The sequence below is a fragment of the Diadema antillarum genome, unplaced genomic scaffold (genome assembly GCF_040938485.1).
Source record: "Diadema antillarum isolate AM-2024a unplaced genomic scaffold, OU_Dant_1.0 seq00001299_RagTag, whole genome shotgun sequence".
Classification (NCBI taxonomy): Eukaryota; Metazoa; Echinodermata; class Echinoidea; order Diadematoida; family Diadematidae; genus Diadema; species Diadema antillarum.
The window spans coordinates 592,464-664,552 of record NW_027272077.1 but is presented as its reverse complement, the minus strand read 5'-3'; the positions used below and the strand labels follow the sequence as shown (position 1 = coordinate 664,552).

The following is a 72,089-nucleotide window of genomic DNA, read 5'->3' as shown; positions in this document are numbered from 1 at the left end:
TGTGGAAATGTAGATTCTTACTAACGGCTAACGTTAATGTTTGTCCACCACTTAAAATCCATATTCTAAATCAAAAACATCGTGTTGCAAAGGGTTTTGTCAACTGTTGGTAAAATACATTTGGATTACAGTTAGGGCCTATTTGTGTTTTTATGGAGGAAAAAAGTGACTATTAGGAATGTATTTTGAGAGCGATGAAAATCCGCCGCCCCATTGCTCTCCGATCGCGGCGCGCGTTACGTGCGATGTGAGTGTGTACTCTACACCATAGTCTGGCAACTTTATAGGTAGGCCCTGGCCCAGTCGCTGTAAAATCGCATAGCGTAAACAGCGTCTGGTCGGGCTACAATAGGTAGGCCCTAGGCCTAACAATTTTAGTGGTGACTTAATGGTAATTGACGTAGACTAAGAATAGAGTTATCCACAATAGTACGATACATTAGACCCACCTCTGTACCTGCAGTCCTGCATGCACCAGACGACTGGCATACTACAGTATCAGTAAACTTACTAACAAGTAATATTGTTAGGCCTACTCAATGTTAGAATCTAGACTAGATTAGGCCTAGATAGGCTTTAGAGTGATACTGGTAGGGCCTATGTTTGTAAGTATGGAATGCATCAGTGCAAATGTGAGTAATAAGGATGCAAGTGTAATCATTATCTGTACTTCTGTTGTTTCATTATTGTCATTAAATGTCAATGATAACACTAACAGGGTATCTTGCCTCTTCAGGTACGCTGAAATACGGTGATGGCTCTGCTTTGTTTATGCCGTCAGGGCGCCGCCCCGTTAGCTTGTCATGCAAGGTGCTTTGAGGCCTGCCTTTGCGAGAGCTTCCCTATCCTGATTCTACCTGATTCTTTCTGCAGGGATTCAGCGCTGTACTTCAACATGTCTGAGAAAAGAGTACACTTTTAACCGATTCAGGTAATTTATCATATTTAAGCAATCTGTTTATAGACTACGCTTTTGTATTCCTACATCAACAAAGTATGCTGCAATTCAATTCAAATATTGTGCAAACCAGACTAAATTCTAACTGATCATACAAGAGCGTTTAGTTTCACAAAGTGAATGGCTTTCTTTTGAATAGTTAAATTTCATGATCTCTTTTCTAAAGATATTCGAATAACATGTTTTTCAATAAAATTAGATTACAGTATACCGGTACTGCGGTAGATTCATTTTAATTTTCTATAGAACATCGACCAGCTCTCATTTTTTTTTAACTTATACACAGGTATAAACATCAAATCAAAGAGTATATTGAAATCTAAAAAAAAAAAACAGTTTATTAATGATCAATGTAAACAGCTTTATTATTGAATGAAAGGGAGATATCATTCAGATCAGAGGAGCAAGGTTTAGAAGTCTGTTTTCTTGTTTGTCTCCCTCTTACCTCTGCAAATTAAATTTGTTTAACATTGCAACTGCTGATCTGTTAGTCCACCTTGGACTACCTTAAAACATAACAGTGTCGGAATTTCGGAGCTTGAGTATTTGTTCCGTGTTCATCGTGTCACTGCCGGCAACCAGGGACAGACAGCCTAGTGGTAGTGTCGCTGCCCGGAAAACAGTAGATGAGAGGTTCGATCCCACGCACTGCTTCCCCTTTTCCGACATGTTTGCTGAATAGATCAGCAGTTGCGATCTTAACAAATTTCATTTGCAGAGGGATACAAATTGAAGAAACTCACACCTAGCTATACTTAAATCTTGATCTGTTAATTTGTTTGTGCAGACGAATGCATACATGGCTGCCAATATTGGTTACGCATGTAGTCCGCGATCTTGTCTCATTTCTGTACACTATTTTCGTTATCGTTACTGAGTATACCCCCGGCCGCAAAATGGGAGCAGCGCCCTCTATCAAAGTCCGAATCAATCGCAGCCTCCCCAGCTCAAAAGCGCTCGCAAATTGTCTATCAGCCTTACGAAACAGGCGTTTATTATTAAGCTTCCTCTCCAATTGATATTTCAACAAGAATACGACAGTATAATTATAAGGATACAAATTTAATGGTCTTAATTGGTATCTATCTGTTAACAATTCCTTGAAATGAAGATCTGGGAGTGAGGACCTTGTTTTTGGAAGGTTCCTTGAAAGGCTTTACCTCGCACTGCTGCCAGTCCCAGTTATCTTGATATCGTATTTTAACATGTCAACGGGCTACCACCTGATTGGTCAGGTTTTATCAGTGGGAGACCTCTGGCCCTGCCGCAAACAGGCGCCTCGCCGGGAACTTCGACATTTATTCTCGCTCCTTTTTAAGTTTTATACCGACATGTTTGGGGCGCTGCGCTCCCCCCCCCCCCCAAAAAAAAGGCACCGTTAGTGTTTGGGTTAAGTCTCGATTTGTAGTCGAGCATTGAACTGACAGGACACCGAGGAACTTCATACACAATGTATGCGGAATAGCCACACCTGGTGTTTGTTCATCAACAATGTCAAGATCAAGAAGATCCGTCCACTCTGGCTAGACGTGGCTGACATTGTCGTCATCACGATGGTAAGTTGTACTTTGGCTTTTCATGCGAATGTACCGACATCCGTCATTACGTAGTATCATCTAGGCCCTAGTCTAGTAAAGCACAATATCATTCGGCGTCATTTAGCGAAGGTTTTCCAGCTCCCTGTGTGAGCGAAGTATACAACTAGGAACTTTATTCTTTTTTTTTTCAAGTCAAATCTCAATCTAACCATTTTTCTTTGTATGATTAATTTCATATCTGAATAACTAGTGGTAGTACAAGGCTGTGATGCTTCACGTTAGCTTTTCCTCTAGACTTCAGTTTTTGTAATAGCTGACTTGAAAGCCTTTTCTAATTTAACCTTTATGAATTCCTTGTCTTTTACGATGTCAATCCTGTCACACTGAAATGGAAAATGCCCATTGTCCGGAGTCCGTAACGAAGAGCTTGCAAGGACATTAATTTTTTTGCTTGAAGGATAATTGTTCATTTTTGTGCCGCGGTCCAGCCAAAAACTTTGATAGAACGCTGTCAAAATCCTTATAGCCCAATCATCCAAATGTGCCCCTGATTTTGTTTCCGTCCAAAAAAAATCGGGGAAACGTTCAGGCAAATAGTTGATTTAGAACTAGACCGCTTAGTCTTTATCATAACATTATCATGATTACCTAGGGCTACTCTAGTCTGATAAGTCTCCTCATGTGTCATATACGGTTGGTAATAATGCCAAAATGGGGCTGAGCGTAGTGATCGACTGTACTGTAACTCCCAAACAAGAGACCACCGAACAATTTAAGAGGAAGATTTATCAGTCTGTCTAGATCTAGGTCTAGATTGTTCTATAGGGCATGAAAGGGAGGAAGAGATTTTTGTCGAATTTGGTAAATGACAAGTAGTAACCGCACCGAAGTAATAAACACTCATGTTGTGCAACATGAAAGCATTAGACCTAAGCTATACATTAAGTACGACACTGATACTGATAGTGATATACCACGGTAAGAGATGTAATACCATGACAACATGTATAGATGCAACAACCTTCCGCGGAGGGAGTTTTCGGCCTCTGTATTTAATAGTGAGTGATGAATTGCCTTATAAATGTCATGACCGCAGTATGACCGTTTTTCTCTCTCAATTTGTTATATTGTCATATTAGTAAGCAAAGTTCCTTTTTCCCCTATTCATCAAAGCAGTTCATATTTTTATTATCAAAATCTTACATTGAATGTTGTCTTTTATTGACCTTCGTGCACTTCTTTCTCTCTAATGATTTGTAATTGGAGTCCATTATTCTTTCTGATATTAATCATGAGGGGAAATTCATGTTCTTTCTCATGCTTAACTATGTTTTAATTGTTGAACAGTTCTAGATTTATATCAATCTATTCTTAATAACCATGATCACTGTTTGTTTTTATTAGAGTTCTTCATATACACTGTATATAGGTAAGCTATAATAAAATAATGGTAATCATTATTGAGAATGATAGAAACATTTTCCATTGATGTGGTTGACATGAAATTCTGTTCAGATTTTTCCCGTAATCATTAGTCCTATCATGCCGTGTCATATACTGGTAGTCGTTTTTTTGTTTTGTGTTTTTGTCTCTTTCATCATGTTCATGATCGTGTGAGTATGTTCCTGTGTGTGTGCATGTTTATGTGCGTATATGTGTGCGCGTGTGTGAGCTTATAAAGTTTTATTTTTGACCATACCCTATCCAATCGCGACGCTTCAATGCAGCTCAAATTCATATCAGCGAAGACATTTGTTTTGTGCACAGTCAGTCATATAAGGGTTCCAACAACAGTAAAGGATGGGCAATTGCATGGAGAAATCTGTTTCACATCTGTTATAATTCTTTCTCTCTTCCTCATCTTTTGTTTTTAATCTCTGAGATGATGCAGTTACCGTTGAGTATCTAGAACTACACATACGCAAATATGCGTTTACATGTAACACAATTTTATCTATACAATTGTATCAGAATAGAAATTGTATAATACCGTAAGTTTCGAAAATGTAGTGACATATTGAAAACAAACAAACAAACAAACCAAAAACCAAAAACCAAAAACCAAAACAAAACGAAGAAAGAAGCAAGCTGTGGATAATCCACGCCGGAATAAAAGGAATACATTGTCTATATTGTCTGTAAACAAAAAATCTGCACTCTTTGCAGCCGGGTATGCCTTAAAATACCGCAGCCTTTTGATTACAATATAATTACAATAAAATTACCCACAAAAAATTTGACTTTGAGTGCAGTGTGGAAAAGGTGGGGTTTCCTAGCATGCATACAGTAATACATAAAAACTTCCTAATCAAATGCATCATTTGTCTTCCCTACCCACCACCCTGCAAACTCCTATACATATAACTATAAAAATAAATTTACCAACACATTAGACAGTACTGAGAAAAAAAAAAACTCTACTAAGAGTCACTGCAATAATAATCATTCAGTAAATCAATAAAATACGGTATTGCACTTTTCTTAAACCGATCAGTTTTACGATACAGTTGAGAATATTTTGTAACATTTCTTAAATTGATTTTAACATCTCTTTGATCCGGTAACCACAATGAATGATCGGGGTGCTTTTCTGACTGCAGAGCAAAATCTAACTACAATTTCCTTCTCCTTTCTTTTAAAGATAATAAATTGCACACTTGTAAGGCCATATCATATGTAACATAATTACAACCTAATATGATTTTCAATACACGTTTTTGAATCTTTTCTATTACCTCTATGTGGTTTTTTTGTAAGACTCGAATGAAAAAGTGGGGCACAATATTCTAAAATTGGTCTGATATGTCCTGTATACACTGCAATAAGATCAACTATTGATAAATTAAAATGTTTCAATTTGCGTAACATAAACAATCTCCTATTGCATCTTTTCACCATTTCAGAAACATGTGCATCCCATTTGAGATTCTGCTGAAAATACACCCCTAAAATCTTAACAGTGCTTGTTTCTTTCAAAAGAATTTCGTTGATACACAAACTTTGCTGAATTGATTGCTTCATGAAAGAAATTGTCATAAACACACATTTGTGAGGATTAAGTTTCATGTTATTCAACAATGACCAACTTAATTGCCGGAGGGTTCATTAATTTCTCTTTGTATCTGAGCTGGCTGATTTCTTTTCCTAGCCTCTACAATAGTCAAATCATCAACAAAATAAAATGAAAAATGGCAATCTTTACAAGCATCATTTCTCATAATCAAAAACAAAACCGGTCCAAGTTTTGTTCCCTGCGGAACCCCTGCATTGCATTCTCTGATATCAGAGATACTGCCATTGTATTTAACCTGTTGTCTGCAATATAAAAAAAATCCACAACTAATGAAAAACAAAATGGGCGCACATTCATAAATACCAATTTAGAATATTGCATGGTAATCATGTGTCACATCATCAGAGAGGAACACCAGCGCTTCACGAAGGAGGTAGTTATTCTGCTTGTAGTAACACACAGTGGGGTGCATAGTGACTTGTTTCTGTCCAAAGTAAGCTGCTTTTATCTCATCTTGGTAGTAGATGTGTCTGTTGCGGGCAAAATCCATCACCATGAGCACTGTATTTTCGGGTAGTTTCTGTTTGATGTGCTGATACTGCCGCTGTTGCCACCTTGCGATGAACAAGTGTTTCACAAATGTCACTCCTTGTGTTGGATTCTTGACATCCTCTTTAAATTCCTTGAGGACTGAATTCAGCAGCACAACCTTTCTTCACTTTAAGGATCCTTTTCCCTGTCCCGTCTTCTTTGGCTTCCCGTTCCCAGTGACTCCATGTGAACACCTTGACATGATCCGTGACTGACATCTCGCTGAAAACCTCATCCACCCTCTTTGATAGGTCACCATAGCAGTGTTTGCAGGTCCTATGTACACAGGCTGGATCTTGAAATCGTTGGTTCTCGCCCATAGGACACAACAAAGCATCAACAAGTTGGTATTCATCTGGGATGGCAGAGCCGCTCCATTTTTGCCCCGCCCCCTTCCGGATGCCCATCTTTGATTGGCTTCCCAGAATTTTTCACAAGGATTTGGGTTGGAACTAATTGAGAGGTGTTAGAAGACACCTTTATCAATACACTGGTGAAGAAAGCTATTGGTAGGCAATTCTTTCACAGATGGTCCAGAGATTTTCTAAAATGCCCTAACTATTGGATAAGTACCGTTCTAAAAGTGTGCCTGGTAGTCACTGCAGGGCTGCCAACTCTCACTCATTGAGAGTGAGACTCACTCATTTTGGTCCTTTCTCACTCTAAAACTTTATTTCGTTTGCATGCATTTCTATTGATCTCACTCATTTTGCCTCCTAAATTATAGCATTGGCCTATGGGAGTCTCACTCTCAACTAGTTTCAAATGTTGGCAGCCCTGTCACTATCTATAAATAAAGTGTTAAATTCATTATCAGTATTGAGAGAATATAATTACACCCATACAAACACAAACATACACAAACACACACTATACACGCGCATACCAGTAAACACACTCGAACCCACACACACAACCTACTTTCTTTACACATTAATTGTTGATGACAGTAATGTTATCAAACTGTGCAATGGGTTTCTATTGATTACTGGATGAGTACTAAAAGTGTGCCTGGTAGTCACTGTCTATAAAAAAGTGTTAAAATCATTATCAGTATTGAGAGAATATAATTACACCCATGCAAACCACATATACAAACACACACTATACACGCACATACCAGTACACACACTCGAACACACACACATACCCTCTTACAAAGCAGCCATAATCACCTCGTTTTCCCAATTCTAGGTATCTGTGTCTCCCTCACTCCTCTTTTTTCTATTCTCTTGTTCTTTTTTGTTTGTTTTCTATTCACCAGTACCCAAGTTTGTGAAAAATTTTGCATTTTATTAATTCAAAATCCACCATTCAACATGTGTGTTCATAATTACATACAGTAACTACAAAAAAAAAAGCATTCTCAAATTTCCAGAGGCAATATGACCTGTAGATTAGTGATTTTTTTTGTTGCATTTTCGACAGCTCACAATAATTACATTGTACACTATTATTACAATACATTATATTACAATTAGTACAAAATAAATGTGACATTCTCCATGATACTTCACAATGTAATCTCACTTGGAAATCGATGAGAAGTTAGGCATTTGTTGCATTTCAGAATTGTGTTCTGACCACTATAAAAGTGGTGCAATAACATGTGGCCTTTTTTACGATCAGTGGTGTAACTTTTGTACTCAGAGGGTCAAAATTTCAAACAAAATATTTTTTCATTATTCTGTTTGATACTTGTTTGAAAGTATTCAAATTTTTGAAAAAAAATAACATTTCAGACCTTAAAGCTGAAGGGTTATTGGTGTAATTTGAGGAAAACCCTGGCACCTGAAGTAAATTTAAGCAAAATTTTGCTTTCATGAATTGCACCATATTGACAAAACTCTGTATTGAAACTTCACCATGCAAAGTTTATATGGTTAACAACAATATATAGTTTGTGAATCAAAACTATTTGGGGGTTGAATATAAAGTGAATTTTTAAAAAATACATGAGATTTATAAATTTTTGCTAAAAATACCAATTGACATGTAATTTTTAAGGTTTTAACTATTTATTGGAGGGCAGGCCAGGTCAAACTCTTACTATAACAAGTCTTCAAGAAGGGCTACCTTCCTATGTAGGTTAAATGAAATTCCAATCATTTCTTTAAAACTTGGATTTTTCACACATGGATGTTTCGGAGGTGACAGTTAACATATTAGAATGTTTCGGAGGTGACATTAATGTTAACACTCACTTTTTTTGAGAATAAGTGACAATAACACAAAAACTTCTTCTTTTTATCAATGTTTTTAATAATTATAACTCGAGAACAAGAAATTAACTCCTGTTTCAAGCAGATAAACCACACAGAACAAGTGTTTTTTTTTACACGTCATTAATTAGCATGGGTACCGGTAGTTTGCCTTCCATTTGGACGAAGGATGTAAGCTAAATATTGTAATCTGAAGAAACATGGCACTCCATTTTCTACCTTAACTTGAGATGAAGGTGTGAGATCATTTTAGTAATGTTTCTTTGCTCTCAGAACATTTTATTCCACAACACCAGGGAAGAATCACTTCGTTTCGGAGGTGACATTCAATGTTAACATTGTGTTAAAATATTCATTTACAGTAAGAATATGACGCACATAAGCTAGATATTGTAACCTGAAGAAACATGGCATTCCATTTTCTACCTTAAATTGAAATGAGGGTGTGAGATCATTTTAGTAATGTTTCTTTGCTCTCACAACATTTTATTCCACAACACCAGGGAAGAATAACTTTGTTTCGGAGGTGACATTCAATGTTAACATTGTGTTCAAGTATTCATATAGTACAGCTGTATGTCCCCCCAAAAATTTACAATTAGACTTTTGCACTGATAGCACCCAATATGATTAAATCAGCTAAATTCTACTTTGGGGTCTTAAATGATAACACCTTAGCTCTATTTTGCAGAAAGCCCCAGTCAAATTGGTTAAGTGATCTCAAAGAAATGTGGATTGTTATAAAGGATGTCAGGAGTCTGATTTTTCCAAGTTCAGCACTTGGATGCTCTTGGAACTGCATATTAATGTGTAAACACATGCAGAACTTGGAGGGAAGGGATTCCTCAAATGCTCTACAAAAATCCTCAATTCTCTTTGACCTCTGAAGCAAATTGAATGGGGTTTTCTGTAAGGTGTGGGCAATGAGTTATAGTTTCAATCCCTCAAATTGTATTTTAGATTGATTCATTATCTTTAAAGTTATCGTTGCGGAGGGTACCACCGTAATTTTTTGGCGGGGACATACGGTATGAATACCAAAAGCAAAAATTCTTATTTGACTTGTGTACGTTTTTGTTTGCAGATAGTTTTATAAATAGATTAATTCAAGGATGTTCATGAATTCTTCATCATCCTTGATAGCCACCATGCAAATGTTATAATACTGGTGAAAGGTGTTTGGTTCATCTGGGATAAATTTTCTATACACCAGATTCATTTAAACTGTTGACATTACTAAAATATATTTTACGTATCATTCTGAATTGATTGAAAATTACCTGCAAATCATGTATATTTAACAGTCACTTTTGAGAGTAAAAAGTATGATAAGAAAAAACATTTTATTGTTTTTGAGGTGACACAACACAGAGACAACCCAACTTCTCAGGTGTTAACTATTTAGTGAACATTCATGTCTTTCCTCATGGCTTTAATTTTCAAATATAAGCTCTTTCTTTCAGTTCTTACTTGTTATTTTGTTTGGTTATTCTCTTTCATGATAATGGATACCAGCTCATATTTTGTTTGAAATTGTAATTCATATACTAATCTTTAACAGGTTTTTACAGTTGGGTTAAGAGAACAGTCTGTGTTTCCCAGCTGAAGAGAGCAGCATAATGCTTTTCTGTGAACTTGAGGGGAAAATTTGTTCTGTTACAGTAATTTTCCCCATCAACTTCACAAAAGGTCCCGGACACAAACTGGTCTCAAATAAACCTATAAGGGACCGAAACTGGAAAAGGACAAGTTCACCTCAATAGACATGAGGGTTGAGTAGATACAGCAATATTAATAAAACACATCAGTGAGAGTTTGAGGAAAGTAAAGGCAATCCGTTCCAGAGTTATGGATTTTTTAAGTTTCTGCTCAGTCAAAGCTAAATGAGAAGACTTCTATAGCTTGTGATGTCACATGTGTACAAGGATATAGAGAAAGTACATGTATCAAGAAAATTCAACATACCGGTACTGTATTTTCACTTTTCTTGCAAAACAAAAGAACACATGACTTCTCTCTTTTGGAAGGCAGAGTGAATAATATTGCCCTAAAATACATCAGTAGCAAGTTAAAGAAATGTGCACTTTTTTTCAAAAAGTAAAGTTTTGTGAAATTCACTTATTTCCTTATATCGTTGTATGCATGTGACATTATACACTGTCATAGTCGTCTCATCCAGCAGTGATTGCGCAGATACAGTGTACTTAAAAAACCCATAACTTTTGAATGGATTGTCCAATTTCCCCCAAGCTTTCAATGATGTGTTCTACAATGTTGTTGCATTCACTCAATCCACATGTATATATGACAGTGGACTTGTCCTTTAAGAAACCATTTTCTTTTCCTTGAAATTCCAGTACTTAAAGCCAAATTCTAAGACAAAACATAATTACAAAACAAGGTAAACACCTCATCAAAATTATACTGAAATAGAACTACAAATCTTGTTTTTTGATCTTTCCCTTTCCATTCCTGGGGACTTGTTCCTCTGTTTACTTTAGTTGTCACATAACTTCAATAATCTTTAAAAATACAATGTCATATACAGTTGGTTCAACTTGGAAAATGTAATGATTATTGTCATTAAAAAAAAAAAATCACATAATTTTGTTTATGATCACCACGTTGTACATGGAAATACAACAACTAAGAATTCAAGAACAAGTTGTGCACCAGCTATAAGCATGTGGCCTTTTTGTGGAGTTTGATTATTTGATGATTTTTTTTTTTTTACATTTTTTTTTAAAGATTGTGGACTAGGGCATGCATGAACTGCCACATGTATCACTTTGGTATCAAGGGAATTCTGGAGAGCTATGTACTGTATACAAAAGTCACTTCTGTTGTGATGATTTTGTAGATATTAAATGTATTAGAAAATGTTAATAGATAGTGAAAAGGAACTGAAGTCTTGCCTTTCACTATCACATAACAATATGGTGTTAACAAACAATGTCACCTCCGAAACACAAGAAAAAGCAACTTACATGGAAAGCTGTGATTGGTAAATCTTCACAACTAAATCGCTTGTTGGAAATCAAGCTTCTAAGATGAAAGCATCTACATGTTTACTTAAGTAAAGCAGGAGAATTGATCTTGATTACAATATTATATATACAACAGATGGGTGTATTTTGTGCATTCTCATTGTTAAAAAAGTGAAAAAATGTAAATTTGCCCTAATACGTACAGTCTAGTGATAAAAAAGAGTGAGAGTGTTGTAGTTGATTTCTCCACTGAGACTTAAATGTTATTAAAATAAATGAAACCATTGGTGGACATGATATGGTCTCTCTTCAACAGAAATGAACAAAAAATCTTGTTAACAGTGTTTTGTCACCTCCGAAACAGTAATTTTTAGTTTTTATTGGATCTTTTATCAATCTCTAGAAAATTCTCACTTCCTGTTGCCATATTACTATTGTCATCCAAAAGAGATTCCTGTCAATTGGACAGAATCAAACAAAATTGCTTTGTCTTCGAGAAATTATCAAATATAATATGCTTGTTGTTTCGGAGGTGACAATTGTTTCGGAGGTGACAAGTGTTAACGGAAAATTGTAAATTGCTCCGAAATGAAAACAACAGGCTATATTTCTACTACCTTCCTTCAGAGATAATGTGAGGGGATATGTTACATTTTTGCAAATGTAATGTTTAACTGATGTCAAGAATAAACAAATCAAATACATAAATCTGTTGTCTCGGAGGTGACAGAAATGTTAATGGAAAAGTTACATAAATTCATAAACGCTCACCAAAAAATGATAAGTTATTTGAATTAAATAATTTTTGGATCAAAGTTAAGACAGATTGATTACTATTCTGTTTTGATAGAAATTAGCAAAGTTGAATTTTATAATTGTGAACAAGAGCCAACTCAAAAGAGGGGTTAATTGTTAACGGAAAATGTCACCTCCGAAACATAAAGTTTGGACAATTTCAGTATTTAAAGAAGACAAAGCAGAACCTGGTAAACATAATAGTTCTTAATGGTGGATACCTGTCTATCACAACAGCAACAAAAATAATGAAAAGGAATAAACAATTTAATTTGCTAGCTCTGACAAAAATACTATGTCAGAGTGAGTACACCAAAAGTGTTGGATTTCAAGCATGTAAGTGCCTGCCACATCTGAAAGAAAAAGAGAGGAAAGTTCATTAAGGTACCCAAGGTAGACACTGTGGGTGGTAAGTTTATGAGAAAAAATAATGCATATCTGTCGGTGTATAAGAAAGTTATACACCAATTAGTGCCAACACTGTGTTTTACACCACTGATTGTAAAAATGGCCATGTACAAAATACAAAATTCTCCCAACACTTCACGAGGTAATCTGACCTGTAAATTGGTGAGAAGTTCTGCATTTCCTCGACTTCACAAATGTATTACAGTTGTACGCGTGTTAGTCACAAATAGTGCAATAACATGATCAAGTGTACCATTCTCCTCACACTTCACAAGGTAATTTTTTTGCCCTTGAATTAATGAAAGTGATACCCAATGTGTTAATAAACATGAGTCTACGAACTTTAACAGTCTGCCAACTACTGGACTGATGGGAGAAGAGTAGTGTACGTCATTTGTCTTTTTTTTTTTTTGCTGTCCTTAGGATGGGGGACAACATGACAAAATATGTTCTACCCTCTACACATATTTCTGACTTTTTGTAGGCTTCCCCACTGTTCAGCTTTTCTTTGACAATTCTGTTTTATATTCCATGAATTTTTTCATGACAACTGAAGATCTATCAGGAATAAAACTGATATCAGTACCTACAGATTCTTCCACATGAAAATCTTCTGGTTTTGAACTGACATCTATCTTCCACTCCCTCAAAAGCCTCAATGGCAGTAGTTTCCAAATTTGCGATGAAGAGACAATAAATGAAATACATACTGGAACACCAGACTTTATTTTTATTGTTTCTTTTATATTTGAATATGGTCCTCCCGAAGTGATCAAAATCAGTCAATTTATGTGAAACTGTGTTGAAATTATTGAAAGCATGTAGAAAATATGTAACACTGAAGATAAAACAATTACCAAAAAGTATTACAAACTTGATCATGCATCAAGTCTATATTTGTACAAGGCATTATGAGCAAGAAATTCGAATATAACTCCCATTCCTTTCTTTAAGGCCATTCTCAGATAAAGCGTTCAATTTTAAAGTTTACATTTGTTAAAAAACAAACTACAAGAATCAAAATATATCCTTTCTAAATGTAATCTTTAATACATCAACGACATGAAACAAAAATCGGGAGATTTTTAACTATCTCACCCTTTTCAGAAAAAAAGTCCAAACTTCAACACATTTTGCCCCAAAAAAGTCATCTGCCAGATACGTTACCACTTGATAATTGTTTGGAAAAGTTTTTATGTCGGGAGAATTCTTTGAGTTTAGTCACAAAGTTTTTTGTGTAATGAAATCTAAAGATATAAATGGCAATAAAATACCTTAAGTACTGGCCAGCTATGGTCAAAGATAAAACAACAGGTTATATATTTGAAACAAATTCGGCACATAATATCAGATTTTAACCGAAAAATTATCAATTTGATATTCGACTTCCAATTGATATTGCGATCCACAAGATAAATAAATTCGGTTTATTTTTGATAAATTTGTTAGCTTGGAAAACGTAATAATTGATTATTCTATCTTTAATGATACAACGTCCCAAATTTAGAAAAATCTTGCCTAGAATAAAAACATGAACATGTTAACGTATCTGACATGTAATACTATGGAGGTATGCTTTCACGTGAGAAGGCACACAGACCCAAAAAGACTTATTCAGGTGTTAGAGCTACTTCCACAACGGCAGAACAACTTATATACATTTGTTCTCTACCAACAATTTCACTGTCTGGTGAAGTAATCTCTGAAGTAGAGTAACCATTGATGGAGACATCCTCTGAATTTTGGCGGTTTTCATATAATTTTTCCCGCAATTGCTCAATCTTGAAAGATCCATTGACTTTATACACTATGCTCCGGAGTTAAAACATCACATAATATTTATTCTTACAAAAATCTACAATAAACAGAAAGCGGGTATTATGATCAGGGGATCAGACGAGAGCAATGTAATTTAATCACTGGTAACATATCTGGCGTACTGACGTATAATATATGCATTCGACGAATGTGAAAGTCTGGCAAAATAAGTAACCATTACGTACGCTCTAGTACCGATACTTCAGAGAGTATATTAAGATAATCTCCGCTTTATTGGGTTAGGTTTTGCGAGTTTTCTTTTTACCCAAATAAGCAAAGTACCCGATTAAAGAGGTGAAATTGTGTGTACCCTATGCGAAACGTTCACTCAAAATCTACCCAATTATTAGCAGTCCTATGGTATCCATGTGTATGAAACGCATCTTATATTGATTCTTGTTCTCAAAGTACGGATGGAATGTAGAATATGAGGAATATGCTCAATGAGCTGTTATGTGTAAAGAAAGACTTCTACAAATTTATAAACATATACAACGGTATGTCAATGCTCATTTACATGTCCTTGCGTGATACGGTATGATAACACAGCCTGACAGCATGTGTGAATATTGCGCTGCAGGGAAAATGTCAGGTTTTCATGTAATTTTTCCCGCAATTGCTCAATCTTGAAAGATTCATTGACTTTATACAATACGCTCCGAAGTTAACACATGGCGTAATATCTATTCTTACAAAAATCTACAATAAACAGAAAACGGGTATTATGATCAGGGGATCAGACAAGTGCAATGTAATTTAATCACTGGTAACTTATCTTACGTATTGATAAATGCATTCGACGAATGTGAAAGTCTGGCAAAATAAGTAACCATTACGTGCGCTCGTACCTCAGAGAGTATATCAAAATAATCTCCGCTTTATTGGGTTAGGTTTTGCGAGTTTTCTTTTTACCCAAATAAGCAAAGTACCCGATAAAGAGGTGAAATCGTGTTTATGATATATGCGAAACGTTCACTCAAAATCTACCCAATTATTAGCAGTCCTATGGCATCCATGTATATGAAACGCATCTTATACTGATTCTTGTTCTCAAAGTACAGATGGAATATAGAATATGAGGAATATGCTCAATGAGCTGTTACGTGTAAAGAAAGACTTGTATAAACATCATGTCAATGCTCATTTACATGTCCTTGCATGATACGGTATGATAACACAGCCTGACAGCATGTTGTGTTTAAGATGCGCTGCATGGAAAATGTCAGATACCTGTACTGCACAATTATACAATCAATTGTTCATTTTATTTATACTTTCAATGTTATTAATTGGCACCATCACGTACATACATACCCCGTCAGTACGATTCACACCAGTGACAGAGTGTAACAAACCACAGGTCAAAAATACTGTTATTCAAATGTTTAAAGTCTTGTCTCTTGAAGACATAAATCGTGCAAATGAATCATCGTTACCCTGCTAGGTTTGTCAGAAGAATGTTACAATAATAAAATTGATGCAGGCTGTTAAAATACAACACATTAGAGAAGTGTCAAAAGTCATCTCAAACAAAAGTCTCGTCTTTAAACATGAAGACTTTATCGCATGAAAGTGAAATAGATAAGTTCTCAAAAAGGTACACATGGGCTCAGAAGAATGTTTAATGTTCGAAATAACAGTTCAAATGCACACATCCAAAAGACCATGGATGAAAATATCACAGTTTGTTCAAAACCTGTTTTATGCACAACACTAAAACATAAGTTCTTTGTCTTCTTAGGCAATTGAATTTAACACAATTTTCAAAATACCATATCAAGGCAGAAAAACGCACTCTGTAATTGTGTCCTACAACGAGAGCCTCAAATTTTTAACCAGGCTTAGTGTTTCTGCAGGAATCTCGAAAGATCTCTCTGACTTTCCAATGGGAGTTGGAGGTGGAACTCTGGTCAGAATGTCATCGAATGGGATCCACAATTCATCTTTACGCTGTGGCCATTTGAATGTCGGGCGATGCAGCTTTGAGTGAGCCATAGTCATGAAGGTGATCATGGCATCTTGATCGTCCTTATCTACCTCTACGACCTTACCGATGTACCAGTCATCCGAGTAGATGGCAGCAACAAACGTTTCAACGACAGGTATGTTTGTAGGCGCTTGTGGTTCACCAGCCTCAGTTGTGGAACTACTATCAAATTCTTTGGCTTTGTTCTTCTTTGCTTTCAGTCGACGACTGACCCACCCTTCACATCTGCGGAAACCGTCCATACAGTTCTTACAGTAACAAGACACGGATCTCACAAGCATGTGCAATTCGCCTGTGGGAATAACAGCGTGCACTTTCATCGTGCCCGGAATGGGTTGGCAGTCGGCTTTAGAGAGCATTTCCGAAGCCTCGGCATAGTCTTGCTGTGAGTACATGATGTACTTGATATCCTTCTCGTTCGCGGAAGCCTAGGAGAAAAAAAATCGTTCGTGTCCTGAATTACTGTCTTCCCCTGTTTGACAGCGTCGCTAGCTTGTCGCTTCGCAGTGCCTCCAAGGCCATCGCAGACACTCTTCCCATGTCCGCACTCAAAGTAGTTCCACTGTGCACTGACTCCGTAGAGGTTCCGGTGCTGACAAAGTGTGCCGAATATGTACCGGTTGCGGTACTGGGACGAGGGACTGTCTGTCCAGTAGTGGACAACAGTCAGATCGGGAAGTAGCTCTTTCAGTAGTGGGAGTAGCTTGTTGAGTATAGCGACGACGGCTTTGGCGTTGTGATCCCCAAGATCTGAAAGAAAGACATAGCTTTTGTGCTGGAGTTGCTCGCCATCATGGGTCTTGTAGTATACGACAACTGGATGCAACGTAACGCTCGTACTGTGCCAATATGCACTTTGCACTTCGTCGGCATCCTGGCAAACGAAGTTTTCCGAAAAGTTCATTTGAACTATCGCCTGATTTACTGGGACTGATCTCTTCAGTTCCGCCTGTGCCTCGAACTGCTGACGGACCCTGCTAACATGAGATAGGAACGATGCATATTCTTTCCTCATAATTTCAATAAAATCTGTGCGATATTTCTTGATTTTTCGGATCCGCATCTTCTTGATGCCATTGACATCTACTTTTTCCCATGCTTTATACTCTATCTCATCTTTAGACAGCTGTGAAATCAATTCTATCATATGTTCGTTGGTAACCTCCTTGCTCGCTGTTTCAGGGTTTACTGGGACGTCCAATCCAAGGGAGTGTAAGCATTTCAATTTCATGGCCATGTTTTAATGAGCAGTACAAAGACATGTATTTCTGGAGAGCAGTGATGTGAGTTTTACATGTCTTGGTCTAAGCTTGCAGAATTTGGAAAAGGAGATTGTGACGTCTCTGGTTATCACAGCAGAACTTTCCGTAGATATTGGTGAGATAGTCGGTCAGGATGCGAGTTTGAATCTTCTGTTTATTCGTCATTCTTTGTTGCATCTCTTTTACCAGGCATGCATCTACTGACGTCATCTCTTTCAAAGAAGCTCACTACTTTTTCCTGAAGGACTGCTCTCACTGCAGATGCACGTGGTCGCCGGTGCAAGGGTGCCTTTGAAAGCGCGGATCTTCGGATACCTGTGTTAGCGTGAATGACACTGAGACACCTATATTTCTTAACGATCATTCCCGCTATCACTCTTCGAAACTCCCTCCGTTTCTCCTGATTTCCTGCCTCCTTTCCTGTTTGTTTGAACTGTTCACTGATGACAATGGCCAACTGCAGCTTTTTTCTGATTGATGTAGGTACGTCACGGCAAGCAATTCCGGCACCTTTCAGTTCTGCGACTGTCTTACTTCGCGGGGTCATTTCTTAAAGTGATTCAGAAGAGGAGGAAAACTTTACTCGTAACTTCTGTTTTACTCTCTCGTGGCGCTTCTGCACAGCTTTGAGGCGTTTCCGTAGCTGGATGTTTTTTGTTTCCATCTGTTTTATTTTCTTGCCAGCATTCCTTAAAGCGCTTGAGCGTCTTTTGGTGGATGTGTTTCGTTTAGGGAAAGAAAATTGGACTATTAATGGAGAGGTAGGCGTAGTACTAGAAGAACGGGTCTTCCCTTTTGGCAACACACTGGTAGGGGTCAGCGGACTGTCCACCTGATTACTGGACCCAAGCGTTACTGCGTCATTAGGTTGCTGTAAACCTTTTTCCTTCCTTTTCTTTTGTCTGTATTTTGCAGAGGAAATGATACTCTTCATTCTCCTCTTTTCCAAGTCTGACATTCTTAGTGCAGCCGCAGGAATACGGTAATGTGCTTGTCGTTTCCTTTCATTTTCCAGAAACGTGCGGTCATTTCTTTTCTTGCGCTCCCTGTAATCTCGTTGAATCTCTGCACGTGTTTTCGGCATTTCTAAAAAAGAAAAAGAAAAAAGAGAAAGCATATAGAAACAATTTAAGTGTTGACCTCATTTTTCAATTAACCTTATTTGATATGTAGATGACAAGGATGATAATGATGATAATAAAGAATTCCTGCTGGAAATGTCCTTACGTTTTCTTTTTTTTTACAGACTATCTCCCTTTAAATATTATTAATAGATGAATAATACTTTAATAAACGGAGTATAAAACATTTCTGGCCTTCATGCTATACATAATAACATATAGTAACGTCCAAAGACAGCTCAAAATGTTGAAAATATTTGTAAAATTCATAAGAAGCTAAAAGAAAATAAGTGTGTCAGATACGTTACCATCAGGTCAGATACGTTACCAGCAGATATGTAAGTGTCTGTATTGAAAACTCGTTGGCAAGCACACTACTGAATCACACCACCGAATGCACGCCATTCACGGGCACCCAAGATACAGGGAATTTCATCAATACCACGCTCATATTTCATCTAATGGAAGTAAAAATATAATGTACATGTACTCTTCAAAAATCTCAGTAATACTACTTACCAAAAACAGCAGTAAAATAGCGACGAACTGGAAAATACTGGCTCCCAAAGCCAGTGAAGACATTTCAGCTATCACACTCGTATCGCAAATGTACATCACGCGTTATCCCGACGCGTTTTGCGCGCGAATTCCAGGCGCGCATTTGCATGTAGCGTATATGACGTAATGTATCTGATATAACGTATCTGATGGACAGTTTTATTCAATTACCGATGTTTCGTAAAGTTAAACAATTTATTACGGAATTAGTATGTGTTGTGATACCATGACCAATGTGCGTAAACTTAATACACAATTCGAGTGAATCATTGCAGCACTAAGTTGAGGAGGGAGCAAAATATAGGTAACGTATCTGATGTAATCCTAATGTAACATATTGTTTCTCAGAAAACAGACGTCATTTTTTGATATCTTTTGAATAAATGATAAAGAACCATAAAGCTGGTTTAAAACATTAATTTCGTCGGGTGCCTGTGCATTGGCCGCTAACGCAATACAATTTGTATTGCGTTGGCGGCCTATGCACGGGCACCCGACGATTTGGTCTTAATCATAGCGCACATAATGAATCGTTTATTCCAAAGTCATTGTTTTTTATGCCTCCGCCACGAAGTGGTGCCGGAGGCATTATGTTTTCGGGTTGTCCGTCCGTCCGTCCGTCCGTCTTTCCGTCCGTCCGTCCGTCCTTCCGTCCGTCCGTAATGAATTTTGTGGACAGGGTAACTACCAAAACCTTTTGAGGTATCCTAATGAAACTTGGCATGTATGTGTATTAGGGGGTGAAGTTGTGCCTATCAACTTTTGGGTGCACATGCTCAAGGTCAAAGGTCAAAAGGTCAAGGTCAAATGCTTAAAATTTTACTATTTCCCCCATATCTATGCAATGCCTGAAGATATTTTCTGGAAACTTAGTGTATACATGTACTACCCAATTAAAATTCTCTGGTGAAAGTTTGGGGTCATGAGGTCAAAAGGTCAAAGGTCAAAAGGTCAAGTAAAATGTGAAATTTTCACTTTTTTCTCTGTATCTTGGAAATTGTTCAAGGTATCTTCATGGAACATAGTATTATGCATCTACTGACTGGCAGTGGTTATCTAGGGAATTTAGGGTTCATGGGGTCAAAGGTCAGGGGTCAAAGGTCAAGGGCAATACTTCAAAAATGTACTATTTTCCTTATATTTATGCAATGCCAGCAGGACTTTTTTTTAAAAACTTGATGTATGCATGTATAACCCAATAGAGATTCTCTGGGATTTTTTTTTTTTTTTTTGCCAAGAAGGTCAAAGGTCAAAAGGTCAAAGATCAAGTGAAAGTGCTGAACTTAATTCTTTCTCCATATCTCGGAAGTGGCTTAAGTTATCTTGAAACTTAGAACATGCTGAGTTTATGTATGTTCTGCCTGACAGTGATTCTCTTATAAATCAAAGGCCAGATGAAAATGATAACAATTTACTGTTCAATACAGAAATTGCGCTTTTTCTCCATACCTTGAAAATTACTCAGCGCATAAACTTATGAAATGGTCAAAGTCAAGTTAAAGTTCTTAAATCCCCAAATACATGCTCTCCTATTCATCCAATTTAAATAAACATAGGTCAAGGAAGGTAAACATTCAATACATTTGTGACAAACATGTCATTTTAATATTTTGCTAATTTTGTGAAAATGTAATCACACATTGTCCACATGTACTATAGACCTATTAGGAGAATCATGCATTATGGCGGAGGCATACCAGTCGCCATAGCGACATTTCTAGTTTATTCTCTATACAAGATGTAACGTATCTGACGGCGATTTGGCGACACACATCAAATCAGCTCCACACATTAATGCGATGACCAGTTCAGTTCCTTGTTATGATTATACGATAGAACACAGAATGTGCTTCTGGAATGTACATTTCATTTTCACTTTACTTAGTTATATGATAGGCTGGCGTATATGAAATAAAATCGAAACTAGCTGGCGACATGGGGTTTTTAGCACTAACTCCATCTTTAGCTATATTCTATCGCATTTTCTCTGTTTGCAATGACGTCAAGTGTTATATATTTTTAATGTGCATCTCCTCAACATTGTTTATTGGCATACACTGTAGTTTTTCTTATAAAATACACGAACTAAAAAATGGGACAGAAATGTTGGCGACACGAAATTCACGTTTTTGAACGCTTTATCGGAGAATGGCCCTTTACAAGAAACATGTAGTTTGCCTGAATGGTCTTTATTTCAGGAAAGTTGGTCAACAGTTAGTGCAAAAGATATAATAATGTAAATGCAACCAGATGTATACCCACAAGACTAGAAAGAGGGCAGTATAGAATACATACGGCATATGAATATGATGTACTTCCATTACACTTCACAAACATTTTTTCTATTGCTTTCCTGTGTCCGGTTACTATCAAAATCGGTTCTTCAATGTCTGACAGAGACATTGCTTTCTCGAGATTTAACAGTTTTCCATCATCCAGCAAGGTTCAGTATTCTTTGTAATCTGAAATAAAATTAAAGGAGTGGAGGACTTGGTCTGCTTTCAAATTGAAATCAGGTGCACCTTATAATGCAAGGAAAACAAATACATAATTTGAAGAAACTGCTAAGTCTGGTTGAATAATTGTTACTTTTCATTTACTGGGTTTTTAAAACTATTGTTTGCAGAAGACAAACAATTTTCTTTAAAGTTTACAGGTTGCCTGCCACAATTTTTTTTTTTTTTTTTACAAGAGTGAAGGATAAGAGAATTAAAAGATAATCAAAGTATTCATCATGTGTTGTTTAAATTATTTTACATTTGTTATTGGAAAATTAAATTTTGGCTCATTATTGGTTTCTTAGGAATTTACACCACACAGACAGATAATGCAAGAAATATAAACAGCAGTTATACAATGCTCTGAACTTTTCAACTCCAGTTGAATTACCTTCAGTTTCAAAGCTAACATTGCTGCATTGTTTCTTAGAATGCGGACACCATAGTTTGTAGAGGCTCTGCTTCTGTTGCTGCTGCTGCTTCTAGCAGTATTGCTGATGTTCCTGAAAGTGCAGATGCTAAAGTTGCAAGTAGAGGCTCTGCGGCTACAGTGGTAAGTGGAGGCTCAGTTGCTACAGTTGTAAGTAGAGGCTCTACCACTGCTGTCATACTTCGAGGCTCAGCTGCTAGGGCTGTATGTACAGGCTCCGCTGCTGGTGCTGGTGCTGCTTGAAGCGGTGCTGCTGATGTTTCTGGGGATTCAGCTGTTACAAATCAACGTTGAGGCTCTGCTACTGCTGTCGCAAGTAACGATATTGCTGGGGAAGTTTTAAGCAATGCATCAATGAAAAAATTATGTGACCATCCTGAGGGTAGAATCAACAAGATTTATACTAGATATATACTTGCAAAAATCTATTATGGACACTAAAATCTACAGTGTAATACATGCACATAAAGCAAATTATTTGTAATTGATTTTGTTTTGGGACTGAGAAGAGACGTTGACATAATACATTGTAAGTAATAATCAATATCAGACTTTTAAAGAAAGGAAGTGGAAAGTTAACAGTCTTCAGAATCCTACAGTCATTACAAACTGCAATATAATTACAACATTCGTGTTATTCATTACACGGAATTGAACATTTATATGGAAATGGTAATGCAATGAAAGTACATTGTACCTACATGATACTATGCATAAAATCTCTACATATTTTAAAATGAAAAAAGACATAATATATCTTGATAAACTTATTGATGTAGAACAAATCAGTAACTATGTATTCAAATTACCTCAGGCAGAAAGAGGAATGCCCTCGTCATCTGACATCCTACGTCCGTCCATGGGCATGTTGAAGACTTGAAGCACCCTCCCTTTCCACCAGCCATTTTCACTTCTCATATGTATGCAGGAACCTTGTTTCGGTTTGATGCGTTGAGCATGATAGAGGTCACTTGAGCTGACAGGATTCATAGAACCATCCCTCTTCCACTTGACAAGAACATCTATGCCTACGGTGGTTCAAAAGCACAAAAACTTGTATGGACAATTTCAGTGAGAAATTTGACAGTTGTGTCATACACTATGTGATAAAACATTACAAGTACCTGCAGGTTTGAAAAATGTGAAGAAGAGTACTTCTTAGAGCTAAAGCACAATTTCAGAAGAAAAAAGAAATAACATATTAAAGGAAATTCTTTACAGGCAATCAACTACGACATTTTGTGAGACAAAATGAAAATAGCTACAGCCAGCATGTATACCTATTTGAAATGCAAATTGTCATCAAAGTCTGCTGATCTTATATGTCTGTGGGTTGCTCGCCAACCACTGGCCTTTTACGCTCCTCATGAGCAGTTCCAGATCACTAGTACAGCCGCGTAGGTCCCTCTTAATGTTGTTTATCTGAGCATGGAGGGACTCTCTTCCCTGCTCTCCCATTGTCCCCATTGTTGCTCGCCACTTGCGCAACCAAGGTACCACATGGTCCTCCAGCAGGTGCATCTTGGGGAGAACTGTCTCATCCGGGAAATTTGTCCGGAAGAAGCAGAGATATTCCTTGATGCTCTTCTCAATAACGAAAAAAAAAAAAAAAAACCAACAACAAAATATTTAAAAAAAATTGAGAAGAAAACTTGTAATTTCATCTATAATTTCCCTTTCTGTAATGTCAATTTTTAATGTTTTTAGGTGAAGATTGATGAAGCATTATTTGTAAGTAAGTAAAGAGATACCTTGCCGTACAAATGTATTTCTCTTTTATAATTCAGTGTTACATGAAAGCCAACACATGGCATCCTTTCTTTGAATGGACCTTGATATCAATATCAAAATGTTAAAATGTCAGAAAATTTATCAATATACTAACGGATTCACAAATCCCTATTGGAATCCATGGCGTGCTCTTTGCTTTAAAATATAAAAAATGAAAATTCTCGAATGCGCCGAGGGATCATCCCTATCGGCATTATGGTTAGGAATAGCATGACATTATTTCATGTTGTCAAGATTTGAACTAGTTGATTATAAGTGAATAAAAAAATTAACAGGTTGGAAGCACATGACTACATGTATCTAAATCCACCATATCATATAAATATAAAATAAATTGGTGTATGCATATTTTCCCCCTTTGTGTGGTGAAAAATATAGTGAACGGTCTTAAATCCTACCTCTCTTGAATTATATTTCAGAAGTGTTGTAATCTTAATTTGTCTTCAACAGCTATCTACAGTGAATGTGAATGAATTATGGAGAGTCAAGACTTCTCACAAATGCAATCTACGGTAGATCTGAATAGAGGGAGACTAGATAGGCCTACATTTGCCACTAACAAAACCTCATACTTCTCCATTCTGACCTGTAAATTCTGGGTTTCAGATGGGAAGAGAATGGAAGTCCATTCTTGACTGGTTTTGCTTGATAGTGAGAGGAATAACAAATACAAAGAACTCCTGCAGAAGAGATCGAAAAGTACATTTGTTGCTGGTGTATGTCTAGTATGTTACTACATGATGAATGTTGCATCTGTTACTGATGTGCACTCTGGACTTCCTCTGTATGATGCATGTGTACTTTTCTGCAAAGTCCATGACTCCACCAACAGACAATGGTCGAGGGTCATGCGATATTTGTAAAAATAATTGTGACCCTGCACCTCAAAACAAACAAAAAGTCGCCAGACATGAATTTTTAGTTAAGACCATATTCTGAAAGAGCAGAGTTTAAGCTTTAAAATGATGCATAACTCAAATCAAATGGACTCTCCAAAACTATCTAAATATTGGAAAGAAAGCATAAACTCAGGAAGAGTGTGAACTGAGAAAAGAGGCTCTGAAGTACAGTGTCTATTCAAGCGCTTAATCTTTACCAAACCGTGCTGGCTGTGCGATGAATGGGACAAAAAACAAGAAGTAAACCACCAGAGTAACAACAATAAGGGATTATCAGATTAAACTGAAATCAAGCATGCCTCAGTAACACATTCTGTCCATAATTAATGCCAACTTTTAAAGCAGTAGCACTATCCTGTCAAAAGTTATTGGAGTTGAAAGTGAAGAGTGTGGACAAGGTTTTTCAGAAATGAAAAAGGGATTCTAAAGACACGCCTAATCACACTATTCTACCAAAAATGTTCGAGATAAACTGCTAAAAAACACACTTTCCTGCCCGTTTTATGATACCAAATTTTAGTATAATGTAAAAGAAGACCCGCTCTTTCAGAAAATATGAAAAAGTCAAGTTCGGCTAGGTTGACCAATTTCACTTATTTTCAGTCCTCACGCAAAATCAGTGTGTGCGACTTTATGTTCGTTTTGAGGTGCACAGTCACAATTGTTCTTTGCTGCCACTTTTCCTCGAATAAATGGGCAAAAATGCCTACAATTCATCTTGCAACTCACAGACTACCTCAGAAAATGTCCCGTGTCGGCAGACAATTGGAAACTCTCTTTTTGCCGGGATGCCTTGAAGGGATTGCTATTAAACCTCTTTTCTTTTTTGTTTTTTTTTTTCTTTCACGGTCAGACTGGCCACATATGATTTCTATAACGTGTACCCGTTTGATATTTTTTTAATTATTCTTTTTTTTCTCTCTCTCTCGACCCAGCCATGGTCATTTCCCTTTGGCGATTGCTGATGCAACAAGCCTCATTCAGCTCTCTATATCCTTGCACGAGTGCAGCAAAATAGATGCTCTCTTCCCAGGTACCCCGGCCACCTTTGCTGACCTGTCATAACAGCGACTAAGGAGGAGATTGTAATGGAAGTCTGCTCCAGATTACCATGCAACCACAAGAATCTTTGTCATAGGTGCACGTGAGCAATATTGCAGGCACTTTTTCGTATCATATAGACTGTCATGCCCTCTCTCCCAGTCAGTCATTTTGTACCTTAAGTTCTCAGGATCTGGGAGAGAGTACTCCACTTCTTTTCTTTTTGTTTGCTTGGATCTGTAGCTTTTAAGTCGAGCAATGTATTGTCGTTGTAGAGTTAGTGTGCCAATAATTGCCTATCATAACAGAGCGACTAAGGAGGAGATTGTGATGGAAGTCTGCTCCAGATTACCATGTAACCACGAGATTCTTTGTCATAGGTGCACGTGAGCAATATTGCAGGCACTTTTTTATATCATAGACTGTCATGTCCTCTGTCCCAGTCAGTCGTTTTGTACCTGCAGTTCTCAGGATCTGGGAGAGAGTACTCCACTTCTTTTCTTTTTGTTTGCTTGAATCTGAGCTTTTAAGTCGAGCAATGTATTGTCGTTGTAGAGTTAGTGTGCCAATAATTGAGACAGGACTGTCTTGTATGTCAGTTAGGGGTGACCATGGACAGTGACCTCACCAGAGTCGCTCGGTCAAGACAGTTTAGGAATCATACTCTATAGCTGTTGTGTGAGTGTTGTACTTCAGTAGACCTTAGGTAGACTTGTATCACACTACTACTGTTAATGTCCTAGTACAGTATGTATTCTAAATAAAGGATAATTGTAGACCATAATAGAGGCCCTGGCATTAATCTACCCACAAAGGTGTCAAAGCTCATATTCACAGTCAATGTTCTCATTGCAAGCAAAAACAACCAATTATTAATGAAGATCAAAATGAGACCTACTTCATCTTTCATTGCACACAGTGCCAAGGAGACTTTCTGGATGGTTCTTGAAGCAGTTGACAGGTGCACTCCATAGATACAGCTTGTATCGTCCATGACGGCCCCAGTGGCATACGTAGCATTGTAGTGCGACAAAAATTTGCAAGCTTGGTGGCAGTGACTTATGTCTTTGTGTTGCCTGTTGCAGTGGTCCTGTCAAATGGTTTATTATATTCATGCAACCATTACTGTGAACCTATAGAGCTTGAATATTTGACTGTCAGAAAAGACGTCAAGGCGGTGTGTTCGGTCTTTAAAAAAAACTCGCCCTTTTCTTCAAGCAGCAGTGTTTATTGCTTCCAAAATGGCCACCATGGTTACACTAAGGTGCATGGACTTAACTGGGGAAATTTAGATTCAGCCTTTGGTCAGAGAGCTAAGGTTGAATAATCAGAGCTTCTTAAAGATTACTCGCAGAAAAAAGAAAGAAAGAAAAAAAAAACTTCAGTAAATCTTTATGCAATTGAAAAAGTACGGCTAAAAATTCTTAACCGTAGTTTCTGGATTCAACCTTCGGAAAAAAAACAACAACACAAACTGCGGTTAAGGTTTTATGCATTGGGGTCCTGATATACTAGCACTAAGTTAAAGTATTCTAAAGAATTTACACAATTCATTGGCAAGAGTACTGCAGGAGTGTATCCAACATCAATTGACATACATTTTGACATAAAGAATAATACGCATTATAGTATGATGAAAATTGACTTGTCCATAAAAATAGAAAAAAAAAACCCAGAAAGCATATAAAAGGAAAAGATTGTAACAAAACAATGTCCAAATAAAGTTAACGGAATAATCCAATAAACAAAAAGATATGAATGGATGATTTTTTTTTTATTGATTGATAAATACATTAAGAAATGACAAGCAAATAAATTATGCCTTGAAGTTCCACGAGTTCCATCCTAGAAATTGCAGGTCTGTATTATTTGTACACTTCTGTGGTGGCACTCCTTTTAGCAAGCACAACTGTGCAGTAACAGTGGTCGCACATTGACTATGATGTACATTTTCACCATATTTCTCAACATCTATGCAGATAATTTTGTTAAGGACCTCTGAGTATCCAACACATGTGATATTCCTTACTTATCTTTTCGTAGCCTATTCCCACATAATGTGCAGAGTTTGGACAGATAAGCTACAAAGTACATGTGCATCTTAGCCAGTGTTACATTGCTGCCAGCACCGGCAGACATGCTGCCTTCAAAGTAAAAAAAAGGTCGAGATAGATCATAAATTTACGATATTAAAATCTAAATCTAAATCTAAATCTAAAAATGTAAATTTATGAATACTCCTAATGATTATGCCTATCAGTTTTATTGGTAGGAATTACATGACACTGTTTCATGTTAATTTGAACTGATTAATTAAAAGTTAATAAGAATAAAGAAATGTTCGGAAGTATGTGATTATCTAAATCCACTGTATTTCTGAAAAAAAAAATAATTGGCATACACATAGTTTTTCCCCTCTGTGTGGTGAAAAATACATTGATTGGTCTTAAATCCAGCCTCTTTTAAAGTTTGTTTCAGAACTGTTGTAATCTTAATTTGTCTTCAACAACAATCTGTCTTCAACAACAATCTGTCTACAGTAGATATGAATGCATTCTGGAAAGTCAAGACTTTTCACAAATGCAATCTACAGTAGATCTAAATAGAGGGGGACTAGAGACATTTGTCATAGACAAAAAGCCAGTGGCTCTTGCTAACATTAATTGGAAGGAGTACTCAATCATACTTCTCCATTCTGACCTGTAAGTTGGGGGATTCAGATGGGACAGGGAATGGAAGTCCATTCTTTGTTGGTTTTGCTTGACGTCAAGGGACTAACTTTACCATATATCTATTAAATATTACAGTGAATAAAAATCAAAAAATATATAATTAAGATTGAAACTACATTAATGACAGGGGAAACTGATACTAAGGACTTATTAATAATGATAATCATATCAGGTCTTCCACCAGTCAGCTTGGTCCTTGCGAGGTCCTCCAGTATTGCCTACTTGGCATGTGCAGCATCCATCTTGGGTGTAACCCTGGTACTCCAAGCCAGCTTGACTTTGGCTAACAACCCTGAACTCTGCTTCAGATGTCTGCACTCTTGAGGAGGTTTTCTTCATTTGCTAATGATTCAAGCACTTGGTCAGCCTTGTGCTTGCAAGGCCCTCCTATTTTGCCTGTTTGGCACGTGCAGTATTCCACTTGGTTGTTAAATACGCATGATGTGATGGAAATGTGTGTGTGTGTGCTTCTAAAGTGACCACATGTTTTACAATATTTACAATTTTCTTAAAAATAAGCATCTAGAAAAACAAAAATTACTCTAACTATAATGTACTCTGTCTATGTAAAGAAAAAGAAAGTGAATTTAGAGTAAAATTAAAATTGATTTTGAGTAAAAATATTCCTTTTAACTCATGTTAGAGTGACCTCGAGTACCTCAATTTCGATTGTATACACCGATACAATGGGTCCCAGGGTTATCACCAGTATACACTGCAAAAAGTCCGGTGTTAAATAGTGAACACCGAGCTGGTGTTAAATTTTCGGTGCTCATTTCTGGTGTTAAATTAACACCTCCGGGTGTCATTTCCAAATCTTAAACTGTTTTTTGAAGAGTTTCTTAGTAACTGCACTTCTTGTTGATTTTTAATTTAAACAAGACGATCAAGAATTTTACATTAAAATACTAGATTTTTGAAAAAATGTGAAAATAAATTTACACCACAGTAACACCAGCTGGTGTGGTCTCTTATTGAAGCTGGACGGGTGTTAAACCATTGATATTAACACCAACAAATATCAAATCAACACCATGTGGTGTCATTTTTGAATGAACACCAGTACAGTGTCAAAATAACACCAGGTACAGTGTCAAATTAACACCACGAAGTGTCAGGTGAACACTTTTCAACACCATCACAGTGCATTTTCAACACCTGTGGGTGTGGTCCTTTATTGAAGTTTGATCGGTGTTAGATCTAACACCCGTGGTGTTAAATCTAACACCAATGTTTTTACAGTGTAATTACTACTGAACCCTGACGTGGCCATGCACAGTTTGTCTACTCAAACCTCTTCCAATACACGTATCTTCAAGTCTTTGACTTGAAGGTTCTAAAACCTTTGTCTGTCAAAATCACTTTGAGTCATGTTCTGTACATAAAGGGGACAACTTGTATTCTTGAAACAGAAGACATGTCACCGACTAAACTTTTTATTCTTTTATTTTTTGCACTATACTGTTGATATTGTCTTTCCCATCACCAAAAACGCTGCTAAATTCTTCTGATACACTCTTCATCAATTCATTATTGTCTCTTCTGCTGCCCCCCCCCCCAACGCTTTCTCGCACCCCTTAAACATAATCTTCCTCCGTATGAATGTCAAAAGCCCCGAAATTGTGACCTCTTTTTGTTGTGCCATCTCCCCCCAAAGTGAAGTTGCTCTTGTTGTCATCCATACAGGGACATTGTGGGACACTGTGTACTTCCCATATAATTATGCGTAAAATGGACTATGAGAGAAGTCTTGACTGATAGATTTACAAGGCCTACAAACAGTGTATGCACTTTACTAACGCCACCTGGTACGTTGTAATCTCAAGTCCTATCCATTTGGAATATTTTTTTTTTCCATCGGGTGATATCAGCTTCACCTCTCCTTCACTTTTTAAGTCAAAAAAATAAGCAGGAAATTTGACTCCACTAATAACCTTGATTGCCAACAGGCACACAGCAGGCCTACGTAGTTGTTGATGCACCTTTAGGCTATATGACCCAAGTTGTACTTTATGAGGTGGACTGTTATATTGGGCCTAATAGATACATAATGATAATTATGATAACTATAACAATAACAACAATAATAGAATGTTTACATGGAAAATTAAAGAGATGGATGACAAGATTTATAAAATAAGCTGAATTTAGTGTTAAATATGACTTTGAGACATAGTCTAGAACTTCCAAGTTAAATTCATAACCTGAAAGGAAATTGAAGGCTGGCTTTAAGAGCAGGTTGGGAAAAATCAGGGTCTTTCAAAATGCAAACATGCTGACATGCTGATGGCTCTTATGAGAAGTGGACAAATGTATATAAGGCAGAATATAGGCATAGTTTATAGTTCAGATCCTACTTTTCAAATATAATTACTTGAGTATGTTCCTACTTGTACTTGTCCAACTGCAGAGTGCTCTGTTCTATTACAGTAAAGGTGTTCAGTGTTGTTAGGAGTATAAAACTGTTAACAACATCAACAACAATAACAGCATGACTCTTAATTTCCATTATTACTTGTCTGAGTGCACTTATTATACCCCCTCCAAACGAAGTTTGAAGGGGGTATATAGGAATCAGCGGACGGTCGGTCGGGCGGTCGGTCCGTTGCAAATCTTGCGTCGCGAACTACTTCCTCAGTTTTCAACCGATTCCCATAAAAAAAGGCACAGATGTGTGCCTTGGGTTGTAGATGTGCAAGACGTATTTTTTGACAGTACCCAAAAGTACGTTGCCATGGTAACGGCATATTATGGGCAAAAATGGGTACAAGTCTTGCGTCGCGAACTCCTCCCACAGTTTTTGATCAATTTTTATGAAATTAGGTACAGATGTTCATCTGAATATGTTAATGTGCAAGACACATATTTCCGCAGTGGCAAAAAGTGCGTTGCCATGGTAACGGCATGTTATTGGTAAAATATACGGCAAAATGCTTCATGGCAAAACTGCTTCATCAGTGTTCTTCCAATTCTCATGGAATTCATATTGAATGTTTGTCTTAGGATATAGGTCAGCATGACACATTTCTTGACAGTGACAAAAAGTATGTTGCCATGGTAACAGCTCACATATTATGAGCCAAAATGATGGAAAATTTTGTGTTGCAAACTACTTCCTCAGTTTTTGCCCAATTTCCATGAAACTTGGTACAGATGTGTACCTTTGGTTGTAGATGTGCAAGACGCATTTTTCGACAGTACCCGAAAGTACGTTGCCATGGTCACGGCATATTAATGGCAGAAGATCAAGGAAAGATCTTGCGGATTTAACTACTTCCTCAGTTTTTTGACCAAAGCTTATGAAATGTTGTTTTGACCAAAGCTTATGAAATGTTGTTTGGCGGGGGTATAACCAGTCGCTGTAGCGACATTTCTAGTTAAGCACTGTTGCTGAGTTCATCTCTTCGTCAGCCAGCCAGGATTCCTTGTGCCCTTTGTACCGCCATAACCGATCCTGGTGCACAACTTTGGGCTTGCTCTGTTTGGTCATCTGAATTCTGTAGACCACATCATTCAGTCTCTTCAATATTGTGTATGGTCCCTCCCACTCCAACGTGAGTTTAGGCGATAATCCTTTGCGCCTACGAGGATTGTGTAGCCACACCTGTTCTCCTCTCTTTAAGGTTTCTGTGTTTGCTTTTACGTCATACTTCCTCTTCATGCGATCTCCCGAGATTTGCAGATGTTGACGGGCACGTTCGCGGGCAAGGAAAAGTCTGTCACGTAGTCCCTCGACGTATTCAGATTGACATCTTTGTTCGTCATCCATGGGGCGACCATGCACCAAGTCAAGAGGTGCTCTCATTTCTCTTCTGAAAACGAGCATTGAAGGACTGAATCCAGTCGCATCGTGTACTGCCGTTCTATACGACATAGTGAGGAGAGGAAGGCATTCATCCCAGTTTGACTGATGATCATCAACGAAAAGAGACAGCTGGCATTTTAATGTCCTGTTATATCTCTCCACCATTCCATCGGAAGCAGGGTGTAATGGAGTTGTCCTGGGCCCCGTTTCATAAAAGATGTTAGGATGTCAACTCTTGCTGGAATGACAACTTCCTATAGCAACAGCCAATCAGGAAGCTGCATTCATGTCGTTACTATGACAATTGACATTCCAGCAAGAGTTGTTATCATATCAACTTTTTATGAAACGGGGCCCTGGTCTTCTCGATTCCAAGGAGCTTGCACAGTTCCTGGAAAAGCTGTGCCTCAAAATGTCTACCTTGATCAGAGTGTAACTGCATCGGCACCCCGAACCGTGGGACAACCTCATTGACGATGACGTCTGCCACTGTAACAACCTCCTGGTTTGGTATGGGAAATACTTCGGGCCATTTAGTGAAATAGTCCATAATCACCAAAATATATCGATTTCCCTTCTTTGTGTCTGGTAGGGGGCCCATTATGTCCACTGCCCACCTTTCCATAGGGGATCCTACTCGATATGTTTGCAGTTTAGAGCGTCCTTTCTTGTTAGGCCCCTTTCTTGCCGCCCACTTGTCACATGACTTACAGTACTTAATGGCGTCATCCCGATAGTGCAACCAATAGTAACGTTGTCTGATACGTTCTAGTGTCTTGTTTTCACCGCAGTGACCAGCGCTTGCATTGTTACAGAAGCACTGGAAGCTCGATGTTTGTCTGCAGTAGTAGGTGGAATAATGCTGACCTCTGCCCCAGTATCAACAAGAAAACGAGTGCCAGAATGTTTGTTAGTCACATAGAACAGGCGACTAATGGGCTGTCCGCCGGCCGCGCTCGTCGCCGCTAGTTGCCGGCTGGGTGGTTTCCCGGTGTCGAAGAAGGGTGACGCTTATGCCAGGAACAGGGGGGAGTGCATCTCTTGGCCTTCTCACCAAAAGACCGGATGTCGTTGTGCAATTTACTTAGGACATCGGTACGCATCGAAGCAGGGAGAATATGCTGTAATCGAAAATCATCCCCGCTGGTTGTTTCCCATCTCCGGTAAAGAATTCCGTCCTTAAGCACCAGACTTTCCCATTGTTCCCAATATGCCTTTACTTCCGATCCAAAATGGGCAACTGACGACCAGTCAAGTTTTGCCGAATGTTCTTCGACAATTAGGAAAAGTACTTTTCCTATTACAGAACCCTCCATCTGTGCTTTCCTTAGATCATGGCTGTTGGTAGTGTGGTCTTCCTGAGTTGCGTAACACCTCAATGACTCACAGTTTTCCTCTTGCAGGTCCTTCCTGTCGGCCTTGTCGCAATTGGTGATCCTATGACTATCCTCAGTCACGTAGTCCATGAGTATCATAGGCCTAAACAGTGCCGGGTCAATATAAAAAGATATTTTACTGTTGAAACTCTAATATTAGCTTACTTGAATTTATCAATACACATTAATTTAAACAATTTAACAAACCTCTCTTCTTAACGTCCAAGCTAGGAACAAGGCAAAACCTTCACCTTGTTCATCTCAGTCACATCAGTAGTGAGGGGTAGAAGACGCAGCTTGTATCTTGTTCAATACTGTATAATGATTAATGTTGTGTTTCACTGACTTTCATTGTTAGCAATGAATGTTGAATTTTAAAGTATAGAAGAGAATAATGTATAGGTGAATTAAGAGTTTAGTAGAGATAGTCATTGTTATAGTTATCAGTAGTTATTGATTTGGTAATCCAATTGTATATAAGGATTGCTTTTTTGAATTTTTCAGGTACGAACACATTGACATAATTATGTGATATACTTCAGTATATGTATAGTTATTTGTCATTTTTATCTTAGTGTATAGTTATTTATCATTTTTATCTTAGTGTATTCATAGTAACTTTTACAAATAATACCAACACACACTCATTTCTAAATAAAGTAGAACCTGAACGACAACATATAATTAAACATGGATTGTGAATGCTTAACAATAGCCAATTATCCTCGAGCACAATAAACGTAAAAGCAGCATTGAAAAAGACAAAGAGAAAGAAATAGAAAATGGAAGAAATATAGAAAGAGAATGGTAAAAAGAGTAATAAAAAGTATGGAGGGAAAGAGACCAGAGGGAAAAAAACATTAAAAGAAATTAGAGAAGAAAAGAAAATACTAAAAAGAAGAGAGCCAGGAGAGGAGGGTCAGATGAAGAAGCCTAGAGAGCCAAGTTGAAAGTTGTGGGAGGGCAGCTGCACTGCTCGGTCCATACGAAGAGTAACTGACAGTAACATACTGCAAGCAAGTGTACAGACTTCATGCAGGAATGTGTGCATGAATAGATAAATGAATGAATACAGTGTACATGTAAAAAAATGGGGGAAAAATGCAATCTACATTTCAGGAAAGCCTGGAATGCCCGATGGGCGCACAGCACGCCGTGACAATGCCAACCATTGTCATTGTGAAACTAAGAAACATAGCCAAAACCCTGCATGCGCTCGGTGAGCATCCCGCACCCTGCCTTTTGTTTGTATGTTTGTGTGTTTGTTTGTTTTTTTACGGGGAGGGGGTTCCCCCCCCCCCCCCAGCTCCCCAGGTTCCTACACCTTGTCGTATCTCATTTGTGCATAAATGGCTCTATCGAAAAGACAGCTCTCCAAACAAATCACGCAAGTATGTGCTTGTAATCGAGAGTTTATGGTATTATAATCATGACCTAGTTTTTCAAAATATTTTATAAAGTTACAAAGAATCATTAATCTTTTCTGATGATGCAAAAAAGTCCAATTTTACCCTAATCTCCCCTGATATGATTCATAATTCACACTTAGTTGACACTATTAGCTGTTCAAACAATGTACTGCACATGCTACACCAGGATTTCAATATCAAAGTACAATTATTTTTGAAGAAAAATCAAGTCCATTTAAACATCAAGCAAAGCAGTGAAATCAATTTCATTCGTTAATGACGTACTCTTTCAACATTCAAATGATTTAATACTTGAAGGAAATGCAATTTAAAAGGTCTGTTTTCTCGGGCTTGCTGACACCGAGTGGGGCAGTGGAGAGCTTGCCTAACATATCGTCCTTCACATTTCCGCTTCCTGCTACCTCCAACTCCCGAAATTCTTCATGTTCTTTGTGAATTGCCATTACGCAATAGATTCAATTATATGAGTCATTTAACCCGTTCCTTACGGGAACCTGGTTTACCAGGTTCCCAAAATGAAGACAAGGGTGCCTGCTTCAGTGGCCTAAATTCATGTTTCTTTGTGCTAAAATGGTCAGAAAAGTGGGTTTGATAAAAAGATCAGAGTTTGATTCTATCAGGATTTGTTCTCCTGCTGTTTAAAAAAAGGGGGTTTTACAGTATTATGTACCTTTTCCTGATTTAGTTTTTTGCTTGTTCTGCTGTAAACTCGTACGAACATGTACATAATGATCAAGGCTGAGATCAATGCGGGTTCGCTGACCCCAGTCACCTCATTCAGGTACCTGGTTTTGTGTAGAATAAAAGATTCTGAGAGCTCATCAGCGCACGCTCTATTCATAGCTCGCACCCGATCGATATTTCCATTGTTCACGGACACATGTAGTTGACGTAGAAAGGGGGACAAAATGAACCGCTTGACTGCCTTCACACAGCTGGATTACCAACCTGTGTGCCTCTCTGTCGACGGGCGAAAAAAGAATCTGGTTTGGGGGCATTAAAGGCACTCAGCGAATTGCGGAAGGAATGGGTTAATTTATTTTCATTGAAATACTACAGTTCCCAAGTTTGAAGGTCCTATCCAATCTTGAATTGATTTCAAGTTCGTTATGAACTTGTATAATGCGTGGGGGGAGGGGGTTGATTTTTAAGATAGAGTGTGACGTGGTTATCAAAGCAAACCAGACTTATACCGTTCCTCCCCCCCCCCCCCCCCCCGAAAAAAAAAATATGAGAAACAGTTAAGTCTTCAGAAAAGAATAAAGGTCTTGAGAATTGATAGCAAACACATTTGACAGGTTCAATCCAATAAACTAGTGTTGGATGATCGGTGTGAATGCAATAATCCAATGGCTTTTTCTTTTTTTGCTGCATTTTCTTTCCGGATACGGATAGGAATAAAATGTAGTTACAAACCTTTGAACATGTGCATGTGAGTAATGCCATGTTTGACATTCCCCTACAACATTTCTTCTGAAGATAATTGAATAGTAATAAATTGATGAGGTTAATGTTACTGAAAATGTCAGCGCAGAGGCTGAATTACATTCAGTTTACAAAAGAAAGATAAAAATCACAGTGATTCACAAATACCCAGTAAAAGTTTCCTTTTTTACAATAAACATATTTTTAAAAAAAAAATCTTAACATCGTACGCATATCTATATCAATCAAAACCAACAAAGAACATACATATACAAAAACAGAAAAAAAAAACTATTCAATCCTCAGTGTCAATATTAACTCTTTATTTTTACCACACTGGATAATAAGTTAAACAAAAAACAAAAAAAAATGAAAAAAAAAAACTTAATCTGAGAAAAAAAAATGTTTTTTCTAATATTCAATGTAAATCCTCAGTGTCAATAATTAACACCTTATTTGTACAACAGTGGATAAAAAATTGGAAAAAAAAAACACCTAATCTGAAAAAAAATGCTCTTTTTCTAATATACAATGTAAATCGTCAGTGTCAATAATTAACACTTTATTTGTGCAACACTGAATTATGAATTTAAAAAAAAAAACTTAATCTGAGAAAAAAGTAACAGTTTGTACATGATATTTCCTTTAAAGTTTATGTTCATATTTTTAAAGAAAATTCAAATGGAAAGTTTGTGCAAGGGCACTGGCATGGCACCAGGGAAGGGAACTCGGATTTATTCATTTCTTTATTTATTTATTTTCTTTGAGACAGGAATGTGTTTCCTTAATAGGCTTGGTCCTTGAACCCCTAGAAGAACATTACATTTTTTTGGAAAGTTGATGGGTACTCGTGTCCAAGGATTTCTCATAACATTTCTATTTTTTCTTTAATATTGGGTATCTTCCCAAAATCCTAGGTCAGCCGCTGCTGTCATTTTCTACGTGAATACTGGCATGACTGAAAAAAAAATCGATAGTATATTCATAATACACACTTTGATAACTTGATTAATGAATAAAAAGAAATTATGACAACATAACGATTGCCGTTATTATGTTTAATAGCTTCCATACTCGAGGCTTAAGGATAATGCATTATACGTCCTCCTGATGATGAGGGAGTAGAGGTGAATATGTAAATTCTGAAATGAGAGGTACGTGAAAATGAAACATTCAAATTGACTTTATTTGTAACAGCAATGACAGAGAAACGACTTAGGTGTCCGGACCCATCTGCAACAGTATCTCAAATGTACCCAGTCACCAGTGGCTGTACCTGTTGCATTTAACCCAGTCTATGCTCTACTTTTGTCCACCTGCTTTGGTACGTTAGTTTTGCAAACACAACGGAGCCAACGAGTCACCTTTATTGTCCTCGTCTTCTTTTTCGTGGTGATTGCTGACAAGATTTTCGCTGGACGTCTTCCTAGCCTTTCTGACTTCTGCCTGTCTTCATACCAAGTGAGCCGGGAATTTTTGATTCCATGTTGTCTTGAGCCTTCATTTTCTTTCCCTTCTTCACGTGTGTTCTTTTTGGTAACAACTGGTGTTACACCAGGCGGTCTGCAGCCACCAGAGAGCCGTGCCTTTTGCGTTTCCTGGACAGGGCATTCTTTTGGACCATCGCGGCTGTCTTCTACGTTGATATGAAGAATTTCTGAGGCTGATGGTAGCGACATTTCCGCTTTTTTTTCTTCTTTTTTTTTGTGATGTGTGACCTGACACGGGGATGTGCTTGGATATTTTACCTATTTTGAATTTCATTATGTGACTTCACTACTTTAAACACCTAAGAAATGCTAACCTCTATAGACTTATACGAGTACAACTGCACACGTTAAACGTAATAGAAATATCCACAATGTATCCCTCATCACAGTGCTGGAAGGGGCATTAGGTACAGGTACACGTAATGGCGTTGATCTCATCATCATCATTATGCTCAAGTTCAAACTCTACTTCAGGCTGGTGAAGTCTCTTTGTGACATCGTGGAGGATGCAGCAAGCCATAACGATGTCCCCTGCCCTTTTTTGTGTCATGAAGTCCGCAGCCAAAAAGGCAATGAAAGCGATTTTTTAACAGATCATTGCAACCCGTGTGCAGCTGCGTGACCAGCATTAAGCAAATGAGATTTCGTGCATTCCTTATTAATCACGTAATTCACATTACAGTAACATGTACCAGCCCTGAGGACATAAATTAGAAATCTGATTTCGTAAGAAACAAATAGACAAACAAATAAATGAATAAATAAACATAATCAAACAGGAATTGTGTGATAGCCTACAAGAGTAGGCAAATCCCGCTTCTTTTTAGATTTAATTAGAGATCTGATTTTGTAAAAAAAATAAAAAAAAATAAATAAATGCACGTTATCTTCTCTTTAGAAATCTAATTTCGAAAACAACTTAATAAACAATATTAAACACTAATTGTGAAATAGTGTATAAGAGAAGGCAAATATTCTCTTTAGATTAAATTAGAAATCTGGTTTCGAAAAAAACCTAAATAAATAAACATTATTGAACATCAATTGTGTAATACAAGAGTACAGTGTAGGCGAATCTTGCTTTTATTTTCAATCCAAAATCTGCATTGTTTTACAGTTGTCGCAGAACATATAACTTTGAGGCATAAATATATGTGGAAAAAAAAACCTTTCTGGGCAAATAATACTTCATGCCTGACATTACAATTTCTGTGGAAATCATTTTGATTGACATAAAATGTCACAGGACATTACGTGTCATAACGTCTCTGTGTTTCTGTGGTGGGATTCTGGAAAGGAGTGGGCAGCCAGTGGTGGAGAGTATAGCCTGAGTCTCCATAGGATGCCATTTAATCTTCATGTCTCAAACTTGTGGGCAATGTTGCTGTTCTACATGAGAATGAGATGAGTGTTTTAGATACAGTCAAACCTGTCTATAGCGGCCACCCAAGGGATACGGAAAAAGTGACCGTTATAGACAGGTGGCCGCTATAGACAGGAATCCAACTTTGTGTACATTGCCTATACATGTACATGTATCATCGTTGTATACAACACTTACATGTACATGTATGTGTGTACGTATGCACACGTGTGTATCATGCATAAAACAATGCCGGTGTTTATGAAATTGTTGCACAGGACCGTATACGTGGCATGTGCACAGTCATGAAGAAAACCTAACACTAGTGCATTATTGGGACTGAATAAGTGATGAATGCAACGGTGGCGATCACTGAATGTTGCCCAGGAATGACTGGCACGGGTAAAAAGCAGAAAAACACGCTGAATTATCGGCTCGGCTACGGCTCCATCAGGTTTTTGGCCACTATAAACAGGTTAAAATCTACCACGGGAAACAAAATTTGTGGCCGCTGGCCGCGTTAGACAGGTGGCCGCTATACACAGGGTCTTTAACATGGCTTTTCTCTCGGGGGGATTTTTCAGTGGCCGCTATAGACAGGTGGCCGCTATAGAGAGGTGGCCGCTAAGGCAGGTTTGACTGTATATGATTCTATTTTACCACTCATGCAAAATGAGAATTTTGTAGTCATGATCTCAGTTGTGGTTCTATGTATTTGATTTTGTGGATAATGTGAAGCATTAGGAAACTGGGTAAAGACGTTGAACCTGTATGATTTTGAATTCATATCTCAGCTCAGATTCTTTTTATACATTCATATCGTTCTGTTACAAACTATATGAAAATACTGGCGGAAGGGTGCTGTCGCATTCTAACATTTGAGTGTAATTTGAAATAAAACAACTGAGTTCAAAGAAAATGAGAATTTATCCAAAACTGTAGATATAAAAGCAATCTTACAAAATAAGGTACTGTATTTGCAATTATGATTAGAATTTCTAACTTTCCAGTTAAAAAAAAAAAAAAAACAGTGCGAGATACTCTTCATATTTGAAGAAGATGTCAGCACTGCCACAGAGTTTGGGTGATGTTGCTTCAACACCTGATTTCTTCTCCTTCCTCACTTCCTCTCGTAACTCTCTCCCAAGAATTGTCACAAAGCTAAGTAACGATGATATTCTATAGTTGCAGTTAGTAAGTAGACTTGCATTTTCCTGTGAATTTGTACATGATTGTGTGTATATATTTGTCACAAAATACTTTGCAAAGCAGCATGCTCAAAGCAAAACGTGCCGTACCTGTCTATGTATACGCATCATTAAAACTCATAGAGATACAAGCGCTGTCATGCAATTACTCTGAATTTTTAGGACATAGGTCCTGTTGCATAAGGTGATTATAATATATGTTAAAGGAATTAGCTATAGGCTGGACGTAAAAGTATATTGACTCATATCTTAATATTTAGGAGATAAAAAAGACATGTTCGGGCAAGGGATCTAACTTTATGTTTATAATTGTCTACACTTTGAATGTCAATACAGTTATCAAAAATATATTCTTATGACATTTCAATCACATAATTTCAATCACTGTAATTGAAAATAAAACAACTGAGTTTAAAGAAAATGACAATTTATCCAAAACTGTGTAGATTTAAAAGCAACTTCACAAAATATGGTAAAGTATTTGCAATTATGATTAGAATTTCTAACCTTTCAATTAGAATGAAAACACTCCAATATTTAATATCCTGATATGCTGCAGCAGAAATCAACCTGCACAACGCCATTTCCGGTCAGCCAATTCTCCAAATTTGCGATAACGCCCTTCCGTTTTCGACAGACGAATATTGATATCATTTTGTACGTATAAAGGGGTAACAATCTATACAAACCTATTCACCCACCGGGGACAAAAAAAACAGTGCGAGATACTCTTCATATTTCAGGAAGATGTCAGCGCTGCCACAGAGTTTGGGTGATGTTCTTTCAACACCTGACTTCTTTTCCTCGTGTATTTCATCTCGATACTCTCTCCCGAGATTTTTCATGAGGTTTTCGGTTGAACCTGGCGGTAGGCCCAACTGTTTGCTGATGATGTCGTGGAAATCTTTCACTCTCCCGCCACGTCTCATTTGTTTGTACTGATCATGCATTGACAGGTATGTGTCAATCACAGTGGAGATGAGAGGTAGACTGCACCGAGTCCTGGCTTTTGGAGTAGCCATCTGTGTTCGGTCACTAGGAAAGTGGTGAATAAGAAGAGCATGACGGGTACAAAATTTGACACTCTTGTAACACCCTTTTACTCAATATCTAACTCATGTTCAAATTCAAGTTCAAATTCAAATTTATTCCGTTTTTCGACAATAAAAAAATAACACAACATACATCACTCTTCCTTCAGTGATAAAAATCGTATCAAAAAACAAACAAACAAAGTGAGTTTAACAGAGTAAAACATTACTTGTATACTTGCAGTAAAGATACATTACAATGCCTGAAGTAAATTGAAATAAAGTGGAATATCAACGTACACAAGGCGAAAAGCTTAGTAACAATGATATTCTATAGTTTCAGTTAGAAAGTAGACTTGCATTTTGCCTGTGAAATTTTGCATGCGTGTATATATTTGTCACAAAATAATTTCCAAAGCAACAGTTTTAAAGCAACACGAGAGGTACCTGTCGATGTAAACACAGCATAAAGGGTCATAGAGATACAAGTTGTGTCATTCAATTACTATGAAGTTTTTGGGGCATATTATGCCCTGTTGTATTAGGTGATCATAATATACGTTAAAAGAATTGGATATAGGCCAATCGAAAAATCCTATTGTCTCACATCTTAATATTTCGGAGATAAAAAAAAATTACGTTTTGGAGCAAGGGATCGGACTTTCACAAAATATTGATTACTCCACAATTAAGATTGGATGGCTAATCATAATTGTCAACACTCTAAAAAAGTAATGCCAATAGAGGTATGAAAAACATATTCTGATGACATTCAATCACATAAATGCTGGCCATTATTTAGGCATGCATGTCATTTCATTGTGCTGGCCATTATTTAGGCATGCATGTCATTTCATTCGTCACATTAACTATCAAACGATCTTTGCTAATGTTATAAATACTGAAACAACATTTCAATTAACAAAAAATGCAGGTTATGTCAGTGCATTTAAGCAGTTTGAATTGAAATGAAAGCCTAGAGTACAGTTGGGTCCTACAGTAGTGTAGAATGCCCATAAAGTAAACATGTAATGTATAGGCTTACCAGTTTGAATAGAAATGAAAGCGTATAGAACAGTAGGGTCCTACAGTAGTGTAGAATGTCCATAAAGTAAAGATCTAAAGAGCTTACCAGTTTGAATTGAAATGAAAGCGTAGAGTACAGTAGGGTCCTACAGTAGTGTAGAATGTCCGTAAAGTATAGATCTAATGTATAGGCTTATCTAAAACAAAAATAGAAATATAACAGAAATGACAGAAAAAAAATGAAAGTGTGGTAGGATGTAATAGATATAGAACATGTCCCACACACCTCAAGGCAAACATAAACACATACACAAAGACACAACCAAACTTATAGGCCTACTTGATCGTGGCGCACACTAGTGCACTGGCGGCTGCTCCTCATATCCTACTTGAAAGCTCCTGAGAAGAATGTCAGGATCATTGGACAAACCTTTGGGATCATGCTCGATGTTATTGAGCTGCGCGTGAACACTATCTCTGCCCTACTTCCCCATCGTCCCAGGAGATGCCCCCCCCCCCCCCATTTGCGCAGCCATGGAACAACATGGTCCTTGAGTAGGTGAAGCTTTGGAGGTAAGGTTTCACTCGGAAAGTTGTCACGGAAGAACGCAATATATGCTTCGATGTCATTCTCTATTAGAATTAAAAAAAAAAGGAACAGAAAAAAATATGAGACATTAGTGAAAACAGAAAGGCAGTGATATATCGAAGACCAACCAATATCTCAATAATCTATCAAGTTTCATTGTGTTGATTAGCAGATTTTACTTTCGTACACTTTTTTTTAACAAGTGAAAATTGATACCTACTTCATTTGACAGCGACTGTAGAGGAGTAGATATTCTTATCACTTGACCACTCTTTCGGCTTCGGCTATCAACTCCGTAGCTTCAGTACAGACTCTTGCTGTGGTTTCAACGATCTTCTGGGTCAGTTTATGGTCACTGCTGGACTGGAAGATATAAGAAATGCTTTATCCTTCAACCACAGTACAACATTAACTTTTAGACATAATGATTGTATTGCATAACTTGCCGTGCTAGTTGGTTAGATAATAGCTTCATTCATTCAAAAATAGATTATTTATTCTAGATTTTTTGAATAGGCAGTTTTTTTTTTCTTTCAGTGTTCATACCTGAAGGCATTTGTGTACATTGTTTCCTAGGATTGTTCTCCCATAATGTGCCAGCCGGTGAATGGTTATTCCATTGAGTGCTTCGTTGAGGCTTGCAGTAATTTCTCCTGACCTGCATCGTTCTTTGGCAGCTTCATCAAGTCGCATTCTGTAACACAAATAATGTTAATAATTATTTTGTAGGATTGAATATAAAAGAAAGATATTAGGCAATTGTTCAATTGAAGGATAGTTTATCTAAAGTTTTTCCAATATTCATAAAACAATTTGTGTACGTATGTGTCTGACTTTAACTTATTTTGCTTACCGCCTTCTTCATGTCGGCAACCTTTTCCTGAACAGCTTCTTGAAGAAATGCCACGAGCTGGCTGGATGACTCATTAGGTTTCTTAATACAGAAGGAGAAAGCTGGCCAGCTGCTCACCTGCCAGGTCAGTTCACTCTGATTCTGGCTCCCGCAGGACTCTCAGTCGGATTGAAGATGTGATGGTGCGGCGATCGAGAGTAGTAGTATTTGAGCACTTCCTTTGTCATGGAAACAAAACCAACAGTACAACACAGTCATAGAACCTAACGTTACAGATTTTTCTGTTTGTTTTTTACTCTTTTTTTGAATTCATCACCCTCCTTTGATGTTAAATCATCCTAGGCCCATAACGTTAGGATGACTATGATTTTTATTTTCCTTTTTTATGGTTCTAAACTCCGTGGAACTCTAGATAGGGATCCAACTAGATAGGCAGTGATGGCCGTCGCTCGGCAAGGAAGGCCTGTGTTGCTGAAAGGATGGGAGTGGCGGCATTCGTCTCTCGATCTTTGTGCTGCGTCAAAGTACTGATGGGGTTTACCAGACTTGCCAGGCCACATATGACGTCAACGTCGATCTCTTCTGGATGAAAAGGGGGGATGCCTGTTCCCTTGAAGCCGGCCCGGAGGTTCCCTTTCGCCATCGTCCGGAGGTGGGCCTCTCCGATGAGGGCACTCAGGTTGTAGCTGGTGATCACTCTTCCAGGGGGCTCCCGAAGATGGCGACTACAGGCTGCGTTGTAGTGCGACTTCATTGGGCTGAACACGTCGACATCTAGAGGTTGAATGAAATGGCTGGTGTGTGCAGAGAGTACAATTAAACAAGATTATGTTGTGCTCCCGTGCAAATCTGATGAGAGAAACTGGGACGTGAGACTTGTGGCAATCGTAGATAAGCAGCACATGCTCGCCCGTCTTCCTCCTTGCATCGACGTAGGGGGTGAGATGCTCCTTGACGAACCTGTGGAAGATGTCAGCGTTGCTCCAGCCAGACTCACTCATCTCGATCTTTGTTCCAGGCAAAGAACCTGCCCTAAGAGTGTCGACCGCATTTTTGCCTTTAAAGATGGGGAAAGGAGGAAGGCTTTCCCCATGCAATGAGGGTGGTCAAAGCAGACAGTGGAGACCTGATGGCCTGAGACGGTGACAGGACTTCGGGCTACAATTTTCACAGGGTTAGGCGACAAGACTGAGCACTAAGTACATTACAGATCCAACGATAGTGCGATGAATAACGTCACGATGTAACGTTAGGACCCTTCTAACACTAGTACACACAACCTTACACGTCCCTGCTTAGGCGCCATAACGTTATTTATTTTGAGGTTTTTGAGATTTTATATAGAAAGTAAGTACCAGTAGTCGTCATGCGCGTGCGTACAAATAACGCATTCCAGAGGGAGTGCACCCTCACATGTAATTCAGTTTACGTTCAAGTCATATCTTCTCATATTATATCTCGTGTGATTTTTATTCTTCATAACACATTTTACTTTTCAGAAATTTATTGTGTTTAATTGTTTAGATATTAGTTTGTAGGATTATTCATAGCATTTTCACTTTTTCATAGTGTCTATGCTTTCTTCTTATTAAAAAAAAAACTTTAGCGTATAGAGTAGTAGAATATTAGAGAAATATAAGCAATGTGACATAAGTATCGTCGTAGTTTTAGATCTCAAAATGCTTGTACACTTTGCTGCAGGGACTTTTACTCATCAATGCATTTGGCATGAAGAATAAACAAATATGGCAACCCTATTTTCTACTCTTTGCCGACGACACCAGTATCTATTACTCAAATCAAATCTTCAAGTTTTACAGAAAACCATTAATATACTGAAGCTAATATAGTATCTAGGCGGACTAAGGCTAATAAACAGTCATTAAATTTTATTAAAACAACATTTTGTGGTTTTCAAGAATACAATCAACACTTTACTGGACAAGTTGTTCGTGAATGGAATAGGTTGGATTTGTAAAGTTCTTTGGTCTTTATATTGATTGTAATTCAAGATGTAAAGTTAATGTTAATTTCTGCGTTCATTACTACCAAGAAATGAAGCCTATGTGTTATGTTAAGTCTATAGACAAACATACACTACAGACACACACAAAGAAAAATGAATTCATATTTATAAGTGATACCCTGACTTCTACTATAACTATATGAAAATATCAAAACGAAGTGTATAAAATTTTTTTTCGACATAAAAAATCTATATAATTATTTAATTCATAATGCTCACCGTAGGTGCTTTTCCATGGTCTGAATTGTATCATACACGCCGCTTCTTGGCTTGATGAGGCCTCCTCTGTTTTTCCTCATCAAAGCTGATCCATTATTCTGTGCAGAGCGGCACAACACTGTGTGCATTTGCAGGATTTTGTTACCCGCCTTGAGACTTATCCTGACATATAATGCATTACATGGTCATGGTATTCGCTTGGGTGCTCAAGTAGGTCTGCAAACGTCTTTAAATCTTTGTCAGCAAGAATGGAAGATGACGAATTAAGGCGAACGTTGGAATACGGTATTAACCATCTCCCCAAAATTGCAGTTGGCTCGTTCAGATGGTCTTACTTCGTTCTTCCACAGGATAGCCCTCAAAGACCTCTGGAATTACATATATACCGTTGAGAGTATTATTCTATCCATTGCGTCTTCTCATTTGACAGAAAAAAAAAAAAAAAAAAAACGTCTCTTAGTGGTCCTGAGACATGCAGTTCAGTACAAATTTGGATAGATTCTTGCAGTTGAGAAGATCGAAACAGATTTGTTAAGCACAGGCGTGATGGTTATCGGTAATCTAATTCATGCTGTCTTGCGTTTGCTAAAGCAGAGCTTTGCTTCTGATGCATCTTGAAGATCTTAAATGTATTGGGATGTTTCTGTCATCCACTGCTTCCTTTCTGAAAGGGCTTTTATGCCCATTGCTGACGAATTACTTTGAGTTTAGGAAGTCGAAAAGTCGGATCATCCTCCGAATGAGTGCTCCTGCAATGAATGTAACCTGGTTCGCGCACGATCCATAACACACCACACCATGCACCTCAAATCCGGCCTCTCTCAAAACACAAATAAGCTGTTTGATTATTTCGGCCTGAATAGTCCCACTTGGATTATTTGTGATTGAATACGCCACCGGGAATTTCCAATGCACTAATAAGACCTAAACAACTATATAAATATGATAGCCGGTTCATCTCCGTCTGCAAGCTTGAAGTTGCCGCAGTCAACGAAGCCAGCATACCCTGACGACTTCGGATCATGTACTACCTCCTTAATAGATATTGCGTCCATCATTAGAAGGCAGTGTTTTGCGCCTTCGTTTTCATGAACCATGTCCTTTAGGTGTTTCACAACATCCATAAAAATCCAGGTCCGCAGTCGAAATTTCCACATCACCGACGTATAGTAGCAGGATTGGGGAAGTTGAGGTACCGGCGCAAAAATTCATAGGCTTGAGCACTGTAAAAGTGCAAAGTGACGGCAAATTGTTTCAGTTCGTCAGAGTACCTGAGAACCATGTGAGTCTTTGTTGAGACCATTAATCTCATTTTCGATCAGAACTAGTGTCCTTTCATGGAGGTTTTGTTTCAGAAATTCATATTGAATTTCGGTTATCATGAATTCATCTTTTACCTTCTCTAACAGTTTTTCTATGCTATTTTCTCGTCAAAATACACTTTTCTTTGTTGCTTGCAGCCCCATCCGTACTCGTTTCAAGCTATAATTTGCGTGTTGCAACTTTTTTTCTAGCATTTCGGTAGTGCAGTGGTAGTTGTGATCCCGGACGTGCTCCATACGAAGTATTTTTTACTCTGCGGAGAACAAACTGGCTCGTCATTCTCTCGATCTCTACACCTCTTTTGAAGACTTCTCTTTGTTGGTATTATTGGAAGAGTTTGCAATTGTATTAAAGAGGCGTGTATCTTTTTGTTTTCCTGTGGTACGTATGGTCCACGAGAGCTTGTGTGGGTGTACAAGAAGAGACAGATATAAGCTCGGCTGGGAGAGGACTTGATAAATACGGCTCCAGGCATTAGGTGGTAGTTGTCCTCTTATTGCTCAGTTGTGTTCTTGTGGATGCATGCCTGACGTAGAAAACGCGAAATAGGCAAATGAAATTTAACATTGAATACAAATGCCCAGTGACATCATGTTGCTCAAAGAGAAATAGTCAATGATTATCATTTTGCTTCTTCGTTTCTATTTATAGAATATAAACATGCATATCTGCAAATGATGAACAACATATGTCAAATTTGATGAGAATGAATAAACATAATGAGACTTTCTCAAGAGAAGTGAAAAGGGGTTACATTTGCAAGATATACGAACTTTGCAATGTATATTGCAACGAAGGTAATGCAACTTCCGGCATCGTCAAAATGGGTCTTGCATAGCAAAGTAAACCTACGAGAACCATGGCAATTCAATCACCTCAAAGGGAGAATTTAAATACAATTGATCCACGAAGGTACAGAATATTAAAAGGTTGGCCTGGCAATCAAAGCAAAAACTAATTCCTAGAATGAAAACTTAATTGCTCAGCAGCAACATTAAAAGATTCAAAATATCCTGAAGTTTTGTGAAAAGTTCAATCAAAGGCTTACAAAAAGTGATAAAGAATTACGATCAAGAGCTGACTGGGTCGATGGTCCGCTTCCATCTGATGTTATCCCGTTATTGTTACCAGGTGTACACTCGGGAATGCTGTCACCTGAAGGAGAGGAAAGTACATTGATCAATTATCAATCAGTTCCAAACAACAAAGGTGGAACAAGTTCATTGTGCAAATTGCAAATAGATTGTACAAGTAGCTTGAACTTTCTTTTTACAGGTAGTAGATTCTGTGGTCAGTATAACACAGACACTTGTGTACTTACTGCTTTCGAGCAACTACAGTGTCTTAAAAATTCAGTAGAAAATTAGTAAAAGAGAAAATTTTACTGAAGGCTATGAGTTTGCAGCACCATTCTTGACGAAAACAACCACCAATGTCTAATTTCTTTTTGTCGAAGAGGGGAAGACAGTTCCAACAACAACGAAAAACAAAATGTCACCAAAGGAGTTGGAAAGAAGTAGAATTTTTGATGGTATAATCTGCAGTCCCGATTGCTCAAAATTTTTGTTCAAATGTACATGTGAAAAATTACGTGTAAATCCTAAATACTTAATTTTGACTGAGCGTATAAGTTTTGGGAATAGCACTGGATATATTTTTTTCAAGAGTTCCATAGCCTTTGACTATCTTGCAAAATAGTTTAGTAGGTAAGGATCTTGGTTTGATACCTGAAAATTTATCACATGTACGTTACACCTCACGGAGTAATCAAGGAATAGGCTTACAAATTGCAGTATGCGGCAAGACATGAAAAACTTTTGTGGTCCACCACCTTCCTCTTTGTTCTTTCATCTTCACATTTCTGCCTGGATGCAGATTTTTTTCTTGCCGTGCCAGACATCATTGGATAACACTGTGTTGAAAGAGCCATTCTTCTTCCACTTGATGATCGTCAGTGTCTCTTGTTCTCTCCCCATCATACCTTCATAAAAGAAAGGACGTTTGCAAATTGATGAATTGGAAATTTCATACAAAACCTATTCAGTTACTCATGGTAGCTACATGCATGCTTAAAAAATATTAGATCTATCTTATTTATTCATTTATTTTTGGTCTATGTATTATATTACAGTTAATACATGACAAAGGAACAATTCATCAATATTGTCGAATATTGTCACATCACCCTGTGAGTCCATGAAAACTAGAAAGTCTAGACTACTACGTTGTAGTGAGCTAAGAATATGAACTCCATGGCAAAGCCTACTCTAACAATTCTAGATGTAAACGGCTACACTAGGATACATGAGTGTAAATTGAGATCCGAACGGCAGATCTAACTTTATTATCTGCTAGTAATGATGTAGGTTCTTTTTCTTTGTTTTTTTTAATAGATAAAAAGGTATTAATAGACTTAGACTGAGATCTAAATTACCTTGTATAGACTATGCTACGGACTTCCTTATTCATTAGTATTTTTTTTTTTGTTGTAGGTGGCTATTACATCATAAATTCTGAAGTAGTCACAAAACACCAGTAGTTATATTATGCTTGTCACCTATATCTAATTGGACTGCGGAAATACATTGCAGCTTCGACTAAGAGAAAAGCCAACTGATAAGGAATTACAATCAATAGAATATAAATATAACTTGAAAAGACCTTCGACCTCGGCGAGCATATGACTTTATATGAGAGAGATTGGCTTAAGCTACGTTGACTGTAGTTTATTCAGCATTGTATAAAAGAAAAAAAATCCTCCATGAATTTCAGTTCAATGAGTAGTCAATATTTTGTTGTTGTTGAAGATTTCATGTTTTGTATTGTGTTTTATCTAACTTTTTCTGTCTTCTCAAAGTGTGCCAGCTCAAAATGAAAAAGGATTTCAGTTGCAGTTTCAGAATATCTGCAGTTGGGATCATTATGCCGGTACCTTTGATGTGCTGCATGCCAGCATGCTGTAATTCACCTCGTTGTTGTATGTCCAGCCCCTCGTGTTTTGAAAGATCCCTTCGCAGTTGGCTTATGAATTGCGTTCCTCTCCGCATTTTTTCTGTGAGCATTTCTGGCTTTACTGATGCTGCCAGAATTTACGTGGTTTTGATGGGCTATTTCAGATATGATTTAGGTGATATAATAATGTTCATGTATGATTACGCTATAAGCAATTATATTTCAACTACTGAAATTTTGTTTTCCTCAAGCATGACAGAAAAAAAAAACAACTTACAGTTGTCCCAGAAAATATTGTATAAAAGCATATTATAGGAATTAATTGCAAATAGAAGATCACATCAGAATGTAAAGTGGTAGGGCTGTAAGCCTATTTTCATTTTATTAACAAATTTATTATACCCCTATCACATAATCAACCTTTTTGTTTAGTCTGCTACTTTGACACGTAAGCATTCAAATTGAAAAAAAAAAATACAGTTAAATCAACGTTTTTAATAATCAAGTTTTGGTCTTGTTACAAAGTTTAAGATTGTATATGAATATATTAAATACAAAACAAAGTATAAATAAACATGTAACTTTTGGCTATACTGCTCTGGGTTCCGGATTCATGTCCCTTTTTTAGTAGTTGGTACTGCGCCAGCGTCGTGCTCGGTAGACCGCAGGTCGTCAGCGGGTGTGGCTCAGCAGGTGTGGCTCAGCTAGCGACGCTCGTCCCTCGTACTGGTAGTCGCCCCGGCATAACAGTACTGCTCGCCGACGCTGCTTCAAGCCCCATACCGACGTGTTTTGTATGCTAACCAAAATGTTTCTCTGCCTGATATTCCCTAACGTCTTAACTTATACACTAACTACTGAAATCAATTAACATGCGGTTCAGACAGAGGCATGCTTAAAAAAAAAAATTCTCCTCTCAAAGCAAACTATCTCTTACTAAATTAAGACCTCTCTAGCGCCTAATCATTTTCCTGAATATCATTAAACTAACTTCACAGCCGGATGAGCTCGCCTGAACCAAACACAATGATGTAATACGGCATAACTGAATCCAATTAACTAATTTTCTTTTATATAGTATTAATACACTTCCATGGTGACTTTAATGTGCGAGATTAAGGATAGTACTCAGGAATTACTTCTAGACCGGCATGTAAAGGGATAATGCCAGGCATTAATGACCCCTTCCCAGATTTTCCAGGTAAACTAGTTTATTTCAGTCTTATTAGGCCTATCAGAACGGAGGAATGTCATTTTTATGAACTCTATAGACCTCTAGTACAATTGTATGTTGTTCAATATGAAAAATATTGCTCTAAACACCTTTCCAGATCAGGTGCGCCAAAGGTAGCAGAGATGCCATCTTTTGATTTCTCAAGTTGTTCTTGCAGACACGCTATGGCAATCTCATGCCTTTGCCTGGGGACTATGGCTGTTGGTGAATCCGGCAATTTGTGAAATGTATGATCATGTTGATGGCATGTGTGATGAGATGCTTTGGCATGGTGAATTGATGAGTGACACCGTGTGCACTTAAGATGTAAGTTGTCCAGTAATGTGAAAATGTATGTGGCTGGCTTGCATGGAGTGTATAGTGAACACTGAGGTTACAGACATGACAATTGACAGGCACTTTGGAGAACACAGGTGACGGACAGTCGACACAAAAGAGATGATGGCACGGGAGACGTAACAACACAGTCACACAGATTACATTTGAGAAAATTGTTTCAAACATCTAACTGAAATGAGCCATTCACTTTAACTTTGCACTTTTCCTGTTGCAGTGGCAAATCATCAATGAAATTAAAATGTGACATTGGATCTACAGGTTTCTTCATAGAAGGGCGACCACAACAAGATTTCCTCTTTTTGGGGCCTGCCAGGCTTCATTGAGGTCTGAAAAAATGTACAAATATATAATGCATTCACCATTGCATTTATGGCCATGCCAATCATTCTTAGCTTTGTGTTGAATATTATAATAAATTGTAATAAATTTGTAATTGTAATGAATATCATCTATTTTCTGTTGCCATTAATCGGCAGTAAAATTTGGTACAAAAGAAGGCAGGATGAATGTCAGATAAGTCTTGTGCAGTGTCAATATGCATTTTGGACTGAATTGTTCATATGAAACAATTTCTTTCATAATGTCTTCTTGATTCTGCAACACTGTATCATTATCATTGATCAATTCCACAAATGTTTTTGTACTCTTCTTTGTTTATCCAAGTTCAGAACATATTTTGTTGGTTTTTCTCCAAATTGCTTTTCTTGCAACCGTAGCCTATTTGCTGCCCTTTAAAACTTATGTTGTCTAAATGGTTCTAATTCTTCTCTCAATGATCTAATCGTATCTATATTTTCTCCGCTACTTATATTTTGATCTAACAATCTTTCTAATTCGACTATCTCGTTAGCAAGATCATTTTCTACTCTTTATATCTTTTACTTCTGGCGAATATCATACAGAATTGTCACTCCTTTCAGTTCCATCAACAGTGAATCAAAAACCAAGTGCTCATCAATAACAATCTTATAATTACCATTTGCATTTTTGGCACTTTTCAAAATATTGAATCGACAGTTGAATATTTGAATGAGAATTAATTATGAGTGCAATGAATTTATGGTGAATCACCAGCTAAATATCTCTGTCAGATTGTACACATATAAAATTGAATGGAAACATTGTTTGATATATCTACCGACGATGCTGTAATTTGCAATTTTCAAGACATATAGATATTAACAAAACACGGGCAATTCTGCTCGGTAAAACAAGCACTAAACCACACTAACAAAGGTTCTCTTCTTATATCAGTGCACTAGGTCATTGGATAGTGGTCTTGCTGGTGATATGTACATGCATGGATGCATGATTGCCAGAGTAATCGGTGTAAAAAGAGTTTGTACTGACTGTTCTGTAGCAAATATCATAACTACGTAAATATTTCATTATTCTGTGGTTATCAATATTTGTGTTGGAATGCCTAAAAGAGTTCTACCAAGAAAAAAAAAGGAAGAGAATTCACTCCTCAAAAACAAATGCTGATAATTACATCAGGCAGCTGTGAATTTTCCTGCCACTTGTTATACCTTCTATTAATACTTATCCTCATATGACCGAATATTGAAGTGTTCAATCTGTCTAATCAGGTCCGTATATTGTTAAGGTCTTACGGTTTGACTAGACAGTGTCAGCTCCTCGGAACTAAATGAGTACTCGTCAGCATCAGAGCTCCGATTATGGTTGCTATCCCCGTTGTCATCTTCAGCTAACCGCATTGGCCTAGCACGTACATGCTTCGGTCGCTGTGCACTGTCCTTTTTCATGAGCATCTGATGAAGATGAGGCGTCAAGGCGTTCTTCCAGAAGGGACTGGCCAACCTGAAAGTCAGTTATTGCTAAGCAGCAAATTATAAAAGAGACAAAGCAATTTTGCACACAGGCATTTTAAATTTTAGAAAAGTGAAATCTGTCCTATACCCCCCCCCACTTTTTGAAAGAAAAATACATTGTGCCCCTCTTTTTTCAAGAAAGTTTGCCTCCCCTTTTAAAACGGACACCCATTTTTTTTTTTTGCTTGTTTGTCAGAGAATTTCCGGAGATTTGTGTGCCCTCCCTCCCCCCCCCCTTTGAAAAAATCCTGGATCAGCTCCTGGTAACAAAGACATTAAAAAAATGTACCTTGGCGTACTACACCAGTAACCTTGAGCCATTCGAAATATTGGAACTTGGGAGGTTCGCACAGGTTTTCTGGAGAGGAGTGTACTCTGGTGCCTTTACTGTCCCTTTTACTGTGAACTAGGCGCTGACAGTCTTTCCCATGCCTCTTTCTTGAACTCAGCGGAACGGATTCATGTCATATTTTTCATCTTACATGTACTTGACAAGCGTCCACCTCTTGTCAGGATTACAATCTGCCATAACGGATATTACGAAAAATATCAATTAAAAAAAAAATCGCTATTACAGAGTATATTTCATAAACTTTTATGTATGGAATTATGAATTTGCAAAGTTTTGTTGAAATCGCTATGACCCTTTGGGTCCTTTCTGGCGTACGGATAATTCCCAACAAGTTTGTTAAAATCCACCCACTTGTTCTGAAGAAGATGAACATGTGATTTCCCCCCTTAAATGTACATGTACTCGGTAAGAGGGTGGGCGGGGACAAAGTGCTGAGTTGTGTCGTGAAAAATTAAAAATATGTCAGAAAGTATCATAGCAGCCAAAATATTACAAAAGCTTTGGGGAAAAAATGTCAGTGGAAAAACTACTATGATAATCTGAGAGCCTTACTGAGCACTTCCTTTTTTCATCTACACTAATATCTCCGATAACATGAATCAAGTTGGGTTGACATTTTCACAGATGATTATCCCTACACAAGAAAACTAACATACAATCCATCCTTGTATTTATAGTTTGCGCAAGCCTACGTTCTTTTACATTTTTTTTTTTTACAGAAATTCATAGAATTACTGATTAATAAATCACCATAAATTCTGGCCTTTATTAGCACCCAACAATACATCCATGGACTAAGGTTTGATCCTAAAATTTCCAAAAAAATCAATCTTTTTCTTCTAATGTTACATACGTTAATAAACACAAAATAGCTTGGACTTGCCCCCAAAACAACATGTTATACAATTTTTCACACCAGAAATACCTGATGTCATAAAACACTGAAAGTTTGATCTAACACACAATTAAAAAGAACGCATGTTAAGAGTAACCCTAATCCAACTGGGGGGGGGGGGTGTGGACCCCCCCACACACACACACACGTTAGACTAGGGTAAAGCACAGCGATAGTTTTAGTAAGAAAATTAAACTTGTTCGACATTTGGAAATACACTTTCCAATGTATTTTAAACAACTTTCACTCTTTGAAGCAAAGTTAGATTAACGATTTGTAGTAATTGTGTCTACATTTTGTTCACGGGCTCTCTGAACAATGGGAACAATAATGCAAATAAATTATATGGAAATAAAAAAAAAAGATTTCTGCCCCAAAATGAAAGGTTTTCAGATTTACCAAAACTATCTGGCATTCAGCTACTGAGAAGTAAGGCTTCACTGAGTAGGTACTTTTCAGAACACTTCAAACATGGTACACATGTAGGGAAACTAGGAAAGGCATGATAAACAATCAATATGTGGGTCCCTTTGAATAAATCCTACCATTAACGGTAATCTTCTTTCAATGGTAACTACTATACAAATCAGGCATCAGCATTGAACATCATGGGTAAGATATCACAAATAGCAAACATACCACCAAAGACAAGTTTTATGGAATGGTGCAGTACTCAATTCTAACAACTAGCACTAAAGGGATAGTACAGTATTGGTGAAGATGAGAAATGGGCTTTAAACTTTTTGCGAGATACCAAGAAAACACTTATGATATTGTACAGAGCATACCCTTTTAAGAGGAATTCAAAGTTTATTTGATGAAAATAGGTTTTGGAATGACTGAAACATCCAAAAACAAAGTAAAACAAAGCAATCAGTATAAGTGTGGGTCCCACACTTTATTATAAAGTGTGGGTCCCACACTTTATTAGAATCGGTCTCTTTTTGGATATCTCAGCCATTTCAAAACCAATTTCCATCAAATAAAAATTGAATTCCCCATAGAATTACATGCTCTGTCATATTTCATAAGAGGTGTCTCCTTATCTCCCCCCCCCAAAAAAAAAAAAAAAATGTTAGAAACCTGACATTAGGTCTCAACCAAAACTATACGATCCCTTTAAAGTTGTTAAGTTTACTTGTAAATGTGGCAATGTGGGTCTTGGAGCTGCTTCGTAATCCTGGCTGTTCAGAAGAATTTTCTGGCAGAAGAGGAGGGTCTTCGCGACATAGGCAGGATATGCTAGGTTGAAAACATAGAAGATGGCCATCCACAAAGCTGCAGCAGTTGAGAGGCCATCACTACACTGAAAATATCTTTTAGTCAATTGACAACTTAAAGTTAGTCATACAGGTGGTCTTATTTGACAAACTAATAACTTGTCAAGTAATTTGTCATGCATGTGGCCTTACTTGACAAATTTGTGTGACAACTTTTAATTCGTAGTGTAATGGGTCTTATTTGACAAATTTTCATCTAGTCATGACAAATATTTATTTGTCGTGAAAAGTGGTCTTATTTGACAAATTTTAATTTGTCATTTGTCATGCAAGAAATTTAATTTGTAGTGCACCAAAATTAATTTGTAGAGTGCAAAAATTAATTTGTCATGCATACAAATTCATTTGTCATGCAAAGAATGAATGTGTAATACAATTTATTTGTCATGCAGTAGTTTGTCGAGTATGATTATGCGTTTGTCATGCATAAACAAATAGCTACAGTAATTTTACTTTATCTATACATTGTGAGAATACTGTTTGGCACAAAAATCAATTCATACAGGAAATCAGAAATAATATCAGCAACCACTTTATTATCAGGAGAGCAGATTTCCATCAAAACAGAGCAAAACTGTAAATATTCAATTACTTGAATTTTAATGACATTGATGAATACAAATTGTGGAAAAAAAAACATCTCGTACAGATTATTTCTAGGAATGTCTAGGTATACACACTCTGAACAATCTTTCATTGCAACTGTAGAATTTATGTTCACAAATTATGCCTAATTTCAGCATTTTAACATTTTGGTTAACTGCTGAAGAAGGAACAGATTGTGTCACGGGGATATAAAGAATAACAACATCCTAATGTCCAGCTATTAATTTGAACAGTTTATATTATTTCATACACATTCAATTACTTGAATTTTAACAACATTGTGGAATACAAATTGTGGAAAAACATATAGTACACATTATTTTTGGAATATCTATCGATTTCTATGTTTTTATTACAAATTGTGTAACCATACCAACACAATGTTGGACATTAAGAAAAAAAATGAAGTTAGCACAACAATACATAGCCATCACATGTGCCAAATTTCAAGCCAAATGCTAAAAGGATGAGGGGCTTTGCTGAATTCACCATATAAGTGTATCAATCTCATTCAAAATACACTGTTACCAATGCAACATCTTTTCCACACTGACAAAAGATTTTTTGTGCAAATCTAGGTAATGTAGAGGTAACATGTGCCGAACTTGAAGAAAAATGCTATAAACAGAGAGAGTTAGGATGAAATCGAAATGTTTGTCTGATTTTCATTCAAAATGCATTGTTACCATGGCAACATATTGTTAAACAATGATGAAATATAAAGTTTGCATATCTCTGTACTATAAAGGTTGCATGTGCCGAATTTAAATCAAATGCTCAAAGATTGAGGGAGTTTCGCGAATCCACAATATTTTTATATAATTTTCATTCAAACTTTGCTTTACCATGGAAACACAATGATCAACAATGGCGAAAGGTTAAGTTTGCACATATACGTACCACAGTGGTCAGGTGTGCCGAATTTCAAGCTAAATGCTCAAAGACTGAGGGAGTTGGCCGAGTCCACATGCTTATTGGTGAAAAAATGTTGTTACCAGGGCAATGCACTGTTCGACAATAATGACAGATTAAGTTTGAACATTTATATTCTATTATAGTGGTTACATGTGCCAAATTTCAAGCCAAATGCTCAAAAACTGAGGGAGTTAACTGATTCCACAATATTTTTGCATGATTTCATTCAAAATATATCCACTGTGACCATGGCAACACACTGATCAACAATGACAAAAGACTATGTATGCTCATCTACGTACTATAGTGGTCGCATGTGCCAAATTTCAAGCTAAATGCTCAAAGACCGAGGTAGTTACCTGAATCCACAATAGTTTTGTATGCATTTTAGTGAAAAGATGCTGTTACCATGGCAACGCATTGTTCACCACTGACGAAAGATTAAGTTTGCACATTTTTATGCTACACGTATAGTGGTTGCATGTGCCAAATTTCAAGCCAAATGCTCAAAGAGTGAGGGAGTTAACTGAATCCATAATATTTTTGCATGATTTTCTTTCAAAATATGTCATTACCATGGCAACACATTGATCACCAATGAAAGATTATGTTTACACATCTATGTACCACAGTGGTCATGTGAGCCAAATTTCTAGCTTAATGCTCGAAGACTAAAGGAAGTTAGCTGAATCCACAATATTTTATGTTTTTAGGTAAACAAAACCCTGTTACCATGGCAACCCATTGCTCACCACTGACGAAAGATTAAGTTTGTACATCTATATACTATGGTGGCAATGTGTGCCAAATTTCAAGTCAAATGCTCTAAGACTGAGGGAATTAACTGAATATTTTCGTATGATTTTCATTCAAACTATGCTGTTACCATGGCAACACATTGATCAACAATGACAAAAGAGTAAATATGCACATCTACGTACCATAGTGGTCACATGTGCCAATTTCAAAGCAAAATGCTTGAAAACTGAAGGAGTTAGGCTAATCCACACATTTTTGTATTTGATTGTTTTAAAAAGAAACTGTTGTTGCCATGGCAACAGATTTATCAACACACACATCAAAGGTGTTTTGCACAAATATTCATTACGTTGATCGCATATCTCAAATTCAAACTGAATTGCTACAAAACTAAGAGAGTAGTGTATTCCACAACATTTTGTAAGATTTTAACGAAAATCTTCCGTTGCCATGGCAATGCATTACGAAATACTCATGAAAAAGGTGTCTTGCAGCCTGTGACACCGGTCACACATGCCAAATTTGAAGTTAATTGCTCAAAAAATGAGAAAGTAGTTCGAGTCACAAGTTTTTATGAAAATATGCCATTGCCATGGCAACGCATTATGCGATACTAACGAAAATGGTGTCTTGTACATTTACCTTTGATAGCGGTCACACATGCTAAATTTGGGGTCAATTGCTCAAAAAATGAGAGAGGAGTTTGATCCACAAGATTTTGCAATGGACCGACCGACCGTCTGGCCACCCAACCTCAGAGTGATTCCTATATACCCCCCCCCCCCCAATACACACTATGTGTGGGTGGGGGTACAAAAACTCAAGTATCTTCTTCCATGGAATTTTTTATTTTGATTGGCTGTTGGGTATAGTTGTCATGCTAGTTACCAAGTTACCATAATTGTAACTTTTATGCAACAGGCCCCTGAACATTCCTAGTGTAATGTAAATGAAATACATAGAAACAAGCCAAGGACGACGCGGTTGCTGTGAGGATGTCACCAACTGTACAGACTGTACAGTTTTCAACTTTGACCGTAAACTCGGTGGAGTCCAGTGGGGATTCTTCATCCGTCAATATCGAGACAGGATCTACCGTGTCGTCATCCTTTAAGTAAAAGAGACAATGATGAAGCCAATTTAGTATCCAGTTTTATTATTATTATTATTTTACAAATAAAGCACTTTATAATTAGTAAATTACGAAATTATTTCATTTACAACAGACAATGATATTCTAAATATCATTTTATCTTTGGGGTGTATCCCCCCACATTGTAGAATTTCAGGCATTTCATGAGTATGCAGATAATAGAGCTCAGATGACCACACTCACCGAGTCATGTAACAGTATAAGCCTGCATTCATATGCATTTAAATGAAGCCAATGTCATGGCTCAGTGAATGCATGAACCAAAACTGTGGCTTCATGGTTCCCACTGCAATGATTTTCAAGATGACCTATAGTTTCCAGAAATAAGTGAAGGTAGTATAGTAGCAAAACTACTTAGCCAAAATCAACAATCATGGTATCAATCTACTCATCATTAGCAAAAAACCAATTAAATGAATACAAGTACATAAAAACAAAGGTTTTCTGACATACGAAATTACCATAAATTTACCATCCCTATTTTTATGGGGGCCATCAGATCATGCAGCTGTCTGGTGTTTGCAAGACATTAATTAGTTTATTGTGCCTTCTTGGACATGAATAACAGTGGCAAGTTTCAGATCACATTACACAATTCACAGACTCATATATCTTGCTTACTTGAATGTTACATAGAATAGGACTGAACCATTGCATGTATTGAGCAGAGTCATTAATAAATATCAAGAGAACCTCAAAAATATGTTCAGTTCTTTTTCACAAGATGGTGGGAAATTTTCCAACCTGCCCACAAATTAACTTGTGTAATAATAGAAAGTCTACTATAAATTGAAGACTCCTTTTCTTTTACCTTTTGTCTGACGAAGCTGCCACTCTCCTTCAGCAACACCGGGATGACAGTAATAGCAGCCTTTGACTCTGCATCTATTATGATTAAGGGGAGAAAAAAAAATAGGACTACACTTGATACTCTCTAAAAAAGAAAGAGTGAATTTTCACTCGATTTTCACTCCCCTTGGTAGTGACGTCAAGGATCACTAGAAGTGGAGTGAATTTCGAGTGAACAGAAATTTCACTCCAAAAGAGAGTGAAAAAAGACGGAAATGTTTTTGGTGGGATGTTCACTCCTTTCTCACTCTAAATTCACTCCTGACGTATTTCACTCTTTTGTCAGTCGTTTTTCACTCCTTTCTCACTCTCAATTCACTCCTATTGTATTCACTCTTCTTTAACTCCGGAGGTTTTTCACTCCTTTTTCACTCTTTTTTCAATCCTTTTTTAATCTTTTTTCAATCCCAAACGGAATTACACTCTACATGAGCACACATCTCTATCACTATTGATCACAGCACTCGGTGCACTAGCTATTCAACCCTGGAAGAAAAAGTGACAATATGGTGATGAATTTGGGAACAATCTAGGTGGTCTGGAGTCATTTTTGGAATAATGAATACCAATCAAACTAATACAAACAAAAACAGCAAGCAACGTTCATAATATAGATATTTGTTGATATTAATGCATGTATTTAGAAGCCAACGATCCACCACTGGTAGCCCAGTGCATTGCCAACTTTGTGTTCCAGTTTTGAAAGTAATTCCTACCCGAGCTGGATCAATACATGAAACTGAATAAATATAAGCTAGTAATCCAAATGGCTGTTGTTTCATTCTTTCTTATTAATTTATTCTTTCTTTAAGTAGCATTGAGGGGGATATAAGAAGATAATGTACTAAATGCTATGCATGTTATGTTTTTTTTTATGAGCTGATTCTCTATATTAAATAAATGTGTGATGTCCACTGGATCACCTGAAATTAAAAAAAAAAAGGAATATACCTCTTGAAATATCTAAACTTCAACTGCAGAGCAGTACACCATTACAAACAGTCTTCATGTGCCGAGCATCTGGTTTTCGATGAATTATGTGGCCAATAATAATTTTACATATTTTTATCATTTAAGAACAACTGTCACCACAATCATCACAAGGTCCCTGTAAATATGCTATTCTAGCTGTCATTCCCAAAGCTCTACAAATGGAGAGTTTGTTTGCAAAAACTGCTAAGTCCATATGTGCCAAATGGAGATATTTGCGATTAAAGGTCAAGAAAAATAAAGAGAATAATAAGAAAATTTTTGCTTCTTTTGATCATAACTTCAAAAATGTACCTTTATATGCAGTGACCAATATATAATTTAAAAGGTATTATTTTGTACTTTATGACAGAGACCGTACTTCAAAATCTTCAAAAATGGACATATTGGTTTTTGCGAACAAACTCTTCAAATATTAACATCACACATTTCCCCGAAAATATGCCAAATTCATAAAGTTTGTGCAAAAGTGAAAAATTTTACAAGTACTCTTCCTGAACATGTTTAATTTTTGACTACAAGTGAATATAATTATTGCATGTTCAATGATAAGCTACAAAAGACTTGCAAAGTATAGTCACCATTATCTATATTATAATACAAAAATTACACATGTAGTAGGAATTGTGATTGCTTCGAAACATTGACAAAAATACAGAAATTTTCAATACTGCATGGTTAATCAAGTTTGGATCCTCTGTCATGTAACACAGTGATGCTCTACAAGTACATTGTACAAATACCTAAACATACTCGATCAGAGAAGCACGGTCTTGACTTTAAGTAGGCTTTAGGTGGGGTATTTATGTAGATGATTGAGCCAGAGGGGGGCCTCCCTGGAACCCCCCAGACCTCGGCCATCAACCGTGCGATCATTACAAAATCCACACACAAATTGCCTGTGACATAATCTATAAAACGGAAATGTTGATTTTCAACAACAACAAAAAGTCACTTGGCTAAATTATGCTAATTTGAGCATGAAATCAGACCATTTGCCAGAAATGAAGTTCCAGAAAGGCACATTTTTTGTTTTTTGTGTAAATATTCTTTCTAGTGTCCATAGCAAATGAAAGAGACAAACCTGTGCCATCAAAAATTCTGAAGTATCTATTTTTTTCCTATTTACTCATGTATTTCTTTGTTTCTTACTTTTTGTTTTTCATTGCCTTTTCAATGAAATTTGTCAGCAACACGTCCAGCATGAAAATATTTATGTTATTGATTACAATCAATAACCCCCCAAAATAATCATGCCTTCATGAAATTTGGCATGGAATGTCAAAGGGAAGGAGGGCTCGTAGCCCCCCCCCCCCCTCAACCGGGCCTACTATTTATGGAAAAAGAATTGCAATCAATACAGTTGACACAACATGTATCATATCATTGATCTTCTTCACCTAAATAAGGCATCATTGTACAATATTGAACACTTGTAATCCTTCTGAGTTTTGCCAGATGTAGCAACAACTAATGCATGCAAACTGAATTTCTTATAGAGTGATTTCATGTGACGTCATGTTGGCCACCATAATGGTGGTTTCCATAGCAAAGGCAATCAATATTCATTCATGCATGCCTCTCTAACAAAGGTGTTCTTTTGCCTGAGGTTTCCCTGAAGTAAACATTGCTGCAGCTTTTGTATGCAGTCTTGATTTCTAGTCGGTTTAGGCAATTGACTTCATTAGGCTGCGTTCACATAGAAGTATACGGTATTCGCTATTCGCTATTCGCTATTCGGGCACCCAGTACACCATCACCCGCACCGTCAACTCGCCATCGCATGCAGTAAGGATTTCTTCCTCCTACATCCCAGCAAATCTTATTAACAATTTCTAAACTGCATCAGAATGTCAGTCTACATGCTTATTTTTGCTAAAGGGCAAATCCAGACCAAAATTGTCATTATTTCATAAACGAGAGACGGTATACGCTGCAAGAAAATCGAACAAGCTCATTTCCCACTTTGCTATACTGTTCTATGCTATTCGGTACATTCAAATAGTGCCCTCTTATGTGAACCGGTGTTAGGAAATCCTATCATTCGATTCAAGCTATTCGCGTGCCCTCGAAAACGAGCCCCAAATACCCAAATAGTATACTTCTATGTGAACCCAGCCTTATGGTTGGCAGTTGTGAGATCACTGCTAACACTCTATATCAAAATATGATTGTCAGTTGCAGGTTATCTAAATAATTTGTTACGAGATCAAGGGAAGAATTATCCATAAGTTTGATTTTGCACGTTAGAGAACTAATCTATTTACTAGTAACTCCATCTACTCTAATGCCGTGGATTTATCAATGATGGGCTGCAGATGTTTCGTGGAAAAAGAAGTTGAACCAATTGAGCTTCTACCCACAAGTTTTTCAAAGTACAGTACATCAATTACATAAAGGTGAAAATGTACAAAATAACTCTGGGTCCCGTAACCCTAGGGATCAATGATTCCCATCAATTTTGTTTTATTTTTTTTAAAGATTTTTCCCCCTACTCCAAAGAAGATGGATGCAATAAATTTGAGCACATGCATATTGTACTGCATCAATGCTAATCAAAGGGGTGACAAAGGTATGTGGTAACTTAATCACAACATGGAGACATGATCTTCATCCCAAGAGCATGGATGACCATTGGAAGATTCTACTATTTAGCTGCTATTTGTAGCATTTCCCCCCCCCCCCCAAAAAAAAAAAAAAAAAAAAAAAGGAGGGAAAGAAAAAAAATTACATATGAGTGTCTGTCAACAGTTTTCTCTCTTGAATATTAGACCATAAAAAGGTTTTATTAAAGCAAGTCAGAATTGCCTAGAGAGAAGGGGGTGCTTAATCATGAGCGCAGCCAGATTCGTATCATTCGGAATGCCAAGCTGTGTGTGGCCAAACATTCTTTGATATGCTTGGAACACCTCACAGATGAATGTATTGATTAACATGTGGCCATGAAGAGGAGATTTTTTTGACTATATAAGTCAAAACTATTTTCAGTTACTAGAATATACAACAATCAACAATTTAAAACATTAACAATCACACATTTTATGCAACAAACTCTTTTCATCGGCGAGCCCTGTTCTACTTTTAATGTTGAAGTGCTGCAGTACATCCTGGTAACAGCTTCATGCTAAACTACCGCTGAGCCTGATGAGGCTGACTCTTCAACACGAATGTAAGTTCCAACGTCAGAGGAGCATATGCTGTATCTCAAAAGAGGAAAAAGCAAGGGTATTTAGACCTATACACCGATGGTAGCTGTCTCTTCTCATTGGGCTTCTAGTCTAACGTTGGAATGGTGCTCGGTCAGGGGCTTGGTGGGAGCTGCAACTACTCTCTCCCTCTCTCTCTCTGCTTGAGGTGATGTGTGGTGTCATAGCTCCTCAAGGTCTTCAAACGATACTCAAGGAATCCATGATCCTTGCCATACAGGTATACTCCTGAAATATAAAAATGCATTGTAAGTCAAAGCTTTTTCTTGAGTCTCAACAAATTTGACTTTGGCACAGAGTTGACTATAACTGATGAAGATCTGATAGCAGTAGAAATACATGTAGTGGCATTCTTATGGAAGAAAACGAGAATAGGTTTATTATAAATTAACGGCGCAACTGGCATGTTGGAACTTAAGTTACATTACGTTACGTTGAAGTTAACGTTCATCGAACCTAAGTCATGGAATCGGGCCAATCTGCACACAACTTTAATAGACATCTATGAGAAGGTACATCACAATCCCCACATTGCCTGTATATTATTGCACAATGAGTTAATTAAGAAATAGATGCAATTTCCCTGTAAAGGCCTTTTTGTGTGTGTGTGTGTGTGGGGGGGGGGGGGGGTCATGTCCATAATCTGAAAAACTTTGGGTCCTTGCCCCCTAACTAAACAAGAATGATCAACTCCTCGTTTGGTTGCTTAATTCTGTCCACTAGCTCTTGAGAAAAGTTGAAAATGTTGAAGTTTTTGCAAGCTAGATGAATAAGATACCATGTACGTCACTTAATCTTTCTGCTAAAGAGGGCTAAAAAAAGTTGTAGATCACATAAACTTACGAGTATAAACTTACATGTCCTTTTGCACCTTGTGTGGTGTCTCACAAAGTGGGGTACTGCATCGCAACTGCCTTGGCTACAACATCCTTTGCTCACTACTTGGTATCTGAATTTAAAAAGAAAGCAAGAAAAATGTTAATCATATTCTACGACGCAAACATCAAAAATTTGGCCCTCATTTTAATCTTTTAAGGGGCTGAACTATTTTTATGTTGTTTTTTTCTTGGCATTAATTTCTATTGCTATTCAGTACCACTGTTTCAAGTACATTTATTGCTACTTGAGCCAGATATCAGTTAATACATTTGAAAATTTCATGCAGATAGGTTAAGTGTGAATGTGCACAGTTAGTAGAAAAAATTTATACAAGATGTGATTATCCATTGAACTTCATGGCACATCAACTCCCACTTTTTTATTAATCATTGTGATGATTAAATCATAAGTATTAGGACTATTATCAAATCAATATACATGTGGCCTGATGGGGCTACCACAAAAATAAGTCAGCGTGGAGTCTTGTACGTACACTCTGTTTACATGTTTCATACAAGTATACCAGTCTTTATTTTTAAATCTATAACCATCACTTCATTAACAATGTTATACTTACCGGTCCCTTCTACTTTCTTTCCTTTTTTTTTTTTTTTTTTGGGGGGGGGGGGGGGCAAATTTTAGTCTGCTTTTCTCTATACTTGAGAAGACCAAAAACAAAAAACAAAACAAAAACAAATGAACAGGCAAATTACATGGTTATATATTGGATGGAAATGTACATTGTAGTACAAGACATGACAATGGGAAACTGGTATTCCAGACCAATTTTCAAATTATAATAATAATACATGTATATGAATAATAATAATATTGTAAATAATTGAACTTACGCTGTACAGTTTTCTGCTTCCATTTTCAACAACAAATATGCTGCAATGATCTTGATGTGCAGATGTCTCCTCGGAACAGTCAGAACTCCTTCCCTCAGCTTTTGAAGTATCTCTCCCCCTTGAAGTGATGTGTGTGTTGAATTCCTGGGCAAATAAGTAAAATTTAATGGTTTTATGAATAATACAAATGGCATGAGGATAGTAGGTTCCTCCAGTTTACATTATAAACTTGAAGAGCAAAATCATTTAACATACATATTTGACATAAGCAACAGCTCTACTTACACAACTCAAGACTGACCATAACATGGTTTTCACTTCTGTCGATATGGCAAGTACACGGTACACATTTTTCTTAAATACAAGTACTAACCTGTCAAGACATTCATTGTCAGAGGGAAGGACAGCTCCAAAACTGCTCCATGAAGTATCTTGAAAATCATTTCTTCAAACAAAATAAAACCAACCAAGCATTCAGTCTCTTAATGTAGCCTCTTATGATTACTAAGACTCTAGAATGTACAATAAATATAAATCAATTTCAAACTAGTCTCCCTTCATTAATCATTGTGGAAAACAACAGAATAGCTTACAGCAGGGTTAATGCAATGGAAGTCCATATCTCAGAGGCTCCTTCGCTGATGTTGGCCCGGTGTTTCCAGCATTCGTCAACCCTGAATTCAATGGCTAGTCGTTGTATGACCACATCTGGTACTTTGCAATCTGGTGATCTGCACCCTCTTCGTGTGACAGAGACTGTACAGCTATCAATATCTGTCTTTGTTCTCCAAATGATGACCCCTACACCGAGTTCCTTTAAATCACCATCACTCCCGAAGAGCTGTCATGTCTACGTCCTTATCTGGAGGAAAGTATGAAAACACAAGGTTCAGAAATGGATTAAGAACTCATTTCCACAAGACAATATGCAGTTGTTAGTTCTCTTGTTGCAGTGAGCACCATACAAAAGCTAGTAGGCCTAATTACTTTTTTAGCTACATCAGCATATTTAATGTTAGAATTTATAAAGACCCAAAGATGATCTCTGCCAAATTTCAATACCTAAGGTCACCTGTAACTTTCATAAAAAACAATGTTGAAAATAGTACCAGTCATCGTCTGCTACAAGGGGGATCGATCTCCATGATGTGTGAGCACGATGATCTTCAGCTAGAAGTGTGATGTCACAGTGGACCAACACTTAACACGAACAGTACATGCATCATACTTCTTACCTAGTACAGTAGTAGATGATCACGACACATGACGTGGGAGCTAGTGTACCCACGGTACGTGGTATTCTCCCAGCTGTTTGGATGCTCAAATGTAGCGGCAAATAAAAGTCCTTTTTACTACATACAGTGTATATAATGAACAATAATCATAAATCACCAAATTTCACCATTCTTTATTACCGCACTGATCGAGATCACCATCTCATCTGGCAACACAGACCAGTGTCAGTGATTTGGCTGTCAACTCAACAATAGCAATGTAGAGTACGTGCCTGGCGCTAGGCGCTTCTAATGTATTGCTTTAGTTAGCACAGCTTAGTAACAGTTAGGACCCTATAGTATAAGTTCGATCTCTACACTCGACCACAGTAATCTCTGTGTGATGATGTGCTTCGAATGTCAATTCAATGACTAACGACCAACGTTTCATTCATCACTCATTTTTTTTTTTTTTTTTTTGAATAGTTCAAGCCCTAGATCCCAACGTGTACAATTAAAGTGTTGTCTCAAGACTCAACGTATTATCAGATCCCAACACCTAGCGTGTACCATCAGCTGAGTTTCTGCCTCGGATTCTAGCTGTTCGTAAGGTGTTCTATCGGGTATGACCAGCCCCATATAGCTAACTGTGTACAAACCATTGTACATTAATTGTTCGAAGGAGCGCCAGTACGGGCCCGGGGTTATTCGTATAGAACCCTAAAGGTAACTTACATAAATGGTCGTTTACGGAGAGGTATAATTAGATATATCTATGGTTTGCTTACCTTCAGAAATGTGAATAATATCTCCGCCCCACTCAATTTGAAGACAGACATTTTCTCCCGTCCATCACGACATCCAGGCTCAGATTCTCACGATTGCACTTAAACGCACGTAAATCTGTGATCCTATGCATAATACACGCACAGCTAGCACACAGCACGCAATTGCACACAGTGTCACAGTCCACGCACAGGCGACGCGTCGCTCTTCAGGTAAACCTGCCCGCGCCCAAGCCAGGGGAAATTGCGGCTGGTGATTGGCTTAGAGTAAACACATGACAGGGGAATTCTCAATTTCTATTGGCCTAGCCAAATGCGTTTAATTATGTATTCACTCGGAATTCACTCGGCTTAATTTTCACTCGGAATTCACTCGGCGAATGGGTTTCACACAAATTTCACTCGTTACAAGAGTGAAATTCACCCGACAACGAGTGAAAGTCACTCTTAATTGAGTGAAATTTTATTCACTCCTTCCGAGGAGTGAATTATTCACTCGAAATTTTTTAGAGAGTAAGTGAATTGACTGTGATCAATTTCAGACTCTTGTCTGACCATTGCAAACACAAATCAATATCATTAGTGATTAAACCAACATAACAAATGAGGGTTATAAGAACTGAAGGAGAACACCATTCCAAAAAATCTCAAACACAAATCAGAAAATTATCTTTGGGCATTAAGAAATTATTGGGAACATCAGTTGGGGGCTGGACCCCCTCCCACACCTCTGTCTTACAAAGGTTAAAGGTTGCATTGCTAGAGACATGTGCAGCCTAGGAATTGAGATTGTATGGGTTACATCAGGAAACTGAAATCATAAATATAGAAAAATAAATAAAATGTATACTGCCTATGCCTGTGAATATATGCGTTCTATGAAAAAAAAACAACTTTATCATAGATTTTAAAGAATAAACAAATAAATAAAAAAATCACCCAAGAACTTGCCTTTCCTTCAATCTCCATCATCCAGTTTGATGATATCTTCAATGACTTCATCAGTCCAATTTGCTAGCGAAGTAGGTTTACACCTCCGACTGTTGTAGCAATGCAGCTTTGCAGGATTGCTGCGGCTTGCGTCTTAAGTCCTGCATCTCACAGACTGATGATACCCTCCTCTCTACCATGTATCCGACGAAATTCAGCAAGGAGCGAAAAGATAAATCAAAATACATTTATTAGGATATAAGTCTAATGATTTTTAACATTTTTCACATGGAATGTAGCTTTGCCACTGAAATGTATCCATCTCTCTCTCTTTCTCTCTTTTTCTCTGGTCTCTCAACTCAGCTGCACTTTACAACCTCATAGTAACAGGGAATGCTGCACAGTAATAGGGCCCAATTTCGCACACACATTAAAAAAAACCAAAAATAATTAGGGCCTATTTAGGGAAGGACTAACCCCGGAGCCCTCCCATGACAGTGGGAGGGCCCTGAAGCGTTTGCATTGTATGTTAAGTAGCAGTATGGTAAGGGTACCACCTATCGGCAGGGTACCTTGACATCTGCACCCTGCGTATCATGGCTGTTTGCGTATAAAGGTACGTCGGGGAATAAGTGCCATAAGCTATGAAAACAATAAAAACGAAGAAATGAAAATCTAACTCACAAACAAACTAACAAATCCGTTTCAATATCATTAGACATCCGCTCAGTAATGACGCATTGCTGTGAAATTCACGTGTATTACCTATGGAGGGAGGGGGTGCCGATCATTACGTCCCCTTTTGAGCTGCGCGAAGAAAATGGAACGCATGCACTAAAATTGTGTTATTTTAAAATGGAGACTCAGAATCAACGAAACGGTTACGACATTCAAAACTGCAGGGGAGATGGCATGTTTGAGATAAGAATTAGGTGAATTTGTTTTATACTTTTGGAATAAACAGGATACAAATCCTTAGGGTGACAATCGGATAGGTGGTACCTTCAATCATACACCTTCCTACTAGTACTAGTCCACTATTATAGTATAAGTACGGTACAGGCACCGATATTAAAAGTGCCCAATTAAAAAAAAAAAAAGCTGACAATTGTGACCCAAATAGAAAACATCAATAACATTGCGAAGCCCGTCACGTTTATTCAGTAATTGTGAAGCTACTTTAGTAGGTCCTACATATTCAAATTAACATTTTCAAAACCGCTAAGAATACAGACTGTGACATTGTGTTAATATCCACACCTCGCAGTACGTGCGAGGGCTGTCGCAGTTCTAATAGGGAAGGACTAGACCTAGCCCGACCAGACGCTGTTGTTACAACTACGCTATGTGAATCTACGTACAGTGTACATGTACACAACCTATACTGTACGTTTGCTCCGTAGCAGCAACTGGGCTACACATGTATAGTTAGGGAAGGACTTGACTAGATTACTGACACCGCGATTTCAAGTTAAAATGTTTACTTTTGAAAAAAAAAATGCTTGAATTTTATAGAGAAAGTCAATTTGGAACATTCAACTATCGAATTAGATAACTGATGTGCTTGGAAAAAAAAAAGCACGGTAACGTTTAATACTAATAGCCCCCACCATTGTTAGCATGCGTGATTTTGCGCTTGTTACTTATCAAGCGACACTACTGTACTAGACTCTACAGACTGTACAGTACAGCGATCATAATGACATTAAGTAACAGTACATCAAGCTACAAAGTAACACTAAATTCATTCAGTATCAAAAACACCAAATAGATCTCGTCTACTTACAAGTCACTAATATTTGGAGGTCCTCATCTCGACGTCAGACGTTTAGAAAAGCGATCTAAGTTAGATATCGAAGACGAAGCTGAAGCGAATGATCGACGAATACTCGAATGCGTCGCGCGTCGGCCGCCAGCGCGCGTCGTAGCTGTTATAGCTAGTACGTATGTGTGTACGTACGTGTGAGCTGCATGCATGCATGCAGCACGCACGTGCACAAAATCCATTCTAGCAGCTGCGCGCACTCGATCGGTACCCATGGCCATGGCTATGTTATGATTTCACACAGGTTTATGTAATTTTGGCGCGTATGATGCATGACAAATCATTTTAAGATTTAGAAACCCGTTTGATTTTAATTCGTCATGAAACTGGGCGATCGGTGTAACCTGATTCGTAATGTATGAACTGAAGTTCGTAGTGTTTAAGAAGATTTGTACAGTACCACTTCCGGTGATAATGCAAATTTGTACTG

At 37.4% G+C, this 72,089-nt stretch overlaps 2 pseudogenes; both read right to left on the bottom strand.

Moving 5' to 3' along the window:
* Positions 1 to 44,669: 44,669 nt before the first annotated feature.
* Positions 44,670 to 49,789, bottom strand: LOC139708076 (uncharacterized; annotated as a pseudogene).
* Positions 49,790 to 53,939: 4,150 nt separating this feature from the next.
* On the bottom strand, positions 53,940 to 54,714 carry LOC139708075 (uncharacterized; annotated as a pseudogene).
* Between the last annotated feature and the right edge of the window lie 17,375 nt (positions 54,715 to 72,089).